Here is a 72,089-nt window from a genome sequence, read left to right as displayed (position 1 = left end):
TAAGTGGGAGCAACGAACAATTCTCATAACAATTGATAAGGATAACTAGGATAGGACGTCCAATTCTCATACCTTGCCAAGAGACTTTTCTAGTTATTAATTTACTTTCTAGTCATTTTATTTCCTTGTTTCTTATTTCAAAAACCCAAAAAGATACTTTTCCATAACAAATAATAACTCATACTTCCCTGCAATTCCTTGAGAGACGACCCGAGGTTTAAATACTTCGGTTTATTTTATTGGGTTTGCTTTAGGACAAACAAGTTTTTGTACGAAAGGATTCTTTGTTGGTTTAGAAACTATACTAGCAACGAGAACTTATTTGTGAAATTCTTTACTAGAAAAAATCCGTTCGTCATTAAGTTAAGTTAGGTTTAAATGTTCTTAGAAAACCACATTTTATGGCTTCTGTTTAATATTTTAAGCTTTATAATCTGAGTGTCGGCGTTCTAGGATTGCCTCTGGCATTTCCAAGACCTTATATATTATGTGTGTGGCACCTTTACCATATTAAGAACCTCCGGTTCTCATTCCATACTATATTGTTGTTTTTCAGATGCAGGTCGGGAGCCATCTCGTTAGGCGTCTGGACTCTTAAAGCGGAGGGGTTATTGGGTAGTTTTGTTGTACAGATATATATAAATATGTACTTAGCTTTCTCTCCGCTTAACTTGTTCTTTTTTATCCTTTTAGAGGTTTATGGAGAGGCAAGATTATGTATATGTACTTTGGGTTTTGGATATGTGTGTATATATATGTAAATATTCTCCGGCTAGTCTTAACTTCGCGGGCTGAGTTAGGAGCTTGTCATTTTGTATCTTTGGCACTCTATTTCTACTTCTGTCATCTTATGTTTAGTAGTTATGGTTTTTTTAGCACGCAATTCAACTCGTTCCTTGAGTATTGCACTTTTATTTTGTGATTTTTATTTCCTCTATTCTTCAAGACTCCTAGCATATTATAATTCTTCTGCTATTATATGTACTCATTTTATTTTAGAGGTCATAATACCACACCACCTCTATTTTATGACTTAAGCATAAAGCTTTGTGTGGTAGGGTATTACACATAATTAATAGCCTGACATTTATTTACGTTCCCTGGGCCCACATCACCTGATTCCACATGGCCATATTTTCTGCAACTAACCATTCTTTGATTTTGAATGTTACTTGCCTTTTCGTTTTTCACTGTTACTTTGGCCACCATTATAGGTTTATCTCTAATTTGAGACTTACTTCATTCTTTCCTTCTTTGAGACATTGCCTTACATGTTTCCTTCACGTCGAGCTCGAACTTAACTCCCTCAATATCCATTATAGTAACATCATGGATTTTGGTTATCCAATTAGTATCAACATAGACCTTCGTGGAGCTATAATCATCCTCCACCATTGTCTTATTTTCCTGACCAATGACAGTTCCCCAAACAACAGCCTCCCTTAAAAAGTTTTCATCACACCATGCATGTAGTGGCATACCAGTTATTTCTAAACATGCGCTCTGTAACACCCTACCACACAGAGCTTTACACCTAGGATGTAAAATAGAGGCGGCAAGGCGCTACGACCTCTAAAATAAAATATATACGTATAATAGCAGAAGGAATTTAATAATAAACTAGGAGCCTTGAAAAATAGGTAAAACAAAAATTCGTAAAATAAAAAGTGCAACGCTCAGGACGTAGAATTGCTTGCGTGCTAAGAAACCTAAAAGTTAAGGATAAGAATAAGCGAAAGAGTAAAAGAAGGCCAATAATACAACATAACTAGCTCCTGACACAGCCTGCGAAGCCAAGGCTGGCTGGAGAATATTTACATATATATATACATAAGTATCCCAAACACCCAAAATATAGAAAAAGGACCCTAGCTCTCCTGTAACCTCTATAAGGAGCAAAATAATCAAGTATCTTGGAGAGTAAGCTAAGTACATATATACACATATACAAACAGGAAACCCAAAATACACCCAGGTGCTACTCTGCTTCAAAGATCCAGACGCCTAGCGAGGAGCCTCTCGACCTGCATCTAAAAACAACAACACAGTATGGGATGAGAATCGGAGGATCTCAACATGGTAAAGGTGCCATGCATATAATAAATAAGGTCCTGGGAATGCCATAGGCAATCCTAGAACTCTGTCATTCAGTTATCAAACTTAATTTCTAAGCAGAAGCCATAAATAGGGGTAGGTAATCTAATGTATTCCTAAATTCACTCAAGTTCAAACCTAACATAACCACCAACCCTTTTCACCTTTCCTCCATTCCTCCGTCATCCATAAATCACACAAAGCCAAGCAACCAAACAAGTTCACGCACAATTAGAGAGAAGATAGTGCAAATAGCAAGAATAGCAGGTAGCATGATATATATTCAATTAGGCAATCTTAGATAATGCATAGCAATCAAAACAAACAAATGCATATGATGCATGTCTGTCCTATGGCTGATGAGGCTCATCTGTCGGTTATCCAGCCAATCCGACAAGTCTAAAAACCTTAGACTGTCCCCCGTCACGCATCCCCAAGAGCCTATGCATAGATTTCACATTCAAACATCAAGTAATTGCTCAATGGGGCTATCCATACCCGGGAATTTATACGTGCCCGGTCACCCTTACGACGTAGGGTCAACAGAGTGTCGAGATTCAACCTGGAACACGTGATGGCAAGCCACGGTTCTTATCCAGGGAAACTCGTATCTTAGATATCATTATTCATAAGCCATTTCATTTTCATTATCAATACATCATCAATTATCAAGCCTTAGCATTAAACTTCTTTGATATTCTTATCTTCTTCATAAAAGCCCATCATTTACCTCTTACTTCACCCTCAAGTTATCTTATTTTCCTAGCTTCATTTATCTACTGGACCTAGTACCATACTTTAAGCCTAAAAAGGAAGAAAGTGGAGGTTTATAAGTGAAAATTTGGTTTAAAACAGCCAAAATCCGGTTTGCAGCAGGCAGTGGTCACGCGTGCGCGTGGCCCACGCGCACGCGTGAAGTGAACAGCAAGTCACGCGTACGTGTGAGTCATGCGTACGCGTGAAAAATGCACACCTCGCGTACGCATGCTTCTCGCGCATGCGTCGTCAAAATGCCACGCCACGCGTACGCGTGGATGGGCGTTTTTTCAAAAATGGGTAGAATGCCCAGAAAGCTGCTTCAAACCTGTTTTAGCCATCCTATAACACAGATTTATATACCAAACTTTCAACATCCATAACTTTCTCTACAAAATTCTGTTTTTCACAAAATTGATATCAATCAAAAGCTCATAAAACCATCTTTCATTTGCAACAAATCACAACTCAATCCATAAATTTGAGGAGTAAATTATGGACGTCCAAAGTTCATGAAAATTTTCTTTTTAACCAATTCTCAACCAAACCTCATTTTCATCAACTCATGTTCCTTACCATCAAAACTTACATATTAATACCATATCAGCCCATTTCATTAACAACCATTACCAGCATTACCTTTTAACCAATTCAACAAACCTTAACCATCAATAAATATCAACATTTGCCTCATATATCAATAACCCCTCATTTATTTATAACAACTCTTCACCTATACCACCTTTCATCATATATATCAACCCTCTATCAACATATAACAATTAAATTCCATTAACATAAATCAACCCTTCATTAACACATATTAACATCTTCATTAACCCGTCATGAATAATCTCAAGCACACCTATTTAATACTAACAAATCATGACCATAACTTCCATTACTAACTCAATTTCAAGAGCACATAATTAACAACTTCAACACCTCATAATTCCAGTACACATTCACCAACAATTTATTCCAACAACATTACAAGACTAATCATTAAATGCAAATAACCAATTCAACTTATCCTATGGTTCCTCTAACCTAAGTTTTCACAACACCTTAAATATTAAACGCGTGAAACTTAAACCATACCTTCGCTGCTTTTATTTATTGTCCAAAGCAACACTTAAGCCATACTCACAGCTCCTCAATTCATAAGATCACCAAGACTTGACACCAATCCAAGGCCTCCAATGTCCACAACATCAAATTCCACTTACAAACACACCACCTAATACAAATATACAACATATATGTATACCCAACTCAATATCTTTTACCCAAATTCAGAAATTAGATAGAGCTATGGTTTTTTCACCTTACCCATTGATGATTGGAGTATAATCCAACAATTATCCAATGTTAGATTACACCTAAATCACCAAAATCATCAAAATCGCTCAAAGCTCAAGCCAATTTAGAACATAAAGGGGAAACAGAATACTAGGCATGAATTAGAGAGAGACATACATTTTTGTTTGGATAGAATTGAAGAGGACTCTAAGATGAACGCATGGCCACAAACAGCTCATCAATCGGAGCTCCGGATCGAAAGTTATCTTGGTTTGAAGTTCAACCTAGGTTTATGTTCTTTCCCTCTTCTCCTCACCGTGTCTCCCTTCTTTCCCAATGAACTCAGATGGTTTGTGGCTGAAAGGGGGTGAAAGGTGTTATATGGGTTGGGCTAAATTGGGCCTTGGGCCTATTTTGGGTCCGGTTCGCCCGTTTGGCCTAATTTTGGGCCAAATTTTTTGAAATTGGTATCGAAATTCTCGTTTTGAAGAGATCTATCCTATTTAGATATTAGTTTTGCATTTTTAATTTTTCTATTTAAAATTCTATTTATTGACTAATTATTTACCGATTTTAGCGAGATTTACACGCTCCTCTATCTATTTGTCTCACCCGCCAAGCATTCCCTTATTTCACCGAAATAGTTCAGTAAAAATAGAGAGTTGAGTGCCTCCTTCATATTCTCTACCAAATCAAAGTAGAGAACCATCATAAAACTTCCCATGCTCTTTACTTCAACTAAAGTATGCCAATCCTCGAACAATCCAGGGATAATTTCATCTGCATTCAAAGGTATCACGAACTCTCTAATAATGCACCTTTTCAGTTTTTCCATCATTTGATTGTCAATTTTTCCCTGCACCTCTCCTACCAACGTAGGCTCCATGTTGTTCCTTATATTATCAAACTCCTTTACTTCTAGTTCTTTTGAGAGATTCATCAACTCATTTCTATACGACTTATTACCATGGGTTGAATTTGGATTAATCACCGTCTTTTTCACCCAAGTATTCTCCTTTTCTGTCTTTCCCCTTTCTTGTTTGGCATCTCCATTTCGGTACATATTTTCCCTTTCTTCCACAATTCTTTTTCTTTTGTACTTTGCCTCCTTCACTAACAATTGGCTTCTATTAACAATCCAACCATCCATATTCTGAATCGCCCTTTCTGCATGGTTCTGGTATGTGTATCTGACGAACGCAAACCTGCATTTTGTGTTCGTTCTGATTTTCCATGATAAGAAGACATCCACGATGTATCCTTCTCTACTGAAAATGTCCCACAACTATTGGATCGTTGTGGTCTCCTTCAAGTTGTCAATAAATACTGTAAACGATCCTTCCTCCAATATTCTGAAATTCTCCAATGCTTTCCTATTTCTATCTTCATCTCCGTTAATCCCTCTATGCCTCTCTTGTTGTCTTGCTTGACTGGACCTTGTTGGTGTCTAGCGTTTCTCTTTCTCACTTCGGTCCATTCTATTGCGATATCTTCTCTCACCCCTCGTGTTTCTCTCTCTCTCTCTCTCTCTCTCTCTCTCTCTCTCTCTCTCTAACTAGTTCATGACTTTACTCTGGGTCTAATGCTCATTATCTCGTTACTCTCTATCTTACCGTATTCCACGAGAAAATTACACTGCAAAGTTCCTTTCCCTTGGCCCTTAAATGGTATGTATTACCCTTATATCTTCTAGCGCATATAATATATACAACTATGCTAATTTAATCTAATACTAAACCATTAATCCAAGGTTTTCAGTAAGTGAATTACTGACCTGTCTTCAAGGAAAGGGCATGAGGGTTGGATCTTTCTGGTGTTCTTGCTACCACAGACCTCATCAGTGATCCCTCATGCTCTACAGTCATTCATTTCATGTTTCATTCCCTGTTTCATTCCATTTGCCATGCAATCACTATTTGTTTGTATTCCTTTCTTTGACTTTAAGACCGTTATTTCTCCTTATTCCCTTTAAAATTGTGTGAATTTCTTCCTCATTTATGATTCATAGTAATCATTGCTAACCTACATCTGCTACTTTCTACTCCATATAATCTTCTGTTTTCTGTCCAGACCAATCCTGTTCTCTGTCACAAGTGTGACATTAATTAATTGTGCCATTTTTCTTTAATTCCCTTTCTACAATCCTACATAATATACCACTTTTTCCCTTTCGATTATCGTAACTACATGATGTCCCCTGCAATATCAGTTTTCACTTATTGGCTGTTCTCTGAAGAAAACGATCGTTCTGCCACTTTATAATTTAATCTCCTCAGATGCCATTAATACAATGATGGTTTGTTATCTTCCATACATTCAAATTAATATGCTTGCATTCCTTAAAAATACCACTTTTACCATTTTCGTCTTGTTCTTCCTTCATATCCTTTTTTTCTCCTATCTTCATCATGCCAAGGATGTATGACAACTACTTCGAGGAACCTTCATTCTTCCTGGAAATTAATCCTGATACAGTAATATAACTCTCATCCAGTTCATATATCAGAATGTTTTTTATTTTTAAATTTTTCTGTGCTAAATTCTTTTTTCGTGACATCATGATGAACTTTTACATGTCATAGTTAATGTTATTTCATCCGTAAATTTCAGGACATTGGAGATATTTCTGCTCTGTTCTGTAGGAGTTTCAAGCACGTTATCTCGAACTCTGTGGTCTTCATTGATGCTAATGGTAATGCGATGGACTTAACAGTTCAAAAAGGAGATCATACTACCATGATAGTTCAAGGTTATTGATAAACCACTATTTTATGGTTTATCTTGTGCTCAATTGAGTGGTTTTTATCAATTCTTTGCACACTTATTCATACAATTTACATGATTTTACAATTCCTTTCCAATTCTACTCTATGGTTGAAAACTTGCTTCCTAAGCCTTTAAATTGTGTACTTTTAATTCCCCTTTATACCATTCGATGCCGTGATCTGTGCGTTAAGTATTTTAAGGCTTTATGGGGGTAGGAATGGCCTAGAGGATAGAAAGAAAGCTTGCAAAAATGGAAGGAACACAAGAAATAAAGGAGACAATCAGCGAGGATCGACGCATATGCGTACCTGACGCATACGCACAAATTGGAGTTTTCACGACGACGCGTGCGCGTACCTGATGCGTACGCGTGACTAGCGCAAAAGACAAGCGATGCGTACGCGTGACTGACGCATACGCGTGATATGCGCTACTTGCAGAAATCACAGAAAATGCTGGGGGCAATTTTGGGCTGAGTTTGGATCCATTTTTTGGCCCAGAAACGCAGACTAAAGCCAGGGAACAAGCAAAGACTCAACACACATTTTGAGAAAACATTCCTTAACATAATTTAGGTTTTAGATGTAGTTTTCTAGAGAGAGAGGCTCTCTCCTCTCTCTAGGTTTTAGGATTTCTTTTAGTTTTAGGTTTATTTCTTCTCAAGTCCAGGTTCAATGTTCCTTTAATTTAGTTTCTCTTCTACTCTTATTTAGTCTAGCACTTTAGTTTACTTATTTCTCTTGTTGATTTGTTTATTTTCCCAATTCGGTTTATGAACTCCATGTTAGATTTGATTTCTTTATTTAATGCAATTTGAGGTATTTCATATTTATGATTTTAATTTAGCTTTTTACATTCTTAGCTTGAATTGATTAATTGGAGATGCTTGAGTTATCAAACTCCTCTGTTGATTGTTAATTGAAAGTTGCTGGTTGATTTGGATCCCTCTAAAGCTAGTCTTTCCTTAGAAGTTGACTAGGACTTGAGGATTCAAATTGATTAGTCCACTTGACTTTCCTTTATTTAGTAAGGGTTAACTAAGTGGGAGCAATGAACAATTCTCATCACAATTGATAAGGATAACTAGGATAGGACGTCTAATTTTCATACCTTGCCAAGAGTTTTCTTAATTATTAATTTACTTTCTTGCAATTTACTTTTCTTGTTCCTTATTAAAAAATCCCAAAAAGATAATCTTCCATAACCAATAATAAATACACCTCCCTGCAATTCCTTGAGAGATCACCCGAGGTTTAAATACTTCGGTTTAATTTTATTGTGTTTGCTTTAGTGACAAACAAGTTTTTGTACGAAAGGATTCTTTCTTGGTTTAGAAACTATACTTACAATGTGATTACTTTTGTGAATTCTTTACTAGCAAAAATCCTCTCGTCAAAATGGCACCGTTGCCGGGGAATTGCAAACGTGTGCCTTATTATTGGTTATTGTAAATATTTGCTTTTTGCTTATTTGTTAGTTTTTGTTAGTTTTAGGACTTTGTTGCTTAATTTTTATTAGTTTTTGTTTTTATTTTCTTTTGTTACCATGAATTCTCACCCTTTTGGCTATGAGTTTGGTTATAATCATGTTGTAGGAAGTGGAGATTACAATGAAGGCTTGCATCAAGGATGGGACAATCAAAGATGGGAGAAGCCACAAGGATCTGATCAACCCTCTTGGTAACAACCACCTCCAATGGACTATCAACAACCATTCTATGATGCATACCAAGACAATGGTTATGGTGGACCTCTCCGTGACAATCAACACCTACCACAATATACCTATGAACCCCCTCCTCAACATAGCTTTGAACCACCATACTCACAAGCACCTTACCACCAAATACCCCCATATGATTCTAACTTATATCCAGCATACCAACCGCCCTATAAGCCTTATGAACCATACTTAGAACCACCCTCATTCCAACACAATTACTCCCAAGAACCACCACCTCAATATACACCATTTCCTTATCCTTATCAAGAAGAACCACCTTCCTATCATGAACCATTCTTCCCATACGATGAACCCTTCCATCCACCCCAATCTCCAATGAATGAAACCCTTGGTGTACTTCTTCAAGGGAAAGAAAGGATGACTAAGAAGGTACTAGAATTCACGGCTGCCTTGATTAAGGTAGTAAATCGATTAGCCTCCCAACGGTTGGACACTCAAGGAACTCCCATAGCTACATGTGGAGAATCTAATGAAGAGCGTAGCATGAAGGAGACACTAGAAACTCCAGTGGACAATGAGGAACGTGACTTTGTATTGGAACAAGTGGAGGAAGCCGTAATAGTTGAAGAGGAAGAAGTAGTTGAAGACTTGGGAGATGTGAAACCTCCATGGGAAAGTCCAGTCATAGAGCCTCCTTCCAAGGTGTTTGATGTTGATGTTGAGGAGGGTGTACAACCTCCGAGGCATATCATGGTTGAAGACTTTGCAGAGGTTGATCACGAGATGCCGATTAAAGAAGAAGAAGCACAACCTCCCATGCCCTTGGTAAGTAATGAAGAAGAGATTGAATTGGAAGAAAGCTACCAGGAGTAAGAGGTTGAAATTTAAGAAGCTTGCAAAGAGGTGGAAGTTGTCAAGGAAGAGCTCAAGGGAATGGAGCTGGAAATCACCTTGCCAAAGTTGTTGGAGACCTCTCCCCCAAAGCCATCACCATCTATTCCTTCATTCAAGTGGGTAAATCTTTCATCTCTAAGCTTAATTAGCCCACTTGAATATGCTTTACTTGAGACGGATGGTCAACTTAGAGTTCTTTGTGGCTTTAAGAGCAAGAGGAAGATGGTTAGTGGTAGGAATTATCATGCAAGGTTCAATATGGTTGCATGCTCCAAATTGAAGTACAAGGGTTGGTATAATTCTCAATTGAATGGGTCTAGGAAGTTGTTTGGATGTCTCAGTGAGAATTCAGATTGCGTACCACCTGGTTGGAATAATGTAGATCAAAGCAAAGACGGGTGCAAAAGCAAGGTTTGGGACCCCGGAATTCGTTCTGACAATCAACACTCCTGGAGCTTTGTCACTTGCTTTAACTTGCTCGAAGGATTTATGTGCCTAGTTTGGGACCCCAGAGGTTATTGGAATCGCAAACAATGGTGGAGATTCCTGGATGAGTTCAAGCATAAGCCACCATGACAGGGAGCTCACCAAATATCCAACTTAAGGACTTTAACTAAAAGTGTTAGGTGGGAGACAACCCACCATGGTATGATCGTTCTTTTTCAGTCTTAGTTTTATTTTATTTTGTTTTATTCTTAGTTTTATTTTATTCTATTTTTATTAGCGTTCATTCATAATGTCTGCATCAGCATCTGCATTTTACATTCTGCACTCTGTATTAAAAAAAAACCCAACCCACGCGTGCGCGTAGGCCACGCGTGGGCGTCGATAGCAATTTCGCTCCCCCATCCAACGAACAGAAAGTTGTGATAGAATCGTGCGGCTGGTGTGCAAAAAGCATAATTCGACCCACGCATGCGCGTCACTTGCAACCTGGGAAATCCACGCGTACGCGTCAAGCACGCGCACGCGTGGTTATGGCAATCGGCGTAAATAGCGTGCAGAACAGAGAGTTGTGATGGCCTGGCGCTGGAACTGTGCTAGAGGCACAAAATCATTCCACGCGTACGCGTCCATGACGCATGCGCGCCATTTCGCTTTCAGACCATCCACGCATACGCGTGGGCGATGCTTACGCGTCGAATGGCCAACTTAGATTTCACGCGTACGCGTGATGCACGCGTGCGCGTGGCGCCCTGTTTTAAAATTCATACTTCTTTCTTCTCTCCTCTCTCCTTCTTTCCTCCTCCTTTCTTACTTTCTTCTTCTTCATCTCTTTAACTTCTCATCCTTCTTCACTTTCATTCTATTTTACTTAATTCATTTGCATACTTTCATTCATTGAATTTTAATTTTGTGCATATTTTTATTTTTATTTTCTTTTCTAAGTTATTATTTTACCGTTGGTGTTAAATGTTCTTATTCAACTGTTGCATCTTTTCTTGAATTATTTTAGTGCTCCATGACTTGTTTTATTCTGATTGGGTAATATTCTTTAAGTTAATGCTATTCTTTTATGATACTTGCATTCCATTTGCATTGATATGCATGATAAACCCATATTTCATGAGTTCTTTTGTGTTTAATTAGAGTGATTTATTCAACTCTTCACCTACTTATTCACATTAATTGCATAGTTTTACTTTCCCTTCCTTATTATGTCATATAATGAAAAACATGTTTTCTAAGCTTTAAAAAATAATTATTTTAATTACCTTTATTTCCATTCGATGCCGTGATTAGTGTGTTGAGTAGTTTCAGATTTTCTAAAGGTAGAATGACTTAAAGGATGAAAAATGAAACATACAAAAATGGAAGGAGAAAGCAAAACGGAGCTTTAAAGAAACTGGTATCCACGCGATCGCATGGATGACGCGATCGCGTGCCAAGCACGAATCAGCAGCAACGCGGCCGCATGACTGACGCGACCGCGCGCCTTAAGCAGAATACACATGACGCGGTCGCATGACTGACGCGACCGCGTGGCAAGGAAAAGCTCTGAATGACGCGACCGCGTGACCCACGCGGACGCGTGACAGAGGCCACACACTAGAAATTACAGAATACGCCCCCAGTGAATTCTGAAGCCTTTTTGGCCCAGATCCAAGTACAGACAGCATAGACCAGAGGTTATAAAGTGTGAGAATGCTTCTATTCAAGGAGAGCTCGCATATTTTTCACCTTTCAATGATTTAGATTTAGTTGAGAGGGAGATCTTCTCTCTCTCTCTTTTAGGATTTAGGATTTCTTCTTGTTTTAAGAGTAACTCTGGATCCAGGTTTAATGTTCTTTTAGTTTTACTTTTATTTATTCCAATATTTGAATTGATTATTATAATTTATGAATTATTCCATGTTACAGATTTCTAATTGAATTAATGATAATTTGAGGTATTTTCAGTTTATGATTATTCTCTTTGATTTAAGTTGCCATTGCTTCCCATCTAAGGACACTTTTATTATTTCAGCAATTTACTTCTTCCCCTTTTGGTTTTGGTTAAGAATTCAGTAACTCAACAGTTATTAAACTCAACATAATTGATAATCGTTACCTTGCTAATTGAGTTGAACTTAATTAATCCCAACCTTTTCTTAGGAAATAATTAGGATTCAAAGGTCAATTTAATTAGTCCCTTAACTTTTCTTTGCTCTGGTAAAGGTTGACCAAGTGGAATTAAGATACAACTTTCATTATTGTTGAGAAGGATAACTAAGTTGGACTTCTAATTTCCCTTATCTTGCCAAAGTTGTTTTACAGTTATTATTTATTTTTACTTGCCATTTGATTCACTCGTCATTTAAATTACTTGCTTCTCACCTTCTAAACCCCGATTACAACCCTTATAGCCAATAATAAGAACATACTTCCTCACAGTTCCTTGAGAAGACGACCCGAGGTTTGAATACTCGGTTAACAATTTTTAAGGGGTTTGTTACTTGTGACACCCAACACGTTTGTACGAAGGGATTTTTGCCGATTTAGAAACTATACCTACAACGCAACCATTTCTATGAATTTCTTTACTGGTAGAAAACCCAACGTCAATGCACTTATACTATCTTGCATTATCCACACCCTTTCCCCCATTGTTGCAATTTTTTGCACTATTGATATGCCATTATGCTTCTACTATTTTCTCACTTGCATGTTGTAGCTACGATGTAATTGAGACCCTCATTATTTGGCATTAACCCACCCATACTTTATTTATTTTCTTATCTTTATTTCTGGGATACTTTTCTTCTTTTTCCTCTTCTTTCAGGATGGCCACCGAGAAGGGAAAGGAAAAGCTTATCAATGGGATGGACAGACAACTCCATCTGCACAATCTTTGGAGGAAAGCATCAGTTGTAGCAGCCTGTCCACTTGCACATCTTAGCATGCACCCAGGACGGTGCAATCTTTAAGTGTGGGGAGGTCGATACCGACTTCCGTGGGTTAGTTAGTTCCTATTTCAATGCCAATGTTTAACTTTCTATGTTAAATTAGTTGTTGCATTTGCATGTTTGGTTGCATATTTGTTTGATTTTGTGCATGTTCTTCTACCACTACTTGGTTAAAGTAATGAGTTTCCTTTCAAGACCCTATTTTATAATATTTCACTAATTTAAATTAAAACTTTTTTGGTTAAACTTGTTGAAGACTGTAATTTGGAACATGAATTATAGCTAAGAACACACAACCCGTGAGATTTGACCTTAATTACATGGTTACACTATTTAACCATAACATTCCATTCTTGTGTGTTTTCTTCTCTATGATTGCAATCTATATTTTGTTCCATTCTATATGTCCATTGTTTAGTGTATTTACATGCTTGCATATGATTGAGGCCATTATTTGTTATTAGCTCTCTTATCCCAAATAGCCTACCCTTTCCATCACCTTTGTTAGCCACCTTGACCCTTTTAATCCCCATTTGTGCTATATTTTACCACATCACTAGCCTTAAGCGGAAAAACAATTAATTACCCCAAGTGAATCTCTAGTTAGCTTAAGTTAGAGGTTGTGTATCAATTAAGTGTGGGGAACTGTGAGAACTTGGATTGATGAAAGAGTACAGTGTTCTATTGACAAAATATTGGGAATTTGGGTACCTATGATAAACCCATATTTCATGAGTTCTTTTGTGCTTAATTTGAGTGATTTATACAATCCTTCACCTGCTTATTCACATTAATTGCATGGTTTTACTCTCCCTTCCTTATTATGTCATATTGTGAAAAACATGTTTCCTAAGCTTTAAAAATTAATTATTTTAATTACCTTTATTTCCATTCGATGCCGTGATCAGTGTGTTTAGTAGTTTCAGATTTTCTAAGACAGAATGACTTAAAGGATGGAAAAGGAAACATACTAAAATGGAAGGAGAAAGCAAAACGGAGCTTTAAGGAAACTGGTATCCACGCGATCGCATGGATGACGTGATCGCGTGCCAAACACGAATCAGCAGCGACGCGGCCGCATGACTGACGCGACCGCGTGGCAAGGAAAAGCTCAAAATGATGCGACCGCATGACCCACGCGGACGCGTGACAGAGGCCACGCATCAGAATTTATAGAATACGCCCCCAGCGAATTCTAAAGCCATTTTTGGCTCAGATCCAAGTACAGACAGCATAGACCAAATGTTATAAAGTGTGGGAATGCACCCATTCAAGGGAGCTCGCATATTTTTACTTTTCAATGATTTAGATTTAGTTGAGAGGGAGATCTTCTCTCTCTCTCTTTTAGGATTTAGGATTTCTTTTTGTTTTAAGAGTAACTCTGGATCCCAGGTTTAATGTTCTTTTATTTTAGTTTTACTTTTATTTATTTATTCCAACATTTGAATTGATTATTATAATTTGATTTAAGAATTCTTCCATGTCACAGATTGTTCTTTGAATTAATGATAATTGAGGTATTTTCAGTTTATGATTGTTCTCTTTGATTTAAGTCACCATTGCTTCCCATCTAAGGATATTTTTATTATTCCAGCAATTTTACTTTTTTCCCTTTTGGTCCTGGTTAAGAATTCAGTAACTCAACAGTTATTAAACTCAACATAATTGATAATCGTTATCTTGCTAATTGAGCTAAACTTAAGTAATCCCAACCTTTTCTCAGGAAATAAATAGGATTCAAAGGTCAATTCAATTAGTCCCTTGACTTTCCGTTGCCCTAGTACAGGTTGATCAAGTGGAGTTTAGATTCAACTTTCATTATAGTTGAGAGAGATAACTACGTTGGACCTCCAATTTCTCTTACCTTGCCAAAAGTCTGCTTTACAGTATTTATTTATTTAAATTGCCATTTACTTTACTTGTCATTCAATTTACTTGCTTCTCATCTTCTAAACCCCGATTACAACCTTTATAGCCAATAATAAGAACATACTTCCTCGCAGTTCCTTGAGAAGACGACCCGAGGTTTGAATACTCGGTTAACAATTTCTAAAGGGGTTTGTTACTTGTGACACCCAAAACGTTTGTACGAAGGGATTTTTGTCGGTTTAGAGACTATATCTACAACGCAACTGTTTCTATGAATCTCTTTACTGGTAAAAAATTCTAACGTCAAAATGGCGCCGTTGCCGGGGAACTGCTAACGTGTGCCTTATTATTGGTTATTGTAAATATTTTTCTTTTGCTTGCTTATTTATTTTTGTTTTTCCTTTTTACCTTTATTTGCTACTATGAACTCTCACTCCTCTCGCTTTGAGTTTGGTTCTAATGTTGTTAAAGGAAATAGAAGTTACAGCAGGAATGTGTACCAAGGTCAGACCAATCAAGGATGGATGGAACCAAGAGGATCTAATCAACCCTTTTGGCAGCAACACCCTCCGAGATATCCTGGACAAAGTCCATTCTACAGTGCATACCCAGCTGAAAGACATGGTGGATAACCTTGTAACTACCAACAAGCCCCACCCCGTGCATATAAACCATCCTTTCAACATAACTTCGAACCACCACACTCACAAGCTTCTCTTTACCATTCGCCACCATATGATCCTTCCATACCCCAATGCCAATCCAATCACTCCCAATCACCACCACTTTCCTTTGTATCATGTCCAAGTCCAGCAACCCGAGAAGCAGAGGATCGCCTAAGAGAAACAGTAATTAAATTTCAAATAACCATTAAACAACTGGAGCAAGCAATGATTCAATGGGCTTCTAGGCGCTTAAATACACAAGGATCAGCCACAGCTCCATGTGGACAGCCCAATGAAGATCAGAGCATGAAGGAATTGCCAGAAACTCCAGTGGACAAGACAGAGAATGAATTTGTACTAGAACAGTTAGAAGAAGCTGTCTTTGTTCAAGAAGAAGAGTTGGTTGAAGATCTAGGAGATGCTGAACTTCCATGGGAATCCAGAATTGAGGAAAACTCCGTCCAAGATGCTGCAGTTGATGCTAAGGAGGATATTTCTCCAAGGCAAGTCGTTTATGAAGAATCAGACGGAATAATCCAAGAAGCAAATTCCCTCGATAATGATAGTCACAAGTCTAACTCTCTTAGTGATGAACTTGCATCCGCAAGTGAATTCTCTGAGATCGAAGAATCTTCCCCAAGTGAATATGAAGCTGATGCGGAGGTAGATTTCTCTCAACCTCCAATCTATGACTCAAGTGATGAGGAAGACACAGAAGACTTTGACCAGGAAACAGATACAATTGAAGATCTTTGCAAAGAAGTGGAAGAATTCACAGAAGAGCATTAGGAAATGGAACTTGCAGAACCACCAAAAACACCTATCCCAAGGCCATTACCACCTAATACAAGCTTCAAGTGGGTACAATCCTTAACTTATAACTTTACTTATTCACTTGAATATGGTTTGCTTGAAACAGATGGCCAGCTTAGAGCTCTCTGCGGCTTTAAGAGTAAGAGGAAAATGGCTCGTACTCAGAGCTGGTGCACAAGGCTCAATAAGGTTCCACGCTTCACTTCGAAGTACACGGATTGGTATCATGCTCAATTACATAGATCAAGGAAAACATTTGGTCACCAAGGTGAGATTCTACTTTTTAACCCGCCCGAATGGAAACATGCAGATCAACACGGAGGCGGATTTAAAAGCAAGGCTTGTAATCTTGGACTATATCCTGACATTCGTCGTCCTGGGAGCCTAACAATACATTTGAAGCTGTTTAGAAGCTTTGCGTGCCTAGTTTGGGACCCCGGAGGCTATTGGCATTCCAAGCACTGGTGGAGATTTCTGGACGAATTTAAACATAAGCCACCATAACAGGATACTCCTTCAATGTCCAACTTAAGGACTTTAACTAAAAGTGCTAGGTGGGAGACAACCCACCATGGTATGGTCGCTTCTTTTTCAATTTATTTTTTATTAATTGCTTTCATTTTTCCTTCTTCATTTTAATTTATTAAACCTGGAATCATGCATAGAATTCATGTTAATCATTGCATTCTGCATTTTTCATGCATATAAAAAAAAAGGGGTGCACGACGCGACCGCATGCCCCATGCGATCGCGTCATATCGCGGAAAACACCACCCGCGCGACCGCGTGACCCACACGGCCGCGTGATATATATATCGGCATAAGGATCCAACGAACAGAAAGTTAGGCTGGAATCGTGCGGCCCTTGTGCGTTTTGCACAAATTGGCCCACGCGATCACATGCCCCATGCGACCGCGTCCCTTGCACAATACCAATCCCACGCGACCGCGTGAGCGACGCGATCGCGTCGCATGGATTGCACATCACCCCAAAAGGAGACAGAGAGTTGCGCTAAAACGGCACTGGAGTCGTGTGTTTAGCACAAATTCCAGCGACGCGATCGCGCTCCCCACGCGATCGCGTCACCCTTCTTTTCCCCCCTCTCATGCGATCGCGCACCCCACGCGACCGCGTCACTCCCATTTTCGCCCAACCACGCGACCGCGTGGATTCGAAAATATAACCCCCCAGCCCGCGAACCCTATCAGTGCGAGCCCCCTCCACCGTCAACCCTCTTCTCCCTCTCTGCTCCCTCTCCCTCCAACCACCACCCAGCACCACCCAGACGCCACCGCCGCCACCGTGACACCGTGCCCCGCCGCCACCCGGACGCCGCCGCCGCAACCCCCACCCCTCCCTTCTTTTCTCTGCTTCCTCTCTCCTCCCCTCTCCACCACTGCCTCTGCGACCACCGCCCCCCACCGCCGGCCACCCAGCCGCGCTTTCTCCCCCCCTCCTCCGCCACCCACCTGCAAACCCCCCTTCTTCTATCACTAACCCTAAACCCTCCCTCCGCCACAAACCCCCTCAGCCGCCACCGCGACACCGTGCCCCGCCACCGCGCCGGACGCCGCCGCAACCACCTTCTTCCCCGTTCCACCCCTCCCGCCTACCAGGTTCCGCAAAACGCAACCCTCTTTTATCCGTTCGTCATTTTTCTATAATTTTTTCCGTTTCTGTTCATCATTAGGATATATAGATATGCCTGCTGTAGTGGATTTTTAGGTTGTTAGGTAGCTTAGGCTCTGGTTAGTGGATCTAGGTCTGTTTACTTGCACTGTTCCTGTTTATGTTTTATCATAACTGCAATTTTGCTGTTCCTGTGACCTCATTCATATGTTGTGATTTCTTGCAATTGCTGCTTGTTACTCTAAATTTTCCTGTTTCTATTCATTGCTGGAAACTGCAGCTAGTTTTTTAATACATATGAACTGCTATGATTGCTGTTTATTTTCTGGGACAATCCAATTTTAGCCGGAATGCTGCCCAAATTTTTTGAAAATTGTTTTCATTCATGTTTTGGTTTGGCATTTCTGAACTCTGTTTTACTCTACTTTACCCAAACCATTTCATGAATGCTATGGCAGACTTCCTTATCCTCTTTATTTTCCTGGTTCATAAACTGCATTTGTGATTCACTGATTCCAATTTTTGCTTTCTTTATTTCTATTCGAATCAGCATCACCCTGTTTTCCTTGTTCGATTATGAGTACTTCTATTCTTACCCGTGAATCCTTGTTATATGGAATTTTTCTATGCCACTTACTTTAACCTGCACTTTCCTAACTCACTAATTTTAATTTACTAATTTCTTTTTCAAATTCTAACCATACTAACCCTTTTAATCTCTTTTCTGATTATTTTTACTTTCCTCTAACTTTCTAACCATGGCATATTGTTTATTTTTCCATTTAACATAAATTCAATCACATTTTATTTACTCATTTTCCTTATTCTATTTCTCCCTTGCTGCTTTGAGTTTCCTTTGTTTAATTGCCTATTTGCTTTCCTATTTTATCCATATCCTGGTTTTCTATTTTTCAGGATGTCTGCCTCACAGAGGAAAGGAAAAGGCAAGGCTAGTGGCAAGCGCAAGAGAGGAGATTCCTCCCAGTCCATCATTGCTCTAATGCACGATTCTTCATGGTGGGAGAAGAACTTCACACAGCAGGAAAAAGATGACCAGCTGCTCCCTACAAATGACCCTATAAAATTTGCAAACCGGTACTGTGAGCTGAAGTACCCGGCTTTTGCAAACTTCAGAAATCTATACCTGCAGCGAACTCTAAAGATTCCAGAAGCACTCCAGCAGTATACCACTGAGCAAATCAAGCAAAGGGGCTGGTTCTTTCTGGAAAGAACACTGACAGAGGTCAATTCATCTTGGGTACGGGAATTCTACTACAACTACTTACTCACTACCCTAGATGCAATGAACCTGAGAGGAAAACAAATTTTGGTCACTGAAGAGGCCTTAGAGGAAATTCTCCGGCTCCCAGCCAAGTCCGATCAGCCTTATGGTTATTCAAAGGCTGAGGAGGACATGCGTCAGATGCAGTTTGATTGGGATGCTGTAAAGGCACGGATAGCTCTCAACCCGACAGTTCCTTGGGAGATGGGTCAGGACACTACCATGCCTAGAGGGATCAAGAGAGCATACTTAAACGATGAGGCTCGGTTATGGCATCAGATCTTGAGTAATTATGTGATGCTGAGTACTCACGAGACGGAGATCCCGGCTGCTATGATCACCCTCCTTTGGTGTGTGCTGGAGGGTAAGGACCTTTATCTGCCACATTTCATTAGGCATTATATGGCCAGGGTCCACGTCCGAGGCACCCTCCCCTTTCCATATCTAGTTACACAGCTTGGCCGTCGAGCTGACGTGCCATGGGAGGATGCCGATGAGAGACCACCAGCGGCGGATTACAGGAAGATCATTCCACACAGCCGGAACTTCTTAGCCCTGGGCCACAGACCAGCACCATTCACTACTACTGATGAGTCAGCCCCACAGTCTACTGGACCCTCTTCCTCCACTGCTGCACCACCTACCCCTACTACCACCACTGCACCTCCACCTGCCACAGAGCCCGTCTATCATCTGGTGCACCGCTTGTTCCGACGACTTGACCAGATGGAGCGTCGCAACAAGCGGCGCTATGAGCACCTAAAGCTGATGATACGATTCGGCGACATCTCCTCCGAGCCCGACACACCATCCGAGGCATCTGAGGAGGAGGCGGATGCCCCCGAGGCAGAGACCCATCCCCAGGAGGCAGCACCAGCCACACCACAGGCAGCAGTCCCACATCAGATTGAGGCTGCGGATCTTGAGATCCCGATCCAGTCAGCACCTCCTCCACAGCAGCCAGACCCTCAGCCCACCACCACCACTGAGACTCCAGCTACCATCCCTCACAGTGATGACACTCCTTCACACTCGGCTTGATTGAGCATCGGGGACGATGCTTCCTTTTAAGTGTGGGGAGGTCGCCATCTCTGGCGTTTATTTTGGTGAACCACTACATACTTTTTCTTTTATTTTGGATATTTTTCTGTATTTTTCTCTTTTTCTTTTACTGTTATTTTCTGAGTACTTATACATTGCTTTTATGTATTTTTACTCTATTTTTGCATTTTGCATCTTTAGTTCATATTTTTAGTTATTTAGTTTAGTTTGCAATTCTGATTTATTAGTGGATTAATTAGTATAGTTTACCCTTTTTAGCATAAGATAGTATAGTTTAAAATTGAAAAATATAAAAAGGAAGTAAGCTAGGAAATTGAACATATCAGATTTAAATCCACAAAACCTTATATATAGCATTACATGATGTAGTTAAGCTGATAACATTTCATCAAGGATGAACATTAAAACTTTAAAAGCTACCCTAAATAATTTTTTTTATGAGAATAATGGGAATTTTTAACTAAACCTGCATACAATATATAAATGATATATGATGCTTGAGTTAGAGAACACACAGCCTGTGAGTCTTAAGCTTAAATTGTATGGTTGCATTCAAACCATAATTTCATTTCTATATGTTATATTTCTTTTTATTCTGATGTTCTTTCCTTTGCTTTAATCTATATGTCCAATTATAGAATATAGAATAGATACATACCAAGAGAATGATTGAGGCCATCATTTGATTTTTAGCTCACTCACCCCAAATTAACCTACCTTTTACATCACCCTTGTTAGCCCCCTTGAGCCCTTTAAAACCCCTTTATTCTATTTAGCCAAATTACTAGCCTTAAGCAGAAAAACAAAAGAAAACCCCAAGTGAATCCTTGGTTAGCTTAAGATAGGAAATTATAAATAAAGTAAAATGTGGGAAACCTTTTGGGAACATGCATGATAGAAACAAAAAGGTAGAGAAGTTAAAAGAAATAAAATAAATTTGGGAAGCGTGCTCATGAGAAAATCTAAGCGATTCAATTACCATGTGCATAAAAAAAAAGAGTTATTTTTCAGCATTTAATAAAAGGGGATCCAAAAGAAATTCCCCAATGCAAAATAAAAGCAATGCACATGGAATAGAAAAAGCAAAAAGTGAAACATGAGCATGTAACAATAAGTGGGAATTATGGAAAAATAGGTAAAGAGATTTTGTTTTACTAAATATGTATGTTAGGTGAGATCTTAGTCTAATTAAGGATTCACTTATTAGCTCACTTGACCCTATACATAAAATCCTTACCCTTACCTTGACCCCATTACAACCTCAATAAAGACCTCATGACTTTTTGGTATGACTATATTCTATAATTGTTGATTGGTTAGACGAAAAACAAAGCTATAGAAATTAAGAATAAAAAGAAAAATAGAGTGAATAAACCCAAGAAACACTGAGTGACTAGAGAGTAAACACAAAATCCAGTGAGGGTTCAATAACTCATCAACATATATCTGTGCTTAAATTTACTAATTGTTTTGCAAGTTTGTACAATGTTTTCTTTCCCATCTCATTTGCTAAAATGCTTTATTATTTAAGGGTTGGCTATATATATACATGACTCCTTGAGAATGTGAATTAACTTGGCTACATGTAAGCTTTATATATGAGTGAATAAAATAGAGTTGCATGATGCATCATTCATTTAGGTAGTTGCATTTAAATTAGGTTGCATTGCATGACATTCCATCACTTTAACCTTAATTATTTACCTTGGATTTAGCATGAGGACATGCTAGTGTTTAAGTGTGGGGAGGTTGATAAACCCATATTTCATGAGTTCTTTTGTGCTTAATTTGAGTGATTTATACAATCCTTCACCTGCTTATTCACATTAATTGCATGGTTTTACTCTCCCTTCCTTATTATGTCATATTGTGAAAAACATGTTTCTTAAGCTTTAAAAATTAATTATTTTAATTACCTTTATTTCCATTCGATGCCGTGATCAGTGTGTTGAGTAGTTTCAGATTTTCTAAGGCAGAATGACTTAAAGGATGGAAAAGGAAACATACTAAAATGGAAGGAGAAAGCAAAACGGAGCTTTAAGGAAACTGGTATCCACGCGATCGCATGGATGACGCGATCGCGTGCCAAGCACGAATCAGCAGCGACGCGGCTGCATGACTGACGCGACCGCGCGCCTTAAGCAGAACGCATATGACGCGGTCGCATGACTGATGCGACCGCGTGGCAAGGAAAAGCTCCAAATGACGCGACCGCGTGACAGAGGCCACGCATCAAAATTTACAGAATACGCCCCCAGCGAATTCTGAAGCCCTTTTTGGCCCAGATCCAAGTACAGACAGCATAGACCAGAGGTTATAAAGTGTGGGAATGCACCAATTCAAGGGAGCTCGCATATTTTTACTTTTCAATGATTTAGATTTAGTTGAGATGGAGATCTTCTCTCTCTCTCTTTTAGGATTTAGGATTTCTTCTTGTTTTAAGAGTAACTCTGGATCCCAGGTTTAATGTTCTTTTATTTTAGTTTTACTTTTATTTATTTATTCCAACATTTGAATTGATTATTATAATTTGATTTAAGAATTCTTCCATGTCACAGATTGTTCTTTGAATTAATGATAATTGAGGTATTTTCAGTTTATGATTGTTTTCTTTGATTTAAGTCACCATTGCTTCCCATCTAAGGATATTTTTATTATTCCAGCAATTTTACTTTTTCCCCTTTTGGTCCTGGTTAAGAATTCAGTAACTCAACAGTTATTAAACTCAACATAATTGATAATCGTTATCTTGCTAATTGAGCTGTACTTAAGTAATCCCAACCTTTTCTCAGGAAATAAATAGGATTCAAAGGTCAATTTAATTAGTCCCTTGACTTTCCGTTGCCCTAGTACAGGTTGATCAAGTGGAGTTTAGATTCAACTTTCATTATAGTTGAGAGAGATAACTACGTTGGACCTCCAATTTCTCTTACCTTGCCAAAAGTCTGCTTTACAGTATTTATTTATTTAAATTGCCATTTACTTTACTTGTCATTCAATTTACTTGCTTCTCATCTTCTAAACCCCGATTACAACCTTTATAGCCAATAATAAGAACATACTTCCTCGCAGTTCCTTGAGAAGACGACCCGAGGTTTGAATACTCGGTTAACAATTTCTAAAGGGGTTTGTTACTTGTGACACCCAAAACGTTTGTACAAAGGGATTTTTGTCGGTTTAGAGACTATATTTACAACGCAACTGTTTCTATGAATCTCTTTACTGGTAAAAAATCCTAACGTCAACTACTCATGTGAGACTAGAAAAATTAAAAATCCATGTGCATTGATATGCTATGTTTATTTTTATGTTCACAAAAAAAAAACAAAACAAAAAAAAACCAAAAAAATATTCAAATAAATAAATAAATAAATAAATAAGGGGACAAAATTACCCCAAGGTTAAGTTTAATAAAAGATCAATGCATATGTGATAAAATTAAAGAAAAGTTGGTACATGAGTATGTGATACAAAAGTGATAATTATGGGTAGGTAGGCATGATTTTAGAGTTATATAGAGTGTGTGTGTTAGGTGAGAGCTTAGGTTAGTCAAAGATTCATATTTCAGCTCACTTGGCCATACATATATCCTCACCCTTACCTTAGCCCCATTACAACCCTGAAAAGACCTCATGATGTTTGTATTGGTATACTAAATTTTTGTTGATTGGTTAGATGAAGAGCAAAGTCTAGAAAGCATGACTAAAGAAGAGTAGAGTGAATTAACCCTAGACAGTTGAGCGATTATAGTGCATATATACTACCAGTGAGGGTTCAATGTTTGATTCTATGTTCCCTAGTTTCATGAGCAATCTTCTTACAAGTTTACTTGTCTTTTATTGTATGATTTGAATTAGTGGAATCTGATCTATTTTTGTCTTGAAGAACTTATTTACTTTTAACCAAGTAGACAGAATCATCTTAGCATATAGTTGCATACATACGTTGAATCTCATGAGTCTTACTTTCCCCCATTCATTCTTTATATCTCCTTGAGCTTGGCATGAGGATATGCTAATGTTTAAGTGTGGGGAGATTGATAAACCACTATTTATGGTTTATTTAGTGCTCAATTGAGTAGTTTTTATCAATTCTTTGCACACTTATTCATACAATTTGCATAATTTTACAATTCCTTCCCAATTCTACTCTATGGTTGAAAACTTGCTTCCTAAGCCTTTAAATTGTGTACTTTTAATTCTCATTTATACCATTCGATATCGTGATCTGTGTGTTAAGTGTTTTCAGGCTTTATGGGGGGCAGGAATGGCCTAGAGGATAGAAAGGAAGCTTGCAAAAATGGAAGGAACACAAGAAATAAAGGAGACAACCAGTGAGGATCGACACGTGCGCATACCTGACGCGTACGCGCGAATTGGAGTTTTCATGACGATGCGTGCGCGTACCTGACATGTACGCGTATGCGTGACTGATGCGTATGCTTGACATGCGCTACCTGTAGAAATCGCAGAAAATGCTGGGGCCAATTTTGGGCTGAGTTTGGACCCAGTTTTCGGCCCAGAAACACAGACTAAAGCTAGTGAACAAGCAGAGACTCAACACACATTTTGAGACAACATTCATTTACATAATTTAGGTTTTAGATGTAGTTTTCTAGAGAGAGAGGCTCTCTCCTCTCTCTAGGTTTTAGGATTTCTTTTAGTTTTAGGTTTATTTCTTCTCAAGTCCAGGTTCAATGTTCCTTTAATTTAGTTTCTCTTCTACTCTTATTTAGTCTAGCACTTTAGTTTACTTATTTCTCTTGTTGATTTGTTTATTTTCCCAATTTGGTTTATGAACTCCATGTTAGATTTGATTTCTTTATTTAATGCAATTTGAGGTATTTCATATTTATGATTTTAATTTAGCTTTTTACATTCTTAGCTTGAATTGATTAATTGGAGATGCTTGAGTTATCAAACTCCTTTGTTGATTGTTAATTGAAAGTTGCTGGTTGGTTTGGATCCCTCTAAAGCTAGTCTTTCCTTAGGAGTTGACTAGGACTTGAGGAATCAAATTGATTAGTCCACTTGACTTTCCTTTATTTAGTAAGGGTTAACTAAGTGGGAGCAATGAACAATTCTCATCACAATTGATAAGGATAACTAGGATAGGACGTCTAATTTTCATACATTGCCATGAGTTTTCTTAATTATTAATTTACTTTCTTGCAATTTACTTTTCTTGTTCCTTATTAAAAAACTCCAAAAAGATAATCTTCCATAACCAATAATAAATACACCTCCCTGCAATTCCTTGAGAGACGACCTGAGGTTTAAATACTTCGGTTTAATTTTATTGGGTTTGCTTTAGTGACAAATAAGTTTTTGTATGAAAAGATTCTTTGTTGGTTTAGAAACTATACTTACAACGTGATTACTTTTGTGAATTCTTTACTAGCAAAAATCCTCTCGTCAGTTATAAACAGCTCTTGGATAGTTATCGTCTTTCTCATGGAGGTTGGCTTAAAGTGAAATATGTTGGTGGTGACAAATTTCTCATCAATCCCGCTAGATAACCAATAAGGATCTAGCCAATAATAAGCCAATAAGCATTTTTAAACTGCACTTCATACTAATTAATTGCGAGCAATGGACCACAACATGCATATAGTTTCTAACTATATAGTCCCCTTGAAATCTTTGCTTGATAAGAAAAATTTAATTTGCAACGACATCATTGTGAATTCAACTAGTCATGCATCTCAAGTAGGTGATGGTGGCCCATTTGTTTTTTCAAATAGTGAAGTGCATGCATGTCAAAGCCATCTTCCAGAGCGTTCGTTAATGTTGTTATAATAACCTATTAGTGAAAACAACTTATTCATGTCTTCAACATTCTGCACCTAACTTCCTTTCATTGGTCCGAATGATATGTCATTCATGAAAGTTTTACGATTTTCTAATAATAGCATTAACCCTTTTCTGGGCGATTTCATCAATCAGGATGTAGGCAAAACTCCACATGATATAAATATATCTCATTTTACGCCATCTATAAAAGTAGTATATGAGAATAATTCTGTAACTTTATAAGGCATGCATGTTGCATCGGACCAGTTGGGAGTCACGATTGTGAATTATAACTCGAATCATCTGTCAAGTAACCTCTTTTCTTCCATTCTATCAGATGCAACTTCTTTGGTATTGACGTGGCGGAAATTGGCTGATTAAGAAATTGATATAAGAAATACGTTGCAAGTACAATTCTTAACCAACAAAAATCCACTTATCAATTTAGAAGGGTTGTCACAAATTTAGAATAAAAATACTGGGAGTAGGAATCTCAAGTCGTCTCCCAATGAGTTGACAAAAGAGTGCTATTTTATTAGTCAGGAATTTTCCACGAAATTTTAAGAGTTGAATAACAGAAAAATAAAGGATTGCGAATTAAAGCAATGTAAATTAAAAGAGATTTATGTATTCAGAATAAAAAGCCTTGACTGGGAGAATGATTTATTGAAAGTTCTATCCTTGTTGGATTTTCTCAAGAGTAGTATCAAAAGGTTGTTATTTTCACTTAGTTAACCCTTACTAAATAAAGGAAAGTCAAGTGATTGAGCTAACTCTTATTCGCAAGTCCTAATCCTCTCCCGTGGGAAAGATTAGCGTTAGTAAATAGAAAATTAGCCAACAACTTCCAATTTAACTAATCACTTGAGCATTCCAACTCAAGGGTCTCCTTTTAATCAACCCCTAAGTCAAGTTGGGAGTCTACTCCATTGACATAAATATAATGCTCACAAAAATATAAGAAGGAGACATGATAAATTAAATAACATAGGAACTGAAAATTAATTAAAGGTAAAAATTAATTCTTAGCATTAATAAATCCCAAAATGCAACATACTTATCTGAACAGGGTTAATAAGTAATCAAAAGAGTAAAGGAATAAGAAAGCAAACTAGAATAAAAGAAACTTCAACGGAGGTAATGACTCTCCTCAATATCCAAAGCAAAAGCATAAAACTAGAAATCTATGAATGTAAAGAAAACCTAGAGGAAGTAGTAATTTTCTCTCTAAGATTCAAAACTAAAATAAAATTATGCGAATGAGAATGTGTGTTGAGTCTCTGCTTGTCCCCTGGCTCTAGTCTGTGTTTCTAGGCCGAAAACTGGGTCCAAACTTGGCCCAAAATCACCCCCAGTATTTTCTACGATTTCTGCAGGTCGCGCATGTCACGCGTACACGTCAGTCACGCGTACGCGTCGCTGGTCATCTTCGTGTGTCACGCGTATGCGTCAGGCACGTGCACGCATCGTCGTGAAAACTCCAATTCATGCGTACGCGTCAGGTACGCGCACGCGTCGCTGTGCAGATTTCCAAATCGCGCGCACGCGTGAGGCATGCGTGCGCGTCGATGCTCGCTGGTTGTCTCCTTTATTTTTTGTGTTCCTTCCATTTTTGCAAGCTTCCTCTCCATCCTCTAAGCCGTTCCTGTCCTGTAAAGCCTGAAAACACTTAACGCACAGATCACGGCATCGAATGGTATAAAGGGGAATTAAAATACACAAATTAAAGGCTTAGGAAGCAAGTTTTCAACCATAGAACAAAACTAGGAAGGAATTGTAAAACCATGCAATTTGTATGAATAAGTGTGCAAAGACTTGATAAAAACCACTCAATTGAGCACAAGATAAACCATAAAATAGTGGTTTATCAGGTATATTCTATTGTTAAGGTTATTATACCCTACCAGACTGACCATTATGCTATGTTATGTATTCATATGAAATTTTTGTTTATCTTCTTGGTCTAATACACTTATTTTATTGTCACATGAAACTAGTTTTTTTCTTAATTTTTTCTTTATCTATAATGTTTCAGCTGCTACCAGCCAAGTTTGCAACGAAGGATTTCCCATATCTAAGCTTAACAAGGTTAAGGTTAAGCAACTAAGTGGATTGTTTTGTGTGATGAAAGGTAGATAGAAACCAAAGAGGCCTAACGGTATATTCATCACTAAGGGTAGGTCTAGATATTGCAAAAGGAATAAATTAAAGAGTGATGGTATTGTTAAATTTAGTGTATCTACTTCTAATTATGAGACGGTAATGAGTATTGTCAAAGGCGCCCATATTTGTTTACAAAGATTGACAAAAATAACCATGTCATTGTCGTGAATACACAAATATAGCCTGCATTTTAACCTACAGTAACACACTAGTAGAGACCTGCTCTTAATAAAGTAATAGATACTAAATGGGACATTCTTACACTAACCCATCATAGATGATAAACAAAAACATGATTGTCACAAGTTTAAAAGTACATATGTAATCAGAAATAACAAAAAGAAACACAACTTATAACCAAAAGATGAGGCAAGTTGTGCAAAATTAACAATACCACAAAGTTACAAAATACGCATAATGAGAAAGTTCATATCTATCTTTCATGGCATCAAAGCTACATAAAGTGGAATAGATCTACATAAAATAGTTATCTAAGTATTTGGAGTAGAGTTAGAGGCTACTGGATTAACTTTAGATCTTTACGTTTAGGTGGTTGGAAAGGTGTTTGCGGAGGCTGGGAGAAGATATTAGCCGTCTCATGGTTTCTCATAGGGTTCTCAACAGGTTGGTTGTTAGTGTCGAGAGTGGGAACAAGGCCAACTAAACTTGGGTCAGGTTTGTTTTGGGCCTTGTCAACTTAGGCTTGATCTTCCTAATTTGCATCTTCTACAACAACTGGCTTACTAATTGGGTGTTCTGTATACAATTCAATTTTGTTTCCATTCTTCACAGTAGTTTTATACATGCTTACAATATCCAAATTAAATCTCAGAAGTCTCAACCCATTATCCATATCCATCTCAGGTTGTAGCCAATAAAAGTCAGATATCAAAAGACAATCTATGTCTTTAAGTAAGTCATTGATGAAGAATCCATGAAGTGTATCCACATTCATCCTCTAATATGAGAATAAGAGAACTTTATTAAGGTGATTTTCTCCAAATCCAATGTAATATTATGGGTTGTTTACCCTTGATTAGGTGTCACCATATGAGCCATCCATGAAGTAAAATAGTCAAAGTTAATAAATCATACTATACCGTATTGTATGTTTAGTTGCTTTCTATATTTTAGTGTATATACATACTATATCATTTAAAGGGGGTAGTCTGCAATTTTAATTTCTCACTTCTAAATTTATGTGAAACAAAAACCCTCCATGTCTGTCTCACATTCAACCACGATGCATCTTTGGGTCAAGGAAAAATCCTAGCCTCCACGGATCCACTCCTCTTGGAACTGTATTTTCGTCGGCTAGGTACTGCTAGCATTGACTAAGGAGCAGCCGAAGACTAAGTTTATGTGGCTCCAGTAGTGAAAGTTGTCATCCTAGTAGCTGAAGCTTTGGTTGTGACGAAACTATAGTAGGTCAAAGCCAGTTTACCATCCCTATTTTACGAACGCCTTCGAATGAGGTACGAGTCTTAAAATAAGGTTGTCTCCCTCTAGTAGTTCAAGGTTGTGACCCTGTTTTGCTCCGACAACCTGAAGCTTTGGTTGTGATCAAGCTATCTCTGATTCAGTATTTTTATTAATCGAGGTGAGTTTAATTTTCATGAAAGTCTCTATCTTTTTAACGTTTTTTTTGTTTAGGGTACGGTCTAGGTATGATATTCTCGAATTTTGATTTTAAAGCACATTTGCCAGATCTATATTGTGGCTAGGTTTGGGGTATTTAAATGAAATTGTTAAACAAGCCTCGTAAATAATTAGCTTAGTTTAAATAGGTTTGGTTGTCGGAATTATTGCTGCTACTAATTAGGTTAGGTTAACTTCGTGTAGTTGCTGCCCTTAGTTCTCTTTACGCATATTTTGATTCACCATGTTGGATTGTGCTAGGTGTAAAATTACGTCTACATGCGAAGATGATGTTAAAAATGATTCTGGTAATGATTTGGGTGATGATTTCAATTATGAACCGAATTCACATGATGATGTTGAAGATGATGATGGTGATTCATTGGATGTTACTAGAAAAAGTGAACATGATTGTGATGTTAAAAGAATAGCAGATTTAATGGTAGAGGGCATTTGGAACCTGGAGTTTAGGACAGAGGATGAAGCTTGCCAATTTTATAATGACTATGCTTGTTGGCATGGCTTTGTAATGAGGAAGGATGACATCGTTAGAGATAAGGAAGGTAAAATAATTTGTAGGCAACTTGTTTGCAATAAAGAGGGGCGCAGAAATATGAGATATCTTGATTTGGAGAATCGATCAAGGGAGGCAAGGTCAATCATGCGAACTAAGTGCCCAGCACGACTTAAGGTTAAGGTTGACTACGGCTGTGGTAGACGGAAAGTATCATGTTTTGTGGAATCTCACAATCATGAATTGACGCCTCCCTCCCCCCTCCCCCCCCCCCCCAAATTTGTGCATCTCGCTCCAGCCAATTGTCGTCTTACTGTTACTAATAAAGTTTAAGTGAAGAAATTTCATAATTGTGGTGTTAAGATGTGTCATATTATAGGATATATTGCATTCCAGAAGGGTGGATATTATCATGCTGGCTTCACATGCAAAGATTTATACAACCATGTTAAAAATGGGGATGCAAATGTCGCAATCAACTATTTGATTGGCAAGTCAAACAATGATCCACTGTTCTTTGGAAAGTATACGTTCACTAGTAATCACAGGCTCGAGCATATATTTTGGGCAGATGGGCAATCAATTGTCGATTATCACTGCTTTGGAAATATTGTTGCTTTTGATTCAACATACAAGAAAAATAAATATAACAAACCTTTGGTCATATTTTTCGGATGCAATCATCATGGGCAGACTGTTATTTTTTGTTGTGGTTTACTATCGAACGAAATGACAAACACATATAAGTGGTTGTTGGAAACGTTTGTTGAAGCAATGGGTGGGAAGCTTCCTAAAGCAGTTATAATAGATAGAGACCTTGTCATGCGAGATGTGGTGCACGAAATTGTGATTATCAACAATGGCGCCAACAACTTGGTACGCACAATTGTAATCTCAACTCTTTATCACAACTCCGCACAACTAACCAGCAAGTGTACTGGGTCGTCCAAGTAATAAACCTTACGCGAGTAAGGGTCGATCCCACGGAGATTTTCGGCTTGAAGCAAGCTATGGTCATCTTGTAAATCTCAGTCAGGCGGATTCAAATGGTTATGGAGGATTGATAATTAAAAGATAAACATAAAATAGAATAAAGATAAAGATACTTATGTAATTCATTGGTAGGAATTTCAGATAAGCGTATGAAGATGCTTTGTTCCTCTTGAACCTCTGCTTTCCTATTTCCTTCATCCAATCATTCATACTCCTTTCCATGGCAAGCTTATGTTGGGTTTCACCGTAGTCAATGGCTACCTCCCGTCCTCTCAGTGAAAATGGTCCTGATGCGCTGTCACCACATCGGCTAATCAGCTGTTGGTTCTCGATCATGTCGGAATAGGATCTATTGATCCTTTTGTGTCTGTCACATACCCCACACTCGCGAGTTTGATGTAACAACCCTGATTTTCGAGTATGCGAGATCTTTTCCGAAGGCACGAAATCCTCCGGAAGATCAGTAAGGGGAGAACCTTTGATATATCATCAAGTATCTCAATCCTCATTTTCATTATGTCATCTTTAAGATAGAACCTTTTTTGAGGCACGCTCGATAACGTAGTCACGAAAAACCCAGTTTTTGAACCGTATCGGTTAAGAGTTTTGATTCTGTTTTTTGTAAATAGTCTCAGTTTGACGAACCGGACTCGATTCATGAGAGAAGAGAGATAATAGGATAATATTATCATTATATTAGTATTAGAAGCTTCTTGAATGATATTATAAGGTTACTTGGTCTATTTTAGTTAAAAACAGAAAATCGGTTTAACCGGGTTCACAGTTTACTGGTGCAGCTTAGCACCAGCACTCTCTGATGACTTTAGCAATGCTAAGGCCTCATTATACATTTTTTATTCTCATATTAAATATTTTTCTAGTGTCTTTTATGCTAGTAGCTCAGAAAAGAATTTTTAGAGATGTTTTTACGTGTGTTCTGATACACCTAGTTTTAGTAGTTATACACCTGAGATATTTTAATATTATTTTAACCCACCTCCAAGCCAACCAATCAAAACTCACCCTACACCCCCAAGACACTCCAGGGCTGTCTCATTTCTTCATTTTGGATGAAAATAACAAGAGAGAAAAGAGAGAAACTTTCATGAACACTTAATCTTCAAAGCTTGATTTCCTCTAAACTAAAACTCAAATCAAAACTCTGATTTCACCAACATGATCCTCTCTTCTTTCTCTACATAACCATATAACATATCAAGGCTGGAAATAAGGTGAGATGGCTGTCTCCCTCCCTCTTCAATTCAGTTTTCAAGGAAAACCATGCAAAACATGTGTTTTCTTGATGTTTTTCCTTAGGAATCATGCTTAACTTGACTTGAGGGCCAAGAAACGTGAATTTACAGCAAGTATAAGGTTAGAAATTACTTCCTAACATGCTGAGTGAGATTTGGTTAGTTGAGAGTTTTTGGATTTAAAGTTGTTCTTGATGTGATTTAGGAGGAAAAAGTGCTTAAGGACCACCTGAAAGTCTAACCGAATTAGGAGCAGCAAAACCAGGTAGGGTGTGACGAATTTAATCTTGATTGATTGTGTTTGAGATGTGTGATTATGATATGGTTTGGTTATGCTTGAAATTGATTGCTTATATGAGTTATTCTTGGTGAAAGTTTGTTGAAATTTTGATGAAATTTATGAGTTATTCTTGGTGAAAGTTTGTTGAAATTTTGATGAAATTTGATGATATTCAAGCTATGAATATTGTTCTTGAGGACTGCTGGAAAAACGGACCCTAGGCCTTAAATTGGGGTTCAATTTGTGTTAAAATCATGTAGAAAAGATGGGGTTTTAGTGGCTGAGAATTTATTTTGAATTTTGGTAAAAATCGGTTGCTGAAAAACGAGTGAAAACAGAGAAAGAATCTGAAGAATTTATGAAGAACATGAAGAACACTTTGCGTGTGGTGAAGAACATTGAAGAACACCTTTTAGATCTTAGAAAGGGCAAGGAAGTAAATATTTTGGTGTTTGAGGGGTTATTTTGTAATTTCTGAAAGTTAGGGTGGTTAAAGTAGAAATATCAAAAGTTACCAAGGTAAAAAGTGAATTTTAAAGGTTAAAAGGTAAAGGCAAGGTAATTTTCAAAAATTTAATGATAAAATAATAAATAATAATAAAATATTAAATAATAATATTTAATTAAAAATAATATTTTAATAAAAATAATAAAATAATGCGAAAAAGGCAGTTTTCTGTAAAAGCTTTAGAAAGACAACTTTAAGCGCAGAATCTCATAATTACCTTCATAAAACACTTAGGGAGTGGTAATAACATGTTAGTGAGGCAAAGATAAATGAAAGATAAAAAGATAAAGAAAAGATAAAAACCAAAGAAAAGTCTGTAAAGTTTTAATGACAGAAAATCAGACAGAGATTAGTGAACGAACTAGGACAACACAGTTAGTCCTTGAATTGCGACTAGGGTTAGGTATTATATGAAAAGTTAGACTTTTCAGTATAGACTTAATGAACCTATACTTGGGACAGGCTAACTATTCAACCGAAATTTACAAAAGCTTTAAATACATACGTTAAACAGAGAAATTAGAGCAGAGTAGAGAGATACAGAGAAAAAAGTAATCAGAACAGAGTAATAAGACAAAGAGAGAAGAGTAATATAATAAAGAGTTAAGCCTTGTGGCATGATATTCTATTGTATGTTTATCTGCTGTTTTTCCGTTGGCCCTAGAGGTCCTGTAGGCCCAAGTTCACCTACAGTAAGTTGTTATTCCTGTAGGCCGAAGTTCATCTATAGTGAATATCAATTGTGTAGCTCAGGGTGTTGCTTCTATAGGCCAAAGTTCACCTACAGAGAGTTTACATTTCTGTAAGCCGAAGTTCACTTACAGGAGTGCTATTTCTGTAGGCCGAAGTTCACCTACAGAAAGTTGTTGTGTTGTGTTTATATTATTCCTGTAAGCCGTAGTTCACTTACAGGGGCAGCATTTCTGTAAGCCAAAGTTCACTTACAGAGGTGTTATTTCTGTAGGCCAAAGTTCACCTACAGAAAGTTGTTGTGTTGTGATTAGACTATTCCTGTAAGCCAAAGTTCACTTACGGGAGTGCTATTTCTGTAGGCCGAAGTTCACCTACAGAAAATAAGCCATATCTAGGACTAGTTCCTAGGTAATGTCGGGCTGTAGGGTGTAAACCGACACGTGAGCTCATGGTCTGCATAGGACAGACATGCATCATACTTGGTTGCGCATTTCTTCTGTTATGGTTGTTGTTTGAATGTATGCTTTCTTTGTTTTCATTCTATTCTCTGTGTCTGTATTTTGTTTTCTTGTATTCTTTTGTTTGTGTTTTCCTTTTTATTTTCTACTATTTATCTGCTAAACAACACGGAATTAATAAACTTAACTAATAACCCCGGCCCTACTAAGAACTCCCCAGTTCTTACCCCTTCTCTCTCCCTTCCCCCTTCAGATGGAAGCATGAGTACCCTTCCGTAGTTTGCTGATGACTGTTCTGCAAAAAGGATTCCGCTGTAGGTAGTCTTCTGAGTCTATAGTGAACTCCGTTTCTGTTTATATGTATATACTGTGAGACCAGCCAACGTCTGCACCCCGTTCGTATGCGCACTTTAGCCTAAATCCTGTGTACGAGACTCCTGTTGTGTGGCTACTTTATGAGGTACCAGAGAGACGTCATATGGCAATGTTGATCGTGCAGAGGAGTAGTAGATAATGTTCCACCTTTTGATGATGTTCCACCTGACTTGAGTTTTGAAGACCTAGAACGTACTTTTCCTCGCTTTAGTAGTTTAGAGGGACTAGGTGAGTATAGAGTCTAGGCTAGCCTGGGCGCCAGCTTAGGGACTTCTTGAATAGGTCAGGACCTGGGATGTTGTATGTATATATATGTATATAGATATTATTTAGCTATATCTAGGGGTATTCTAACTAAAAGGCTATACTCTAATAAAGGCTGGATCACGGAATGATATCAACTGCTTGTGATATATTTATGTATGGTTGTTTATAAATGTTTTATCTGTTACTATTTGTGGATTGATTATAAATGATTCTGTTTTTAATCCAAACATTTTTTTAAAAAAAAAAGTACCTCGTAAAATAACTACGCTTTTAACAACGAATCAGGCTCATATAATAAATAATAGATAATAATTAGGTAGACAAGTTGGTAGCGCTCAGTTTCTAGTATGATCATGATGTACCAGAAATTGGGTCATTACAATTTGGTATCAGAGCAGTTTGTTCCCAGTAAAGCCTGGGGAGTGGAATGACTATGCTTCATTAAATACTCTGCTTGTGTGTCCCATGCTGTTAGGGTATCTTCAAGATACATTTGGTATGAATGTCTATGAGTGCTCATTTTGGGAATGTTCGTGCCTAACTTGAGATATTAAGACTGATCACCTTAATATTGATTGTTTGGTACGGATAAGACCTCAATGATTGTGAATAGGCATGGTTTAATCGAGATCCGAACGACGAATCGATGTGAGACCAGCTATCCTAATAGCTGTTATAAATGTTTTATCTGTTACTATTTGTGGATTGATTATAAATGATTCTATTTTTAATCCAAACATTTTAAAAAAAAAAGTACCTCGTAAAATAACTACGCTTTTAACAACGAATCATGCTCATATAATAAATAATAGATAATAATTAGGTAGACAAGTTGATAGCGCTCAGTTTCTAGTATGATCATGACGTACCAGAAATTGGGTCGTTACATTTGAAGCTCGTCACAGTCACCCCATCCTAGATCCTACTCGGAATACCACAGATAAGGTTTAGACTTTCTGGATCTCAAGAATGCTGCCAATTGATTCTCGCCTATACCACGAAGTCTGATTTCATGGAATGGAGGACTCAGTTGTCAGGCGAGGCAACCATGCGTCATGAACCAGAAGGCTAAGAGATAAACATTCAAGCTTGATTGCATGTAGAACGGAGGTGGTTGTCAGGCACGCGTTCATAGGGGAGAATGGTGATGAGTGTCACATAATCATCACATTCATCATGTTCTTGGGTACGAATGAATATCTTAGAACAAGAAGTAGGCGTGAATTGAATAGAAAACAGTAGTAATTGCATTAATTCATAAAGAACAGCAGAGCTCCACACCTTAATCTATGGTGTGTAGAAACTCCACCGTTGAAAATACATAAGAACAATGTCTAGGCATGGCCGAATGGCCAGCCTCCCAAAGAGGGTTCAATCATAAAAACATGATTCAAAGATGAAAATACAATAGTAAAAGGTCCTATTTATAGAGAACTAGTAGCCTGGGGTTTACAGGAAGAAGTAATTAATGCAGAAATCTTTTTTCGGGCCCACTTGGTGTGTGCTTGGGCTGAGCATTAAAGCTTCCATGTGTAGAGACTTTTCTTGGAGTTAAACGCCAGCTTTTGTGCCAGTTTGGGCGTTTAACTCCAGCTTTTGTGCCAGTTCTGGCGTTTTGACGCCAGAATTCTTAAGCTGACTTGGAACGCCTGTTTGGGCCATCAAATCTCGGGCAAAGTATGAACTATTATATACTGCTGGAAACCCCAGGATGTCTACTTTCCAACGCAATTGAAAGCGCGCCAATTGGGCTTTTGTAGCTCCAGAAAATCCACTTCGAGTGCAGGGAAGTCAGAATCCAACAGCATCTGCAGTCCTTTTTCAGCCTCTGAATTAGATTTTTGCTCAGGTCCCTCAATTTCAGCCAGAAAATACCTGAAATCACAGAAAAACACACAAACTCATAGTAAAGTCCAAAAATGTTATTTTTATTTAAAAACTAATAAAAACATAATAAAAACTAACTAAAATATACTAAAAACAATACCAAAAAGCATATAAATTATCCGCTCATCACAACACCAAACTTAAATTGTTGCTTGTTCCCAAGCAACTAAAAGTCAAATAGGATAAAAAGAAGAGAATATACAATGAATTCCAAAAACATCTATGAAGATCAGTCTTAATTAGATGAGCGGGGCTTTTAGCTTTTTGCTTCTGAACAGTTTTGGCATCTCACTTTATCCTTTGAAGTTCAGAATGATTGGCATCTATAGGAACTCAGAATTCAGATAGTATTATTGATTCTCCTAGTTAAGTATGTTGATTCTTGAACACAGCTACTTTATGAGTCTTGGCCGTGACCCAAAGCATTTTGTTTTCCAGTATTACCACCGGATACATAAATGCCACTGACACATAACTGGGTGAACCTTTTCAGATTGTGACTCAGCTTTGCTAGAGTCCCCAATTAGAGGTGTCCAGAGCTCTTAAGCACACTCTTTTTGCTTTTGGACCACGACTTTAACCGCTCAGTGTCAAGTTTTCACTTGACACCTTCACGCCACAAGCACATGGTTAGGGACAGCTTGGTTTAGCCGCTTAGGCCATGATTTTATTCCTGTGGGCCCTCCTATCCACTGATGCTCAAAGCCTTGGATCCTTTTTATTTTACCCTTGCCTTTTGGTTTTAAGGGCTATTGGCTTTTTCTGCTTGCTTTTTCTTTCTTTTTTTTCGTTTTTTTTTGCACATATATTTTTTTCTGCAAGTTTTTCACTGCTTTTTCTTGCTTCAAGAATCAATTTTATGATTTTTCAGATCATCAAATAACATTTCTCCTTTTTTCCATCATTCTTTCAAGAGCCAACAATTTTAACATTCATAAACAACAAATTCAAAAAATATGCACTATTCAAGCATTCATTCAGAAAGATAAAAGTATTGCCACCACATCAAAATAACTAAACTGTTTTAAAATTCGAAATTCATGCACTTCTTTTTCTTTTTCAATTAAAAACATTTTTCATTTAAGAAAGGTGATGGACTCATTTTTATAGCTTTAAGGCATAGACACTTACACACTAGTGATCATGTAATAAAGACACAAACATAAATAAACATGAAGCACAAAAATTTGAAAAACAGAAAATAAAGAACAAGGAAATTAAAGAATGGGTCCACCTTAGTGATGGCGGCTTGTTCTTCCTCTTGAAGATCTTATGGAGTGCTTGAGCTCCTCGATGTCTCTTTCTTACCTTTGTTGCTCCTCTCTCATAACTCTTTGGTCTTCTCTAATTTCATGGAGGAGGATAGAATACTCTTGGTGCTCCACCCTTAGTTGTCCCATATTGGAACTCAATTCTCCTAGGGAGGTGTTGATTTGTTCCCAATAGTTTTGTGGAGGAAAATGCATCCCTTGAGGCATCTCAGGGATTTCATGATGAGGAATTTCCTCATGCTCTTGTCCATGAGTGGGATCTCTTATTTGCTCCATCCTTTTCTTAGTGATGGGCTTGAGGTCATGCCTTCTTAGTTGAACCAGCTTCCCTCTTGAATCTCTCTTCCATTGAGTGCCCTCTTCACAAATATCTATGAGGACTTGGTCCAACCTTTGATCAAAGTTGACCCTTCTAGTGTAGGGGTGTGCATCTTCTTGCATCATGGGCAAGTTGAATGCCAACCTTACATCTTCCGGACTAAAATCTAAGTATTTCCCTCGGACCATTGTAAGCCAATTCTTAGGGTCTGGGTTTACACTTTGATCATGGTTCTTGGTGATCCATGCATTGGCATAGAACTCTTGAACCATTAAGATTCTGACTTGTTGAATGGAGTTGGTGAGAACTTCCCAACCTCTTCTTCGAATCTCATGTCGGATCTCTGGATATTCACCCTTTTTGAGTTTGAAAGGAACCTCGGGGATCACCTTCTTCTTGGCCACGACTTCATAGAAATGGTCTTGATGCACCCTTGAGATGAATCTCTCCATCTCCCATGACTCGGAGGTGGAAGCTTTTGCCTTCCCTTTCCTCTTTCTAGAGGTTTCTCCAGCCTTAGGTGCCATAAATGGTTATGAAAAAATAAAAAGCAACGCTTTTACCACATCAAACTTAGAAGGTTTGCTCGTCCTCGAGCAAAAAAAGAAAGAAAGGAGTGGAAGAAGAAGAAATTGAGGAGATGGAGGTGGGTTGGTGTTTCGGCCAAGGGGGAGAAGTAGTGTTGATGTTGTGTGAAAAAAAAGGGGTGAAGATGGGTAAAGTAGTTTGAATTTGAATGGTGAGGTAGGTGGGGTTTTATGATGGATGGATGTGGATTGGTGAAGGGTTTATGGAGAAAAGGGTAGGATTTGGTAGGTGAGGGTTTTTTTTTGGGAAGAGGTATTGAGGTGATTGGTGAATGGGTGAAGAAGAGAGAGAGAGGTGGGGATCCTGTGGGGTCCACAGATCCTGAGGTGTCAAGGATTTTTCATCCCTGCACCAAGTGGCGTGCAAAACGCCCTTTTCTGCCAATCCTGGCGTTAAACGCCAAGTTGCTACCCATTTCTGGCGTTTAACGCCAGCTTCTTGCCCCTTTCTGGCGTTAAACGCCAAACTGGTGCCCATTTCTGGCGTTAAACACCCAAAATGGTGCCAGACTGGGCGTTTAACGCCAATTCTGCTGCCCTTACTGACGTTTAAATGCCAGTAGTCTTCTCCTCTAGGGTGTGCTATTTTTCATTCTGTTTTTTAGTTTGTTTTTACTTTTTCAATTGATTTTGTGACTTCACATGATCATCAACCTACAGAAAACATAAAATAACAAATAGAAATTTAACATAGATAAGTAAAAATTGGGTTGCCTCCCAACAAGCGCTTCTTTAATGTCAATAGCTTGACAGTGGGCTCTCATAGAGCCTCACAGATACTCAGAGCATGATGATGGCCTCCCAACACCAAACTTAGAGGTTGGTTGTGGCCTCCCAACACCAAACTTAGAGTTTGAATGTGGGGATTTTGTTTGATTCTACATTGAGAGAAGCTTTTCATGCTTCTTCTCCATGATTACAGAGGGAGATCCTTGAGCTTTAAACACAAGGGAGTCCTCATTCACTTGAAGGACCAATTCTCCTCTGTCAACATCAATCACAGCTTTCGCTGTGGCTAGGAAGGGTCTGCCAAGGATGATGAATTCATCCATACACTTCTCAGTCTCTAAGATTATGAAATCAGCAGGGATGTAATGGTCTTCAACCTTTACCAAGACATCCTCTACAAGTCCATAAGCTTGTTTCCTTGAATTGTCTGCCATCTCCAATGAGATTCTTGCAGCTTGAACCTAAAAAATTCCTAGTTTCTCCATTACAGAGAGAGGCATGAGGTTTATGCTTGACCCTAGGTCACACAGAGCCTTTTCAAAGGTCATGGTGTCTATGGTGCAAGGTATTGAGAACTTTCCAGGATCTTGTCTCTTTTGGGATAATCTCTGCCTGGTCAAGTCATCCAGTTCTTTGATGAGCAATAGGGGTTCATCTTCCCAAGTCTCATTACCAAATAACTTGGCATTTAGCTTCATGATTGCTCCAAGGTACTTAGCAACTTGCTCTTCAGTAACATCTTCATCCTCTTCAGAGGAAGAATACTCATCAGAGCTCATGAATGGCAGAAGTAAATTTAATGGAATCTCTATGGTCTCAGTGTGAGCCTCATATTCCCATGGTTCCTCATGAGGGAACTCCTTGGAGGCCAGTGGACTTCCAGTGAGATCTTCCTTAGTGGAGATCACTGCCTCTTCCTCCTCTCCAGATTCGGCCGTGTGGGTCATGGTGATGGCCTTGCACTCTCCTTTTGGATTCTCTTCTGTATTGCTTGGAAGAGTACTAGGAGGGAGTTCAGTAACTTTCATACTCAGCTGACCCACTTGTGCCTCCAAATTTCTAATGGAGGACCTTGTTTCAATCATGAAACTTTGAGTGGTTTTAATTAGATCAGAGACTACAGTTGCTAATTCAGAGTGGCTCTGCTTAGAATTCTTTGTGTGTTGCTGAGAAGATGATGGAAAAGGTTTGCTATTGCTAAACTTGTTTCTTCCACCATTATTGTTATTGAAGCCTTGTTGAGGCCTCTGTTGGTCCTTCCATGAGAGATTTGGATGATTTCTCCATGAAGGATTATAGGTGTTTCCATAGGGTTCTCCCATGTAATTCACCTCTTCCATTGCTGGGTTCTCAGGATCACAACTTCTTCAGATGAAGCTTCCTTAGTACTGCCTAGTGCAGCTTGCATTTTAGACAGACTTTGAGAAATCATATTGACTTGCTGAGTCAATATTTTATTCTGAGCCAGTATGGCATTTAGAGTATCAATCTCAAGAACTCCTTTCTTCTGATTTGTCCCATTATTCACAGGGCTCCTTTTAGAAGTGTACATGAATTGGTTATTTGCAACCATCATAATGAGTTCCTGAGCTTCTGCAGGCGTCTTCTTCAGATGAAGAGATCCTCCAGCAGAGCTGTCCAATGACATCTTAGACAGTTCAGACAGACCATCATAGAAGATACCTATGATGCTCCATTCTGAAAGCATGTCAGAAGGGCACCTTCTGATTAATTGCTTGTATCTTTCCCAAGCTTCATAGAGGGATTCACCTTCCTTCTATCTGAAGGTTTGGACTTCCACTCTAAGCTTACTCAATTTTTGAGGTGGAAAAAACTTTGCCAAGAAGGCATTGACTAGCTTTTCCCAAGAGTTCAGGCTTTCCTTAGGTTGTGAATCCAACCATATCCTAGCTCTGTCAGTTACAGCAAAAGGAAAGAGCATAAGCTTGTAGACCTCGGGATTAACCCCATTGGTCTTGACAGTGTCACAGATTTGTAAGAATTCAGCTAAGAACTGATGAGGATCTTCCATTGGAAGTCCATGAAACTTGCAATTCTGTTGCATCAAAGAAACTAATTGAGGCTTGAGCTCAAAGTTGTTTGCTCCAATGGCCGGGATTGAGATGCTTCTCCCATAGAAGTCGGGAGTAGGTGCAGTAAAGTCACCAAGCACCTTCCTTGCATTGTTGGCATTGTTGTTGTTTTCGGCTGCCATGGCTTCTTCTTGTTTGAAAATTTCTGTTAGGTCCTCTACAGAGAGTTGTACTTTAGCTTCTCTCAGCTTTCTCTTCAAGGTCCTTTCAGGTTCAGGATCAGCCTCAACAAGAATGCTTTTGTCCTTGCTCCTGCTCATAAGAAAGAGAAGAGAACAAGAAAGTATGGAATCCTCTATGTCATAGTATAGAGATTCCTTGAAGTGTCAGAGGAAAAGAAGAATAGAAGGAGAAGGTAGAAAGAGAAGAATTCGAACTTATCAAGAGGGATAGAGTTCAAATTGTTGATAGTGGAGGAGTGTTAGTCCTTTAAATAGAAGGATGTGAGAAGAGGGGAAGAATTTTCGAAATTAAAGTAAAAGATTTTGAAATAATTAAAAGAAATTTTGAAAAATTGATTGATGATTTTCGAGAATTAAAGTAGGGAAAGAAATTAAGTAATTTTTGAAAAAGATTTTTGAAATTAGAAATAAAAAAGATATGATTAAAAATTATTTTGAAAAAGATGTGATTAAGAAGATATGATTGAAAAGATATGGTTTTAAAAAGATATGATTGAAAGGATATAATTGAAAAACAATTTAAAAAGATTTGATTTTAAAATTAATGACTTGGCTAACAAGAAATTTAAAAGATATGATTCAGATATTAAACCTTTCTTAACAAGAAAGCAACATACTTGAAATTTTTGAATCAAATCATTAATTGTTAGCAAGTATTTTCGAAAATAGTAAAAAAAATGGAAAGAAATTTATTTTGAAAAGATATGATTGAAAAGATATGATTTGAAAAAGATTTGATTTTGAAAACTTATGAAAACTTGAAAAAAATTTGAATTAAAAACAAAATCTTCCCTCTTATGTCATCCTGGAGTTAAACGCCCAGAATGGTATCCATTCTGGCGTTTAACGCCCAAAATGCTACCCTTTTGGGCGTTTAACGCCCAGCCAGGTACCCTAGCTGGCGTTTAAACGCCAATTTTCCTTCTTCACTGGGCGTTTTAAACGCCCAGCTTTTTCTGTGTAATTCCTCTGCTGCATGTTCTGAATCTTCAATTCTCTGTATTATTGACTTGAAAAGACATAATTTTAAAAAATTTTTGAATTTTTTTTATGATGAGGAACAATCAAAATGCAATTAAACATGGAAAACTAAGATCAAATACATAATGCATGCAAGGCACCAAACTTAAAAGTTTGTATACTAAGGACTATAACAATTTGAAAAATGCATGTGAGAAACAACTAAACACACAAAACAAGAGAATTTAAAGATCAGAGCAAGAAAATCATCAAGAACATCTTGAAGATCAATGACGAACTTAATGCATGTAATTTTCGAAAATTAGAAGAATAAAGACATGCAATTGACACCAAACTTAAAATTAGACACTAGACTCAAACAAGAAACATAGAATATTTTTTATTTTTATGGTTTTATAAAAAAAATTTGTGATTTTTCGAAAATTGAGTGGAAAAGAAAATAAAGGGATTCAAAATTTTTAATAAGAATTTCAGGAATCATTGCAATGCTAGTCTAGGACTCCGGTCCAGGAATTAGACATGGCTTACTAGCCAGCCAAGCTTTCAAAGAAAGCTCCGGTCCAAAACACTAGACATGGCCAATGGCCAGCCAAGCTTTAGCAGATCATTGCTCACAACAGCAAAATTGATAGAAATCAACAAGCTCTTGTGATGATAAGTTGAAACCTCGGTCCAAAAAATTAGACATGGCTTCACAGCCAGCCAGACTTCAACAAATCATCATGAAACTCTAGAATTCATTCTTAAAAACTCTGAAGAACAAAATAGAAAAAAAATTTTTTATTTTTGAAAAATTTTTTCGAAAATAAAAAGTAAAAAGCTTAAACATAAAATAAAATTACCTAATCTATGCAACAAGATGAACCGTCAGTTGTCCAAACTCGAACAATCCCCGGCAACGGTGCCAAGAACTTGGTGTATGAAATTGTGATCATCAACAATGGCGCCAACAACTTGGTACGCACAATTGTAATCTCAACTCTTTATCAAAACTCCGCACAACTAACCAGCAAGTGCACTGGGTCATCCAAGTAATAAACCTTACACGAGTAAGGGTCGATCCCACGGAGATTGTCAGTTTGAAGCAAGCTATGGTCATCTTGTAAATCCCAGTCAAGCAGATTCAAATGGTTATGGAGGATTGATAATTAAAAGATAAACATAAAATAGAATAAAGATAGAGATACTTATGTAATTCATTGGTAGGAATTTCAGATAAGCGTATGAAGATGCTTTGTTTCTCTTGAACCTCTGCTTTCCTATTGCCTTCATCCAATCATTCATACTCCTTTCCATGGCAAGCTTATGTTTGGTTTCACCGTTGTCAATGGCTACCTCCCGTCCTCTCAGTGAAAATGGTCCTGATGCGCTGTCACCACATGGCTAATCAGCTGTTGATTCTCGATCATGTCGGAATAGGATCCATTGATCCTTTTGCGTCTGTCACATGCCCCACACTCGCGAGTTTGAAGCTCATCACAGTCATCCCATCCCAGATCCTACTCGAAATACCACAGACAATGTTTAGACTTTCCGGATCTCAAGAATGATGCCAATTGATTCTCGCCTATACCACGAAGACTCTGATTTCATGGAATGGAGGACTCGGTTGTCAGGCGAGGCAACCATGCGTCATGAACCAGAAGGCTAAGAGATAAACATTCAAGCTTGATTGCATGTAGAACGGAGGTGGTTGTCAGGCACGCGTTCATAGGGGAGAATGGTGATGAGTTCACATAATCATCACATTCATCATGTTCTTGGGTACGAATGAATATCTTAGAACAAGAAGTAGGTGTGAATTGAATAGAAAACAGTAGTAATTGCATTAATTCATGAAGAACAGCAGAGCTCCACACCTTAATCTATGGTGTGTAGAAACTCCACCGTTGAAAATACATAAGAACAAGGTCTAGGCATGGCCGAATGGCCAGCCTCCCAAAGAGGGTTCAATCATAAAACATGATTCAAAGATGAAAATACAATAGTAAAAAGTCCTATTTATAGAGAACTAGTAGCCTAGGGTTTACAGAAAGAAGTAATTAATGCAGAAATCTTCTTCCGGGCCCACTTGGTGTGTGCTTGGGCTGAGCATTGAAGCTTCCATGTGTAGAGATTTTTCTTGGAGTTAAACGCCAGCTTTTGTGCCAGTTTGGGCGTTTAACTCCAGCTTTTGTGCCAGTTCTGGCGTTTTGACGCCAGAATTCTTAAGCTGACTTGGAACGCCTGTTTGGGCCATCAAATCTCGAGCAAAGTATAGACTATTATATATTGCTGGAAAGCCCAGGATGTCTACTTTCCAACGCAATTAAGAGCGCGCCAATTGGGCTTCTGTAGCTCCAGAAAATCCACTTCGAGTGCAGGGAGGTCAGAATCCAACAGCATCTGCAGCCATTTTTCAGCCTCTGAATCAGATTTTTGCTCAGGTCCCTCAATTTCAGCCAGAAAATACCTAAAATCACAGAAAAATACACAAACTCATAGTAAAGTCCAGAAATGTAATTTTTATTTAAAAACTAATAAAAACTAACTAAAATATACTGAAAACATACTAAAAACAATACCAAAAAGTGTATAAATTATCCGCTCATCAAGATGCAATAAAGAATGTTATTCCTGATGCGACTCATCAGTTATGCGGATGACATCTTCAGAGAAATGCATGTGAAAATATAAAAAATCCTAATTTCCTCCGGGATTTTAAGGGTCTAATATATGACAACAATGACTGCAGAGATTTTGATCAGAGATGGAAGGCCATTTTGAAAAAGTACAACCTTATTGGAAATACATGGATGGAAAAAACTTATGAAACTCGTGCGATATGGTCCTATTATTTCTTACAGGAAAAGCTTTTTGGATACATAAGGATGATGTCACAGTATGAAGGTATAAACTCTTTGATTAGATTTTATGTTTATCACAAGAATACACTCATCGACTTCATGCATAACCTGGATTGGGCCTTAAAGGAATATAGAAACAATGAATTAGTAGCTGACTTTAAGTCTCAATGCTTTGAGCCTGTGATGATTACTTCCTTGGAGGTATATGAAAGATTTGCTTCAAGTTGTTTCACTTGCAATATTTTTAAGAAAATTCGTAATGGGATTCAGAGGGCTGGGGCATTGAATATCAAGATATTAAGCACGGTCTTAGACAAAGTTGAGTTCAGTGTGACTACTCTGGGAGACCCGGTGAAAGATCGACGGGTGGAACTCGATAGATGTAATAATCTGTTTTCGTGCTCGTGCAGGTTGTTTGAATCCCATGGCATTCCTTGTAGCTACATTTTCTGTGCCATGAAGTATGAAAACCTCCTTGACTTTCCAGAGTCTTTGATCTACAAAAGGTGGACTAAGAATGCAAAGAATGATTTTAGTAGTACAACAATGCATGTGAACGAGGACGTTGGAAGGGTCTTAAAGTTTTGAGTTGGTGCATTGGCATCCAATTGCGACAAGTTGTGTGATATTTCTTGTAAAAACGTTGTTAACTTTGATGAAGTTCAGTCAGAAATTGTGAAGCTAATTATTCGTTTGCAGTCATGTAAACATGGCATGTCCCCTCCAAATACGAACGTAGAAGACGTTGATGATCCCTTTGTTGTTAAATATAAAGGAGACCCTTCCCGAAGTTCTTCTTGGAGGAAAAATAGAGCATGCTCTAATTGCCACAAGCATGGCCATTACTACAAGCGATATCCAAATCTGATGTAGAAGACTGACCATGGTAACCCTTGCGAGGCAACAAATGACAATGCATCATCCAAGATTGATTCCAGTCAACAAAGGTCTGTTAAATCTTCGAAGTCTTCCACTGTTAAGTTCGAAGAATTATCACGCACTAAGACGAAGGTATGATTTTCTTAAAACAATTGAGTTGATTTTGGTGAAAACATTTGCGTGTCCATTTCAAAAGCATGAAATTATGTTAAGCTTTACGCCTGTGAGCCTAGGTTTTTAAAAAAGGTGGATCAAGGAAATTTATGGCCAAGGACTTGAGGAACGGAAAGGGTAAAGACAACAAGTTTGATGAGGTAATTTTTGGAATCTGAACCTGTTTGATGCTTCAAACTACCGGAGTAAACTGATGAACATTTCCTTTTATGGTTTTTTTTTAAAGGTTTGGAACCTCCATAAAAGTAAGGTATCGATGGATGTCACGTCCATGAATCGTGTAGATAACGAATACTTACACTATTTACATGAAGTGAGTAAAACTCTTTTTAACCAATATACCGCATTAACTATGTTGGCATTTTGCAAGATTAACATTTGTGTATTATGAAAATTATGTTATTAGGAGGTGAAGGTCTTACACCAACAGGGTGGACATGTCTTTGCAAACTATTAATGCATCAATCCTATGATCGATCACAGAAATGGCTCAACACACGTGCATGATGTTGTCAGATATGCATATCCTTCGCCAATACTTTATGGAAACAAACAAATATCACACATGGCCTTGTTTGCGGTAATGCATAAGAGTAGTTGATTAATTGGCAACTTTTATTGTTATACTTTAGTACATTACGAAGTTGGATTCAATATGCATGCTTTAATGTATTTAACTAACCACAAGAATTACTGATAATGGATATAGCTTTGGTGGAGAAAGAATAATGTGGTACTTAAAAATCTATGCACAAATCAAGAAAACAAAAGTTGTAGTTCAATTTTTAAACTTGCATGTATCTGGATCTTAGATTTTTATCTACAATTTACACCTAAGTTAATTATTTATTCTAGAAAGACCTCAAGTCACTGAAGATTATTAATAGATAATAATATTCAACTAAAAAAGTGATAACTAGTGTAATGAAAGAAGAAGGTTGAAGATGGACGTGAGTATGAGTACGAAAGTCGTAAGTATTTTAGGCTGTAGTACCAACCATAAAGGTTATCAAACACAACACCTATATTGGTGAAATACAATGAATAGTAGCCGTGTGCAAGGAGGAGAGGGTGCCTCTGAGCACTGAAGTATCTCAGATGCAAGACATTGGGCTGATAGTAGCTCATAATAAGATCATTAAGAGATAGACATTATTGATGAAGTCACATGGGAAAATAAAAATTAGTGCATGTAATTCATAGTATGGAAAATAGTATTAAAAGAAGAGGTTACATTCAATTTGGCTTACCAACAAGCATGAGGACAACATGGGGCCAGTTAGTTCCATCACAAAGAAGGGCCATTTGGTGCTGAATGTTTCAGCAATGGCTTTAGCCTTCTCTGAAGAAGGATTGTTGATACATTTTGTAGCTTGGAAAGTTCCTTTCTTTTCATAGGGTTGTTCTTCGGACAATCGGGGTTGGTAGGTATTTTCGATGCCACCAAAGTTAAAGATACGTACTTGAAAATCAGAGTTGCCCTTTCGTTTGAAATACAGCATAGAGTCCAGATTGATTTGGTACCTCCTGTAGAACTCTAGCCAATCTCGCATCAATGTGATTCTGACATTTTGCTGTTCTTTTTAGAAGCACCAAAAACGGGCATCCGTTCCATCAGGGACCCCAGGTTTAGGTACGAGATCCAGTTTGGCTGCTCATCTAGAGTGATCGGAAGTGACTGTTATAGACCAGGCAACTTCTGTTACAACATTGATCATATGATATAATATTTTGAGTGGGAAGTTTTTGGTAAAAGGATGTGGCTTACCAGTTTGAACCAGACAATAAGCCTTATTACTGGCTTTAGAAACTGTAATTTGTAGTGTTGCTGGTTACCTTGACCACTTGTTGTCGGTTGCTTACCATTGTCCCCGGAGGAGGGCATGTGTGTCTAGCACAAAATACGGTTGAGGTTGGAAGTGTAGGTTAACTAAAATAGCAGGATAAACATAATGGTCGAGTTCTTGGGTTAGGGTTTAAAGAACAAATGATCAAAAACCTTTTGGCAGAATTAGGTTTCTTCAAATGAGGAAAAATTATTGAAGCAACAGTTATACATATGCAGATGGCATATGACACTATTGTAGTGGGTGTCATGACAAAAATTTTACAGGCAGTACAAGTTTGGGTTTTTCAACACGATGATCGATGGAAAACAAACAATCATTGCAACTAGGTTCTTATGAAATGGTTTAAAAATTTTCAAAGACGCAAGAACAAAAATGCAGAAAAGATAGTATATGGTACAGCTCCGATATGGTTTATGGTTTAAGGTTTTCAGTGTAAGGATTTTTGATTTATGGTTTAGTAAGTAGGGTTTAGGTTTTAGGATTTAGGGTTTATGTTTTATGCTTGAGGTTTTACGGTTTATGGTTAGGGTATAAAGCATAGTGTTTAGAAATCATGGTTTAATGTTTAGGATTTAGGGCTTATAGTACATGATTCATGGTTTAGGATTTAAAGCTTATGATTTAGGGTTTATAGTTTATGGTTTAGGGTTTAGCTTTTATAGTATAGGTTTGACGGTTTATGGTTAAGGTATATAGCATAGGGTTTAGGGATCATGGTTTAGTGTTTAGGATTTATGGTTTATGGTACGTGGTTCATTGTTTATGGTTTAGGGTTTAGGGTTTAGGGTTTACACTTTTGGTTTAGTATTTAGGGTTTATTATTTAAGGTTTAAGAGTTCAGGGTCCATAGTTTAGGATTTAGGATTTAAGGTTTAGTTTTCACGGATTAGGTTTGAGGGTTTAGGGTTCAGTTGTTAGGGTTTATGGCTTAGGATTCAATGTTTAGGTTTTATAGTTTATGGTTTATGGTTTAGGATTTATGGTTCAGGATTCATGATTCAGGATTTAGGGTTTAGGAATTAGGGTTTAAGGTTCATGGTTTATGGTTTGGAGATCAGGGTTTAGAGTTCAGGGCTTATGATTCAAGATTTAGGATTTAGGATTTAGGGTTCGGATTTAGGGTTTATAGTTTACGATCTAAATCATAGTGTAAATGTCTTAAGGTTTAGGATTTCGGGTGTCAATATATTGCACTTTAGGTTTGAGGGTTAGGTTTTTTATTTTTATTTTTTAGGAAACAATACGTTAATTTTTTTTCTCCTAGAAGTGAAATGGTGCCAATAATAAGAGCATTACAAAAGTTAATAAGTAATAAATTAAATTAAGAGGGTTTTGAGAGAAAGAATAATAGATAGAACTCGAGGGAGACGTGAAGTAATACATCATTAATGGAAGGGAATATAACTCATAGGAAATGAACAACAACTATCTTCGAGGGATTGACCCAAAAGTTGTATAATCTTCATACCTACTTATGTTAACTAATATCTTGGAATATAATTCTCACTCAATTTGCTTTCCCTAAACTGTCGTTAAATAGGAATATACACATTTAAAATAACTAGCTAAATTAATTATTTATATAAAATATATATTAAAATGTATAATACATATTAAAATATGAAAAATTAAATTTATGTGTACACATATAGTAATTAAATTTATAGACACAACCATCATAACATATAATTAATTTTGTTAAACGTGTAACGTATACATCGTTATAAGTTACAATTAATTTTAGTGTGATGTAATGTATAACATGTAAATCCTGCATAGTGAAGAAAAATAAAAAAATCTACTAACATTTATAACGTTCAACTACACATAATTCCATTATTTAATTAGATTTCAACTTAATAAATAACACAATTCTATGAAGAACTTTAATTTGAATTGACTAATACAAACAATGATTGTTGGATAAATCAACTAAAGCATGGAAGGAACAAAACTTGGTAAATACATATACATGTAAGTCGAAAGTATGGAACCAATTGTTTAATCCATCAAAAAATAGGGATAAAGTGAAATAAATTCTTTGAAAAACATAAGCAAAGTTGATTACTTTGACTAGGTTAAGAAGTTTCATATATCAGGGGTGTACATATTTCTAACTACTGTCAAAACTCCTTGAATACCTTTGTTTACCTACCATGTTTGTTATTCTTTTAAGAAATTGTGGTTGGTAGTAGCAAGCAACTCATTAAAGTTACATGTTTTTATTTATTTCTTGTTTATTTAAAAAAATTTAACAAAACCCAAATATCCAACGGCGGATATAAGGAAACGACGCTCAACACAAAAGATAGAAAAATAGAATGACAAAACAACTAATGAACAAGCTATGAAAATTTTCAAAAAAGTCATAGATAAAGAAGTGATAGAATTGTCATCAAGGTTAGAAATATATTTTATTCCAATAAGTTATCATTCCTTTTTAAAATTGAAACCAAAAAAATGTACATAACAATTTATTTATTGTTTATGGTAGTTTCGGGGAAGCACAATGCATGACTAGGGTCTACATGTAAAGTTTAATGGTGGAGCTGGTAAAGATATTGGCGAGGACTTTGGTAGAATTACTGGAGAAGATGTCTCCCTAAAAGATGTTGTCACCTGAATGTCGACCATGATGAATACACTATCTAACCTGATTGCTTCTCACGCAAAATGTGTTATTCTTTGTATGGAAGAAGCTACACACGGTAAATCTTCGGAATGAAGCTACACACGGTAAATCTTCGGAATGGTCTAGACGATAACTTCAACCATACTGTAATATTTGTGATAATGAGCGGATTCAATCTGCCATCAGGTACATTGGAAAGGAATTAATATTCGTCCAAAAGATCATGACTAACATCTTCAGTATTCATCAATGCACGGATTCAATATCTTAAAAGGTTACGAAGTCTTGTTCCAAGTCTCCGAAGTGTGACCAAACCATGCTCGTTGAATATATCATTCGCCGCAATCCGTTCTGTGATGATGGTCCTTGAAATAAGACAGTTAAAGACCCCATCACGTCAAGTAGTGTAGACAAAGTTGTGTTTGTTAACTACTTCAACCCCTTAGACCGAAAGTTGCCAATAAAAAATGAGTCCGCAAAGATATCTTCAGTAGGTTATCTGCTGTTAATATTCCATCATAATAGAACTGTCATTTATGTATTAATAACTAATATAAAATTGATCTTTAACTCAGTGGATGTCTGTTTTGTTCCATCCCTCAGATGATGTGGCATTGTACAAAGACGACGTCTCTGTCGTTACGTACGTCTTTAGTTCAAATACTAGCATGAAGACCCGTGCAGTTGTACGGGATTACAGTCTTATGAACATATTGAAAAATAAACTATTCAATATATCTAAAATATTTTGGACAAAGAATCATACCTGATCTTAATATTATAGTTTTAAAAACAAACCATAATAATTTGATTGTCATTATAAGAAAAGATAAAACAAAGTTAAATACTACCTCTTTGTTTAGAGTAGTATTCACACCATATAACAAAAGATTATATAGATTAAGTCACAAATTCACCCACTGCACATTAACTTTCAAAGCATGAAAAGCCTGAACCTCAAAACATAATACATATCCCAAAATAACATCAAAAAGTTTCAAACCAGCTAATGTACTACTTCTTAGTGACAGAAACTCGAATCAGCTTATCCTCTTTCGAAACCATCTCAAACACACATGAATCTCTGGTTTTAAATTTGTGCATTTTCATAAAAATCTTTCTATTTAGGACCAATTTTGTATTCTCGTTCTTTGCCTTTACTTTTCAAAACATGCATTTCAAAGCTTGTAGTAATCTTTGATTCCTCAATAATGAACTTCCAATTTTTTTATCCTCCTAACTCAAGTAGTAACTTAGCACATTGATACGGAATATACTGCAAAAAAAAAATAAAATTAATTCCAAAAAAATTAAAGTAACTAATAAATATGAAACTATCACTATGCAAACTTACAACTCGATCAGCCTTGACATCATGCTTAGTCAATGTCTTGCAATGATGTAGAACAACATATCTGTTTGTTTCAATGATAATTTATAAAAAAATGTCATCAAATTAAAAATCATAACAATCAAACATGTAAAATAATGTTATACAATATATTCTGAAATAGAAAGTAATTCTTCTACCTAATACATTTTGATTGTAACAAACTGAACTACCAATTAGTTTATACAGAGAATGACAAAATCAAGAACTCATATAACACTAGTATAATATTAGATGAACATACCCTCTCTTTTCTGCCTTTGGTCTATTCTGAACAGCGCTTGTTTTTGAATTCTTCCTGACAATTCTTTGCATCTCAGGACTACAGGTGCAATTAATAAAAAATAGGGAAAAATTCAGAAATAATTGAAAAAAATAGACAACCGAAGAAGCAAATAGCAACATGATATTATACAATGAATTATAGACATATTTAAAAATAAATATATTAATAAATATAATAATTGAAGTATAACATGTACAAAATTAACAATAATTAAAAAAAACTGTAAATTCTAACCTTTTCATATTCTCATGCATCCCATTATCCTCTATACCAGAAGCAACATCATCCAATGCATCAAAGTAGTTTAACCCTAACTTATCCTGGATAACTTTTAACAAAGATATTGTAATAATATCTTTTACATAGTGAGATTCATAAAAATCCATATAGATTGGATTATTTCGCTTATCTAGAGGAGCCATAAAAAATATTCTACTTGTGACATACATTAAACAAATCCTCACCATACTTCTGAAGTTATAGAAAGCAAGTAACTTCTCTACTTCAGGTGAAGTTATCCAAATTTTTTTCCTCGAGTTTTTATTTTAAACTTGATAAATTGTCACAGAGATCAATTAGGACAATTTCATGTTTCAACTCAGCACCATATCTAGCAATTATTCTATCTGAAACCAACACATCATTCTAAAAAAATATTTTATCACATACATTTGACTTATTATGATAGATTTTATTAATTTGGTTACATGTAATTTATCTATTTTTTACATGGTTACTAAAAAAAAGCACAAATTATATATTAATTTAAATATGTACCCGTCCTTTGTATGCACCAAATGTAATTCTTAATTCTTTATCAAGTGGCCAATGTTGTTTTGTGCCAAAAAAATGCCTAAATCAACTCCATTAAGTATGTTTACAATACAGAACAAAAAATCATTAATAGAAAACACAAATAATACGCTATCTACCTTTTGCGATCACTTCTACATGCAATCACACTCATGTTGGGAGAACAGTGTTTAAAAAACTTCCTTTGGTTTATCTGCAAACAAACAGAAAGAAAGGAACAATAGTAACTTTTTATTAATGTAACTTTTTTATAACAAAAAATGTGATAATAATAGTAACAGTACAAATGAGTTATTTCAAAAAACAGCATTCCACCTTGTCACAAAATATGTTTGGAATCCGCATATTTAGACTTGAAAAATCATCTTATGAACTCGATCTTTTCAAAACCCAAAACTTCACTTAATCAAATTAATGAAAGGAAAGATACCAACAGAGAAAAAACATGCAAAAGAAGAAACAACGAATAAAAGGTTGTGCGTTGGGAGTACAATGATCAGGGTAAAACTTCACCTTGTTGTAGCCTCAATCTGTCAACAACAAAAAAAACGCTGTTTGCGAAGAAGCTACTGGGAACGTTGTTATCAGATGAGTTGCGGGTGCTGGCATGCACTGTAGTCGACGACTCCGTGGTAGGAGGTTATGCAGGTTTACTATGAAAAAGTTGGATCTTAGGGTTTCTTGGTTGAATGAGGTGAGAAGTCAGAGAGAGATGAAGAAGGGCCACCAGATTCACTTTTGATTTCTTTTTCTTTTTTGAAGGGGTGAGGGACTATGGCTTTTGGTTTTCTTCATCTGCTTTTGGTTTTTCACTTACAAAGTAATTTTTTTTATTTTTATCTAATTAAGAAGACATTTAATATAGGGATCAATTTTTTTATATTTAATTTTTAATAGATCTTCTAATAATTATAACGGATAAAAAAGTGCTTTAAATATATGAATTATTTTTCACTTACCAAATAAAATTTTATATTTTACATTTTATATACAAAACTGTATTTATTGAAATTTGTTAAATATTGAAGAAACATATTGAAAGTAATGATTAGCTAAAAAAGGTTTAAACCTTTTTTCCAATAATGATAATAATAATAACTAAAAATTTTACCACTTTTTTTTATGTTGTATTGAATGTTAATTATAGATATCACTATTTTCTTTATATCTTTCAAAACTATGTAAATATTAACCATGAATGCAAAATTAATAATAATAAATATCATAATAATAATAATGTCACATATTACCCATATTAAATTGGATATATTTTATTTTTAGATTATATGATAGTATATTATATTATTTAAAATTGAATTTAAAATACTTCATCAAAAAATTAATTTTCTATTTTCTTATAAAGATACTATATCGACAATATTTTAATATTTCTAGCATTTTAATAGTATAATTATTATTTTCCATTGTAATACTATTATTACTATTATTATTATTTTTATTAATCTTATTATTATTATTGTTGTTATTGTTGTTGTTGTTGTTGTTGTTGTTGTTGTTGTTGTACTACCAGTATAAAAAAACATTTGTTTACAGATAATTATAATAATATATATAATGTTTTTCATTGTATAAAAATATATACACTATCTTAATAATAAAAAATAACAAACGTAACTTTTTTATGAAGATAAAAAAGATCTCAATTAATTTGATGCACCACTGACAAATTAAAACAGTATTAAAAGGATTCAAAATGAAAAGAAAACCTATTATTTGGCAAATTTAAAACATAGGTTGTCAAATATTCAGAGAAAGAAAAAAGAAAACAAAAACATATCCAGTACAATGGAACACATAAACAAAAATATCTATTTATGCATGATAATAGATAAATAGAAGAGTCATATACACTCTATTACCAAACAAACTATTAGTAGATGAGGTATGGAGCTCCTTCGATACCTTTATTAAATTTATTAAAAGTATTTTCTCATCCTTACATATTGTATCAGGGATAATAGTGTAACTAGTTTTTTAATAGGCTTCGAACATCTTATGTTGCACGTAAGGACACTAGGTTTCCCTGCATGTAGTTTTTACCTACTACGTTTTCGATTTGTGCAAACCATTAACATCACTTCCGTGGGTTAGTTACAATTAATTTGCGTTATTTGCTAACCATATGTTGTTAACTTCACATTGTAGCAATTTACCATGAATTTGAGTCACTCTCCAAAAATTTTGAAACGTTACTACGCTGAGAAATACATGAGAAAGTTTGAAAGCATATGCAAGGTTATTTTGTACGTGATGGATCAAAGTAATTATTTTTATCAATGGCATTTTCACTTATGTGAATATTTACTCTGCCTGTATCAATGTTAGATTTTTGTACCAATGAATGAAGATAATATGCACTGGTACCTAGTCGTAATAGACATAGAAAAAAGGTACCTTATACTACTTGATTCTAAACCATGCGTGTCGAGCAAAATAAGGTGCTGTCGCAATACCAAATTAATGGTAATGGTCTAACATTTCTAATGAGCTGTAACTAGAAATTTCATACTTGAAAAATTCATTGAATTGATATCTATGATATAAAATTTACTCTCATTATGGGCTTTGTTTGTTGAGGAGATATTTGATGACTCAGTTTTTTATACTCATGAATCCACGTACAGACCAATTATTTCATAATTTTTTATAATATATTCTGTCGGAATTGACGAACAAAGAGATAACTCGTAAGATAACATACAATTTTATCCACCTAGTTGAACATTAAAAAGCTGTAAAGATAAAAAAAATTTATGTAATTTGTATTGATTATTTTTTTTTACATTTTAAGAATGATGCAATGATAGTACTATGCAAAATTTAATATACACTACTTTTTCTTCCAACTTGGCTTAATCAGCTTGATATGCTAAATATTCTTGTTCTTTGTGCTTTAATTCCTTTGCGACAAGAAATGAATATAATTCTAACTTATAATATAATTTTCTTTATGTACAAGAAATTATTGTGGTATTTGGGTTGCTACATGGATACGGGAGTGCCAATGGCGGGATGACTACATAATTCATGTAGTTAACAATTTTTAGTGATGGTTTGTTATATGCACTCTTTTAAATTTTTACGTATACTTGCTAAGAAGAATTTTTTTTTTCAGATTAATGAAACGACAAGGTTGCGGCTGGCCCTTGACCTCATCATGAAACCGTTCAATGTGAAAAGCTAGGAAGTGCTTCAGGTTGCAAAATCATACTTTAATGAAATATCTAAAAAGGAAGAAAGATTTGTTAATGTCAAAGGAGACATGCTTTGAATGCTAGCTATGCCCTTCATATATGTTGTACTTTGCTAACTTTCGTCACACTTAATGCTTTGAAAATTTAGGAAGACATGTTATGGTTGTTTTTGCAACAATTTTTAATATTTGTATTTCGAATAGATATTTATCAACTATTTTTTAAACCCATCAACACGGACATTTCAGTTGTTTTATCCTAGAAAGTGCATCGCTAGTAATTTAGTATACAGTCAGACTACAAAATTCTAATAATTGATAGGTTTTTCGGTTGTTTTGCACCTATTACACGTTAGGCGAGCTAAAATATTATAATGGTGTGCATGCAGCATGCAATGTTAGTATATTTTTTTCTTAAAACACTATGTCAAAACACATTGTTAGTATTTCTTGTGAACTTAAATACTACATTTTATTCCTGAATCCCATACAAAAGGACATGCAGAAGAGGTAAATTTCGAATTTTGACTATACTGAGGGAAGGTGTGATGTGTGAAATGTTTCTTTGTATTTTCTGTTGTTCCAAACTCAACAATAAAGGGTAGTAGATAATACTTTAGCACAAAACTGAATTCCAACATTTTGGGGGATTCAAATCCAAATTAAATTCAACCCAAAATTCTGTCGACCGAATTATGATTATGTGTAGGGATTAAGGACGTAGTTTTTAGGGCATATGGACTTTGGTTATTAAACTAATAAGCTGTAAAGGGGGTAAAGGTATTATTTATAAAGACTTGGTTTTGAAATTTTTTTTCTAGGTTAACGTAATGAGTAGGTTGCTTCTGGCCCTGGACGTTATTATGAAGCAGTTTAATTTGAGATATGTAAAAAGGAAGAAAGATTAGTCAATATCGAAGGAGACATACTATCATTGTTATCTATTCCTACGTGTAATGTATTTTGGTTGTTGTAACTTTTAATATTTTGAACAAGCTTTGACCAAAAATAAGCTCCTACTTACGGAGTGAAAATTTTATTAAAAAAATCTTACGAGGAGTACAAAGATGCTGTCTATGTAAAAAAAAAGCTTATAATCAGAAACTAATTTATCTACATTGTTGGAACTTCCACAAAATTTATATGTATTCGCATAGAAAAGAGAAAAATGTTGGAAGAAGATAAAACTTTTTCAACAAGTTTTTTCTACTGATAAAAATAATACCGGTAATACAATATTCTTCTAACCCAATTTTGATTGGATCCAACATCTTACACGATTAATTGCTTAGACAAATTTAACTTTATTTCACTTCATACCTTATAAAATAACCACAGATTTCGAACATAAAAGCTACATCATAGAAACAACTTTTCAAACAGTAAGACTACCAACTGTGCCTAGAGAAGAAATGAGTCACTTCCAACTAAATTTTCTTCCGTTACCGGTTATTCTGGATGAACTGTTGCATGACATTTTTTTATGAAGCAGTGCGAAAGTAGTAGGAAGATGTATATGTTTGAATAAATTTTGACTCCAACGCCTACGTCAACTAGACACATGCATGCAGCACATACAAAGACAAATTGTGTTAGATCAACATGTTTAGTTTTATGTTGGATATTCAATACTATTAATGGATTTAGATTCACTAGTTAGAATGGATGCCTTTTCGGAAGAACCAGTTCATGTTCAGCAACCTTTTGGAGTTGACTCTTTTGGATGGTTTCGAATTGTGGGAGCGGCATACGGGAACATATGTTTCAAGTTCTCTCGGGACCAAAACAAAACAATACTTCTAGTATGGAACCCAACAACAAGACACTCTAGAGAAATTTTTGACCCTCACATAGAGCACGATAAATCATATTTCCCAATTTATGCTTCGGTTATATCCCGAACACTGATGCATACAACATCATACATATGTGTTCTGACACCGATGCCTCCAAAAACTTGCAAAAAGAATCAACTCTGATACATAATATCCTGAAGTCCCACAATAATCATACCAGAATGTGTAACTACACTGGTTGCTCTAAATAGAAAAGCTCATATTCGAGGACTCCTCTTCTCTCCTACATTTTTGTTCCAAATAAGAGATCAATGAGGATGTCAATGAACATACAGGGTCAACATAATTGACCTTAGTATGTAATAAAATTCGACCAAAATTGATAACATATATACTGGCATTTAATTAAATTCTTGAAATGAGTAAAAACTGAACTTACATGAAGGCCACTTGTCTCAGGGCAACCATTGTAGGAACTACAACTCCTTTGGAGGAGAACCCAATCTAACCTTTGTATAGTCAAGCCTGCAACAACCCAAACATTCATTGAATAAGTGATGAACGGATTTTTGCTAGTAAAGAATTTCACAAATAAATTTCCGTTGCAAGTATAGTTTCTAAACCAACAAGAATTCTTTCATATAAAAATTTGGTTGTCACTAAAGCAAACCCAATAAAATTAATAATCGAAGTATTTAAACCTCGGGTCGTCTCTCAAGGAATTGCAGAGAGGTGTATTTATTATTGGTTATGGAAGATTATCTTTTTGGGGTTTTTGAATAAGGAACAAGAAAAGTAAATTACAAGAAAGTAAATTAATAATTAAGAAAACTCTTGGTAAGGCATGAGAATTAGACATCCTACCCTAGTTATCCTTATCAATTGTGATGAGAATTGTTCATTGCTCCCACTTAGTTAACCCTTACTAAATAAAGGAAAGTCAAGTGGACTAATCAATTTGATTCCTCAAGTCCTAGTCAACTCCTAAGGAAAGACTAGCTTTAGAGGGATCCAAATCAACCAGCAACTGTCAATTATCAATCAACAAAGGAATTTGATAGCTCAAGAGTCTCCAATTACTCAATTCAAGCTAAGAATGTAAAAAGCTAAATTAAAATCATAAATATGAAATACCTCAAATTGCATTAAATAAAGAAATCAAATCTAACATGGAGTTCATAAACCAAATTGGGAAAATATATAAACTAGAATGCTAGAATAAATAAAAGTAGAAGAGAAAATAAATTAAAGGAACATTGAACCTGGAATTGAAAAGAAATAAACCTAAAACTAAGAGAAATCCTAAAACATAGAGAGAGGAGAGAGCCTCTATCTCTAGAAACTACATCTAAAACCTAAAATTATGTGAATAAAAGTTGTATTGAGTCTCTGCTTGTCTCCTGGCTTTAGTCTGTGTTTCTGGGCCGAAAACTGGGTCCAAACTCAGCCTAAAATTGCCCCCAGTGTTTTCTGCAATTTCTGCAGGTAGCGCATGTCATGCGTACACGTCAAGCACGCGCACGCGTTGCCATGCAGACTCCGATTCACGCGCACGCGTGAGCCATGCGTGCGCGTCGCCCCTCGCTGGTTGTCTCCTTTATTTCTTGTGCTCCTTCCATTTTTGCAAGTCTCATCTCCATCCTCTAAGCCATTCCTGCCTTATAAAGCCTGAAAACACTTAACACACAGATCACGGCATCGAATAGTAATGAGAGAGGATTAATAATTAACAATTTTAAGGCCAAAGAAGCATGTTTTCAATCATAGCACAGAATTAGAAAGGAAAATGTAAAACATGCAAATTATATGAATAAGTGTGAGTTTAGTGGATAAAATCCACTCAATTAAGTACAAAATATACCACAAAGTAGTGGTGCATCAAATCTCCCCACACTTAAACATTAGCATGTCCTCATGCTAAGCTCAAGGAGATACAAAGAATGAATGGGAGAAAGTAAGACTCATGAGATGCAACCTATGAATGCAACTATACGCTAAGATGATTCTATCTACTTGGTCAAAAGTAAATAAGCTCTTCAAGAAAAATATAATTCAGATATCACTAATTCAAATCATACAATAAAAGACAAGTAAACTTGTAAGAAGATAGCTCATGAAAGCAGGGAACATAAAATCAAGCATTGAACCCTCACTGGTAGTGTATATGCACTCTAATCTCTCAAGTGTCTAGGGTTAATCACTCTACTCTTCTCTAGTCATGCTTTCTAGACTTTGTTCTTCATCTAACCAATCAACAAAAATTTAGTATACCAATGCAAACATCATGAGGTCTTTTCAAGGTTGTAATGGGGCTAAGGTAAGGGTGAGGATATATGTATGGCCAAGTGAGCTGTAACATGAATCTTTGACTAACCTAAGCTCTCACCTAACACACACACACACACATTCTATGTAATTCCAAAATCATGCCTAACTACCCATAATTCCCACTTTTCTATCACATACTCATGTACCAATTTTTTTTTAATTTTATCACATATGCATTGATCTTTTATTAAACTTAACATTGGGGTAATTTTGTCCCCATATTTAATTACTTATTTATTTGAATATTTTTGGTTTTTTTTTTTATTAAAAATATAAAAGTAAACATAACATATCAATGCATGAATTTTTAATTTTTCTGGTCTCACATGAGTATGCACCCCAAATTCCCAATACTTTTGTCAGTAAAACACAGCACACTTTCATCAACCCAAGTTCCCACAGTTCCCGACACTTAATTGATACACAATCTCTAACTTAAGCTAACCAAAGATTCACTTGGGGTAATTAATTATTTTTCCGCTTAAGGCTAGTGATGTGGTAAAATATAGAACAAAAAGGGATTAAAAGGCTCGGAGTGGCAAACAAAGGTAATTGAAAGGGTAGGCTATTTAGGATGAGTGAGCTAATAACAAATAATAGCCTCAATCATATGCAAGCATGTAAATACACTAAACAATAGACATATAGAATGGAACAAAATATAGATTGCAATCATAGAGAAGAAAACATACAAGAATGGAATGTTATGGTTAAATAGTGTAACCATGTAATTAAGCTCAAATCTCACAAGTTGTATGTTCTTAGCTATAACTATGTTCCAAATTACAATCTTCAACAAGTTTAACAAAAAAGTTTTAATTTAAATTAGTGAAAAATGCTATAAAAAGGGTCTTGAAAAGAAATTTATTACTTTAACCAAGTAGTGGTAGAAGAACATGCACAAAATCAACAAACATGCAATCAAACATGCAAATACAACAACTAATTTAACATAGAAAATTAAACATTGGCGTTGAAATAGGAACTAACTAACCCACGAAAGTCGGTATTGACCTCCCCACACTTAAAGATTGCACTGTCCTCGGTGCATGCTAAGATGTGCAAGTGGACGGGCTGCTACAACTGATGCGTTTCTCCAAAGATTGTGCAGATGGACTTGTCTGTCGCTTCATGTAAAAGTTTTTCGGTTCCCTTCCTGGTGGCCATCCTGAAAGAAAAAGGGAAGAAAAGTAACCCAAAAACAAAGATAGAAAACAAAGAAAATATGAGTGGGTTAATGCCAAACAACGAGAGTCTCAAGTACATGGTAGCTACAACATGTAAGTGAGAAAACAATAAAAGCAAATGGCGTCTCAATAGTGCAAAAGATTGCAACAATGGGGAAGAGACAGTAGGTAATGAGAGACAGTATAAATTCATGTCAATGCAAAAAGGAATACAGGTATCATAAAAGATTGGCATTGACAGATAAATAATATCACCCAACAATATAAAATAAGGCACGAAGCAATCAGGATATAAAAGAGATGCAATCAGTTGAATAAGAACCGTTTAACACCAATGGTAAAATAATAACTTAGAGAAGAAAATAAAAATATGCACAAAATTAAAATGCAATGAATGAAAGTATGCAAACGAATTAAGTAAAATAGAATGAAAGTGAATAAGGATGAGAAGTTAAAGAGATGAAGAAGAAGAAAGTAAGAAAGGAGGAGGAAAGAAGGAGAAAGGAGAGAAGAAAGTACCAAGAATTCAAAAACGGGGCGCCACGCGCACGCATGCATCACGCGTACGCGTGACATTTGAGTTGGCCATTTGACGCGTAAGCGTCGCCCACGTGTACGCGTGGTTGAATTTGTGCCTCTAGCACAGTTCCAGCGCGAGGGCAGCACCACTCTCGGGTCAATCACCCATTTACGCCGATTGCCATATCCATGCGTGCACGTGCTTGACGCGTAGCGTGGATTTCCCAAGTTGCAAGTGACGCGTACGCGTGATATACGCATACGCGTGGGCCAAATTATGCGTAGAGCACACCAGCCGTACGATTCCATCACAACTTTCTATTCGTTGGATGGGATAGCAAAATTGGGAATCAACGCCCACGCGTGGCCTACACGCACGCGTGGGTTGCCCCTTTTTTTTATGCAGAATGCAAAATGCAGCATGCAAATGAATATGCAGAAATTATGAATGACCACTAATAAAAATAAAATAGAATAAAATTAAGAATAAAAATAAAAGATCATACCATGGTGGGTTGTCTCCCACCTAGCACTTTTAGTTAAAGTCCTTAAGTTGGACATTCGGTGAGCTCCTTGTCATGGTGGCTTGTGCTTGAACTCATCCAGGAATCCCCAGCAGTGTTTGTAATTCCAATATCCTCTGGGATCCCACACTAGTTGCATAAATCCTTCAAGCAAGTTAAAGCAAGTGACAAGGCCCCAAGAGTGTTGATTGCTATAATGAATTCCGGGGTCCCAAACCTTGCTTTTGCACCCGTCTTCTTGTTGATCATCATTTTTCCACTTGGGTGGTGAGGAATTGGAATTCTCACTGAGACATCCAAACAACCACCTAGACCCATTCAATTGAGACTTATACCAACCATTGCACTTAGATCTTGAATATCCAACCATAACGAACCTAGGATGGTGTTGCCAACCACTAACCATCTCCCTTTTGCTCTTAAAACCGCAGATAGCTCTAAGTTGTCCATCCATTTCAAGCAGACCATATTCAAGTGGGAAGGTATAGTTCAGGGATAAGAATTTTACCCACTTGAATGTTGTGTTGGATGGTAAAGGCTTGGGGGGAGGTAGCTCCAGTGGCAGTGAAAGAACTGAAGATTGATGGTTTAGAAGTTATAGTAAATACTCGTTACAAGTATAGTTACTAAACCAAGCAATCAAGCTTTCTTACAAACGTTTTGGTTGTCACAAGTAACAAACCCCTTTTAAAATTGATAACCAACTATTTAAACCTCGGGTCGTCTTCTCAAGGAATTGCAGGGAGGTATGTTCTTATTATTAGTTATGAGTTTTGTAAATTGGGGGTTTTGAAAGTAAGGAAGAAGTATGTTGAACGACAAGTAAAATAAAATAATAATAATAAAATCTCTTGGCAAGGTATGAAGAACTAGAAGTCCTATTCTAGTTATCCTTATCAATTGTGATGAGAATTGGATTTTTCCCCCACCTTATTAACCTCTAACTATGAAGGTAAGTTAAGTGGATGAATTAATTTTGAATCCTCAGGTCCTAGTCTTTCCTTGGGAAAGGCTAGAGTTATTGGATCTCGAATTAATTCTTGAAGAATTCCAATTTTCAATCAACACCTCGAGTTGGATAACTTAAGAGTCACCAATTATTTAACCAAAGCCAAAAGGGAAAATATCTAAATTAAATTAAAAGCATTCATATAAATAAAGCAAAGCAAAATTAAATATGAAAATACCTCAAAATATATTAATAAAAGAAATCAAATTTAACATGGGTATTCATAAATTAAATTGAGAAAATAAATAAAAAGAACATTAAACCTGTGATGATGAAGAAATAATCCTAAATCCTAAAAATAAATCCTAAGAGAGAGGAGAGAACCTCTCTCTCTCAAAACTACATTTAAAACTAAAATTATGAATTATGAGAACTTGATTATGAATGGATGTATTCCCCCACTTTATAGCCTCTAATCTGTGTTTTCTGGGCCGCAATCTGGGTCGAAAACAGCCTAGAATTCGCTGGTTGCAAATTCAAACACGCTGATTTTTCGTCACTACAACGCGGCCGCGTGGAGCACGCATTCGCGTCGCCTAGCGTCAGAGAAACTATGGCACATTATATATCAAATCGAAGCCCCAGACGTTAGCTTTCCAACGCAACTGAAACCGCATCATTTGGACCTCTGTAGCTAAAGTTATAGCCGTTTGAGTGCGAAGAGGTCAGACTGGACAGCTTAGCAGTTTCTCCAACTTCTTGTATTCCTTCCACTTTTGCATGCTTCCTTTCCATCCTCTGAGCCATTCCTGCCTTATAATCTATGAAATCACTTAACACAGATATCAAGGCATCTAATGGTAATAAGAGAGGATTAAACATAGGGAACTTAAGGCCAAAGAAGCATGTTTTCAATCAAAGCACATAATTAGGAAGGCAAATGTAAAACCATGCAAATAGTATGAATAAGTGGGTAAAGAGTTGATAAAATCCACTCAATTGAGTATAAGATAAACCATAAAATAGTGGTTTATCAGGCAGCCTTGCCAATATATGCTTCACTATCTTGGGCTCCTCTTTGATGGTCTCCACCTCTTGACAAGCTTCTGCAACAGTAACCTCTTCTTCTAGTTCAATGGGAGAGGGTTCAATTGTAGGTAGAAACTCATTAACTATTGAACTCATCTCATGATCAACCACTTCCAAGTCTTTAACCATGATATGCCTTGGAGGTTGCACACCCTCTTCAACATCAAATTCAAACGTCTTGGAAGGAGGCTCTATGACTTGAGTTTCCTATGAAGGTTCTGCATCTCCTAAGTCCTCAACCACTTCCTCTTCTTCAATAATTTTGGCTTTCTCCACTTGCTCTAATACAAAATCAAACTCCTCCTTGATGTCACTTAGTGTAGAGTTGTCTTCAATGATGGAGCTTTCCTCTTGTTCAACCTTCACTAATTCTTCAACTATTCCTTCATCTTCAAGTGTCCCTCCCACCTCTACTTTTTGGGCCTCCTCTTGCTTCTCTTGAAGTATGTGTGCGTAAAACCGATCCATTACGTCCCTAAGACGATCCCTTCTCTCTTGTTCCGGGTCAGTAGCATAATTGGGATCATGTTGCTCTTGGATTGATGGATATGGGTATTCTTGCACGGAGGGTGGTGGTGCAGTAAAGCTTGAGGGTTGAATATTGGAGGTAGAGGGTTGGTCCATACGGGATATAAGATTTTGGAGTTTAGAGGTGAGACCAATGAGAGTAGAGATAAGTGTGGTTTGACGCTCTCTTTGCCCTTGGTGAATAACATTAAAGGTATCATTTATGGGAGCTTGTGGTGGATAGGAGGGTTCATTTGTTGGGAGAAAAGGCTCATAATACGGAGGTGGTTCTTCTTGATAAGGGTATAAAGATGGTGTATATTGAGGTGGTGGTTGTGGTGGATAAGGGTTAGGGTCATATGGTGGTGTTTGGTAGTAGGGGGCTTGTGAGTATGGTGGTTCAAAATTATGTTGAGGAGGGGGCTCATAGGTATAGTGTGGGTCACAACCATTGTCCTGGTATGCCTCTTGGAATGGCTCTTGGTCATAGTACATTGGTGGAGGTTGTTGCCAAGAGGGTTGATCAAATCCTTGTGGCTCCTCACATCTTTGATTCTCCCATCCTCGATGCATATTCTCATTGTAATCTTCTCTTCCTGTAACATAGTTGTAACCAAACTCATAGCCAAAGGGGTGAGAGTTCATTGTAGTTAAAGAAAATAAAAACAAAAACTAGTAAAAATAAGCAACTAAGTCCTAAACTAACAAAAACTAGCAAACAAGCAAAAAGCAAATATTTACAATAACCAATAATAAGGCACACGTTTGCAATTTCCCGACAACGGCGCCATTTTGATGAACGGATGTTTGCTAGTAAAGAATTTCACAAATAAATTCCCATTGCAAGTATAGTTTCTAAACCAACAAGAATCCTTTCATACAAAAATTTGGTTGTCACTAAAGCAAACCCAATAAAATTAATAACCGAAGTATTTAAACCTCGGGTCGTTGACGATCGGTTTTTCTATCGGTAAAGAAATACAAAAATATGATCGCGTTGTAAGTATAGCTTCTAAACCAACAGAAAATCCTTTCGTACAAATGTTTTGGTTGTCACAAGTAACAAACCCCTTTAAAATTGATAACCGAAGTATTTAAACCTCGGGTCGTCTTCTCAAGGAACTGCAGGGAGGTGTTCTTATTATTGGTTATGAGTTTTGTAAATTGGGGGTTTTGAAAGTAAGGAACAAGTAATTTGAATGACAAGTAAAATAAATAAATAACTGTAAAATAAACTCTTGGCAAGGTATGAAAATTCGGAAGTCCTATCCTAGTTACTCCTACGAAAATTGAAGTTAATCCCACTTAGTTAACCTTTACGAAAGCAAGGGAAAGTCAAGTGAACTAATTAGTTAGATTCCCAAGTTCTGGCCAACTCCTAAGGAAAAACTAGAGTTAGTGGAATTCTAGTCAATTAGCTGACATAACAATCAATCACGATAAGTTGATAACTCAAGAGCCTCCAGTTAATCAATTAAAGCTAGGAATATAAAAAGCTAAACAAGAATCATAAATCTGAAATACCTCAATTGTATTAATAAGAGAAAATCAATCTAAACATAGAGAGTTCATAAGCCAATTTGGCAACATAAGTAATTAAATGAGAGCATTAAAGTATCTGAAAGTAAAAGAGAAATATAAAGTAAAAGAAATATTGAACCTGATGAAAAGTTGAAATACTAAATCCTTTAAGAGGAATCCTAATCCTAAAACCTAAGAGAGAGGAGAGAACCTCTCTCTAAAAACTACATCTAAATCATGAAAAGCGAGTAATCGAAGGCTTTTCCCTGAATGGATGCATTCCCTCACTTTATAACCTCTAATATGTGCTTTTTGTACTTGGATCTGGGCCAAAAAGGGTTTCAGAAATCGCTGAGAGCGTTTTCTATAGTTTCTGGTGCGTGGCGTCTGTCACGCGTCCGCGTGGGTCACGCGGTCGCGTCATCTAGGAGTTTTCCTTATCACGCGTTCGCTTCAGTCACGCGTACGCATCATCTGCGTTCTGCTCAAGGCGCGCGTCCACGTTAGTCACGCGTTCGCGTCACTGCCTTTTCGCGCTAGGCACGCGGCTGCGTCGTCCATGCGTTCACGTCACTGCCAATTTCTTCAAAAACTCCATTTTGTACTTTCCTTCCATTTTTGTAAGTTTCCTTTCCATCCTTTAAATCATTCCTGCCTTAGGAGATCTGAAAATACTCAACACACAAATCACGGCATTGAATGGTAATAAAAGGTAATTAAAATAATTATTTTTAAAGCATAGGAAACATGTTTTTCACATATATCACATAATAAGGAAGGAAAAGTAAAACCATGCAATTTCACATGAATAAGTGGGTGAAGGGTTGAATAAATCACTTAAATTGAGCACAAAATATATCATGAAATATGGGTTTATCAACCTCCCCACACTTAAACAATAGCATGTCCTCATGCTAAATCCAAGATAAATAGTAAGGTAAGGTTAAAGTGGTGGAATCTCATGCAATGCAATCTATTCTAAATGCAACTACCGAAATGAATCATGCAATTCTAATTGTTATTCACTTGTATATAAAGCTTACATGTAGTTAAATTAATTCATATCCTCAAGAAATCAAATATGCATAGCCAAACCCTGGATAATGTTAAAGCACTTTTACAATTGAGATGGGTAAAAATAATTCACAAACTTGCAAGACAATTAACAGTTAAGCAGAGATATATGGTGATGAGCTATTGAACCCTCACTGGATTTTGTGTTTACTCTCTAGTCACTCAGTGTTTATTGGGTTAATCACTCTATTCTTTTTCTATCCTTACTTTCTATAACTTTGTTCTTCATCTAACCAATCAACAATTATAGAATACAGACATACAAAAATTATGAGGTCTTATTCAAGGTTGTAATGGGACCAAGGTAAAGGTAAGGGTATATGTATAAGGCTAAGTGAGCTAATAAGCGAATCCTTGATTAGTCTAAGATCTCACCTAACATACATACTTTATAAATCAAAGTTTCTTAACCTATTTGCCCAAATTTTCCCTTTTTGTATTGCAAACTCATGTATTAAATTTAATTTTGTCCCATGTGCATTGATTCTTTTTATTTTACATTTGGGGAATTTTTGTATCCCCTTATTTAAATACTGGAATTTTTTTTTTAAAATCAATGCACATGGTAATTCAATTATTTTGATTTCACATGAGCATGCTTCCCAAAATTTTTTTTTGTTTTTGGAATAACTTATTCTTTTTAAATTCCTACTTTGTTTCTATCATCCCATGTTCCTATAAAATTCCCTATTCTTAAATTGTACACAATATCTATCTTAAGCTAACTAAGGATTCAACTTGGGATTTTTATTTTGTTTTTCTGCTTAAGGCTAGTAATGTGGTTTATAGAACAAGAGGGGATTAAAAAGCTCAAAGGGGGCTAACAAGGGTGATGCACAAGGTAGGCTAATTTGGGATAAGTGAGGAAAAATTCAAATGATGGCCTCAATCATCTCTTGGTATGTATCTATATTCTATAATTGGACATATAGATTAAAACAAAGTAAAGAACATCAGAATAAAAAAGAAGGGTAAAATACACAGGAATGAAATTTATGGTCTGAATGCAACCATACAATTAAGCTCAAGACTCACAGGCTGTGTGTTCTCCAGCTCAAAAATCATATATCAGTTATACATGTCATGCAAGTAAAAATTAAGAGTTCCCATTATTCTCAATGTAATTTTTTTTGGGTGGCCCTTAAAATCTTAGTGTTGTTCCTTGATGAAATGTTGTTAACTAACTAACATGTAATGCTATATATACAAGGTGTGTGGATTGTTTTAATTTACTAAAGTCTCTAGTTTACTTCCTTTTTATTTTCAATTTAAACCAAACTATCATATGCTAAAAGGGTAAACTATACTAATGAATCCACATATTCTATAACTAATAAGTTTAGAATTGCAAACTAAACTAAATGTCTAAAATATGAACTAAAGTGCAAAATGCGGAAATAAAGTAAAAATATAGAAAAAGAACAATGTATAAGTACTGAAAAATAAAATAAAGATAAAAATACAGAAAAAATAAACAAAATAAGATATAAAAAAAGTCTGTAGTGGTTCACCAAAAAGATACGCCAGGGATGGCGACCTCCCCACACTTAAAATATAGCATCGTCCTCGATGCTCACTCAAGCTGGGTGTGAAGGAGTGTCATCACTGGAAGCATGGGCTGCTGGAGTCTCTGTGGTGGCCGGAGGATCTGCAGACAGGATAAGGGTAGGAGGATCTGTCTGCTGCAGTAGAGGTGCTGACTGGAAAGGGATCTCTGGGTCTGCGACCTGAATCTGATGTGGCTCCTCATGCTGTGGTGCAGCCTGCTCTGGTCCTGCCTGCTCAGCCTCTCTCTGTGCATGTGTCTCAACCTCATGCTCGTCCGTCTCCTCAACTTGAGGTGCTCATAGCGTCGCTTGTTACGACGCTCAGATCTCTCATATCACCGCCGGTTGCGGCACTCCATCTGGTCCAGCTGCTGAAATAAGTGGTGCATGAGGTGGTAAACGGGCTCTGAGGTAGGTGAAGGTGCAGTGGTGGTAGCTGAGGTAGCAGTAGATGAAGAAGGGGCAGGTGAAGGTGTGGCTGTCTCATCAGGAGCGGTGAGGAATGGGGGTTTGTAACCCAAAGCCTGAAACTTCCTGCTGTGAGGGATAATCTTCTTGCAGTCTGCAGTAAGTGGCTTCTCATCAGCAAGCTCCCAAGGCACGTCAGCTCGACGGCCGAGCTGGGTAATCAGATAAGGGAAAGGGAGAGCGCCTCGGACATGGACCCTGGCCATGTAATACCGGATGAATCATGGAAGATACAGGTCCTTACCCTCCATCACACACCAGAGGAGGGTGATCATAGCAGCAGGCAGCTCCGTCTCATGAGTGCTCGGCATAACAAAGTTGCTCAGGATCTGGTGCCAGAGCCGAGCCTCATCATTTAGATACATCAGCTTGATTCCCTTAGGCATTGCTGTGTTCTTTCCCATGACCCATGGGACAGTGGGATCAAGGGCTATACTCTGCTTGACAGCATCCCAGTCAAATCTCATAAAGCGCATATCCTCTTCAGCCTTTTGGTAACCGTCAGGTTGATCTGACTTAGGCTGAAACTGCAGAATATCCTCAATGGCTTCCTCAGTGACCAGTATCTGTTTTCCTCTGAGGTGCACTGCATCCAGGGAAGTCTTGAAATAGTTGCAGTAAAACTCTCTTACCCAGGAAGCATTGACCTCTGTCAAGTTTCTCTCCAAGAAGAACCAGCCTCTCTGTTTTATCTGATTGGAGGTGTACTGCTGTAGTTCTTCTGGAATTTTCAGAGTTCTCTCCAGGTACAGGTTTCTGGAGGTGGCAAACACTGGATACTTCAGCTCACAGTATCTGTTTGCAAATTTTACCGGATCATTGGCAGTGAGGAGCTGGTCAGCCTTCTCCTGCAAGGTAAAGTGCTTTTCCCGCCAGGAATCATCATGCATAATGTCTAGGATAGACATAGAGGATTCACCTCTTTTCCTTTTACCAGTAGTTGCCTTGCCTTTTCCTTTTCGTTGAGGGTCAGACATCCTGAAAAGAAGAAATTCCAGGATATAAATGAAGAACAAAGCAGGAAAACAAGTAGGCAAATAGAATAATAGCAATATAAGCACATAGTGGCAAAAGAGTAGTAGAATAATGAAATGAGTTAAATAAATGTACATTTTGGATTGTTTTGGAGTTAAAAATCTGAGATGAGAAATCACAATCCAAAATATATTATAAGTAGAATACCTGTTAATTAGGAGAAACAATAATCATGCCATGAGTTAAAAAGTTGAAAGAGTTAGTTAAAAAGCAAAGGGAGAAGTTAGAAAGTTAAAAGTGGTTAAAAGTGAAAAAGAGGTTAGAAAGTGGAAAGCA

General features: G+C 36.7%; 1 non-coding gene and 1 pseudogene across 1 annotated transcript; one reads left to right on the top strand and one right to left on the bottom strand.

Annotated features, from left to right (window-relative positions):
• The first annotated feature begins 41,631 nt into the window (after positions 1–41,631).
• LOC148574909 (small nucleolar RNA R71) lies at positions 41,632–41,739 on the top strand. Its single transcript, XR_015906332.1, has one exon. It is a non-coding gene; the product is annotated as a small nucleolar RNA R71 (small nucleolar RNA).
• An 11,055-nt stretch (positions 41,740–52,794) lies between these two features.
• Positions 52,795–71,755, bottom strand: LOC148574908 (uncharacterized; annotated as a pseudogene).
• Between the last annotated feature and the right edge of the window lie 334 nt (positions 71,756–72,089).

This window comes from Arachis ipaensis, chromosome B2 (genome assembly GCF_059453495.1).
Source record: "Arachis ipaensis isolate K30076 ecotype BB chromosome B2, ASM5945349v1, whole genome shotgun sequence".
NCBI lineage: Eukaryota > Viridiplantae > Streptophyta > Magnoliopsida > Fabales > Fabaceae > Arachis > Arachis ipaensis.
Note: the sequence above shows the minus strand (reverse complement) of the source record. Positions and strands in the feature narration are given on the sequence as shown.